Source organism: Strongylocentrotus purpuratus, unplaced genomic scaffold (genome assembly GCF_000002235.5).
Source record: "Strongylocentrotus purpuratus isolate Spur 01 unplaced genomic scaffold, Spur_5.0 spur5_scaffold_21, whole genome shotgun sequence".
In the NCBI taxonomy this organism is placed as follows: Eukaryota; Metazoa; Echinodermata; class Echinoidea; order Camarodonta; family Strongylocentrotidae; genus Strongylocentrotus; species Strongylocentrotus purpuratus.
The window spans coordinates 38,145,223-38,200,100 of record NW_022145607.1 but is presented as its reverse complement, the minus strand read 5'-3'; the positions used below and the strand labels follow the sequence as shown (position 1 = coordinate 38,200,100).

Genomic DNA, 54,878 nt, shown 5'->3' with positions numbered 1-54,878 from the left:
GAAATAATACCTCTCCAACTCTTACGTTATCTTACATTCTATTCTGGCGTATTAATAACTGCAATGCCCGCAGGTAGAGCAGTATTAATACTGATGTGGCTACCTCTGGTTTAAAAAAATAAAAATGATCATAATCAATTAATTGATTGATTATTATTATGATTAAATCAACTACAGGAGAAGAAGATGTTCCAGTACCTGTGGCAAGTTCGCCTATGTTTCGACAAGAAGACTCTCAAGCCAATTACTTGTGGGAGTGAGCTGGTAGGAGGGGGTCTATGCAACCCAAAAAACAAGTTGAATTCCCCCCTTTCCCCGGCTCCATACCCATTAACTTCCCACAGGGAGTTTCCGACGATCTGGCCTTCCAATTCCTGTTTGACGTCGCCGAGATGGGTGCAAGGGAGATGATGATGATGACGGAGGAAGAGTAAGATGACGGCAGGCCTCTTCAATGACATGAGGGAAAAGGAAGAATAAGACATGGGCTGTCTTTGGCAACTCACCGACGTCTGTTACATCTATTACTATGGGAAATCACTCTTAAAGCTAATCTTGAGCTCTGGTATATGGGAATCGTATGTTTAGAGAACATGGCTATAATCTATTCTGGATTGTTCATTCTGCAGTAAATTGATTGTTTGAACCAGTAAAATAAAAACAAACTCACAAAAACTTGCTGGAAATCATCTTTTTTTTTAAACCGCAACTCTCCTTTGCACATAGTGGTATTGGGCCTACTTACCTTGATTTCCTTATCTTTCTTTTCTCATTATTCAGCCCATGTTTATTTTCTACCAAATGCGTATGGCACATGTCATTTATTTGTGATCTTGAACATTCAGTGTAAGTTTTGTCGGATTTTGTGAGAATGTATTTTCTATCATTACGAGAACTCAAGCTTATCTTTAATTTCTATACCTTATGCATGATTAGAAAACAAATATTCATTTAAATCAATTTTTATCTCTCTTTTAATCCAGATGACGCTCTTCCAACATCTTCAAATTAACGGGCATTTTTAGTCGAGTTAATTTATTATTAACTGCATGTTTTACAAAATATCGGTATGCTGATATATTTAAATGAGTCTTTTCCCCCGAAATCGTTGTAGAAAAAAAATGTTTAACACAAAGATTGAACGATCGAAATGTCATTCATGCATTGATCAATGCCGTCATGTGAACGAGTAACGTTATTACAAAGTATCCTACACTGGGTATCAGGTGTAGTTATTCTGAATGAGCGCCATTCGGCTTAGGTAAAGCCAGGATAATAATACATGCATTACTGTGTAGGCTTCTAGAACCGACAGCTCACTATACCACCTGACTTTTAATTCAATTCAATTCATTTAAATTCGTTTTATTAATTTTCATTTTCAATAAAACCATACAAAGATATAAACAATAATAAGAATTTGCAATATATAAGAAATGAAAATAGGGAACTAAAAAAAAAGGCCAAATGGCCTTATTTATGCGTTCTAAAATGTATCTCTTTAGTTATTGAAAAATATATACAAATATCGGTTATACTTGTTTGTATGCTTTGTATTATGGTTATTGTATAATATTACTAGACATGACTTGCTATGTATGTTAAACTTATGTAAAAATGCATAACCTTGTATTTGTTTTTTGAACGCAGAATAAAATCAATCAAACAAACAAATAAACATATACAAACAAAACTAAAAAAGAAGATACATGACAAAACATGGACATCGTTCTTGGTAGATAATACAAATGGAAATATTCATTACAAAATCATGAGTTGAAAACAGTAATAGGTAATGTTGAATAATATAATTATTAGTACAAGAATCATTGATATTTAGATATAAGATGCTGCTTCAAGTTTCTTTAAATAATGTTAAAGACTTGCATGAGGATATTTCAAAAGGATTAAAGTTCCAAATAACAGGAAATCGATCAGATTTTGGAAGAGTTTGCCATAGTATTTGATGCGATCATTCAACATTTTAAATCCTAACGATCTATGATTTGAATACTCACGCTTCTTTGGAAGAGGAATAGCTGAATCGTCTCAGAATCTTAATGACGTCATACCGGTAGTGCAAATTTGTAGGATTCGATTCGGCTTTATTCAGACTAGAAAGCTTAAATGCACTAAAATTCTTATCATTATTTAGAACCTACATCATGGGGCGTTTCACAAAACTTGTCATCATTGACAAATGACAATTGGTGTGTTATAAGCTACTGAAACCCTTGCTTCTGATTGGTTATCAGCAGATTTGTCACTGATTTTTGTTATTTGTCATTGAAAAAAAAGGCTTTGTGAAACGCCCCCAGGAAGATGATGTTGGTTTAGATTTATTTATCTAGTATAATTTGCCATTTCTTCGAATATCGCTTCGCATGAAGGTCGAAAAGTGTGCGGTGGGCTGTGAGAACATGATGGCATTATTATTATAGCTTTTGTCATTTTCTTTTACTAACTCAGTATGATACTGTTTACTTCTTACGATTAAAGCTCAATTAGAAGTTCAATTACTAGTCCTTTATCCACATGTACTTTTACAGGATAATCTTTTTAAAAACCATAATAAGACCATTTTTGTATTGTTATTGAATTTAAGCATAGTTACGTTTTGGTGAGGTACCTCGTTTTTTAATACGAGTAATTTACCTGTTACAATTATAATGATTTGTTAATATATTCAAATTCCTGAATGTTTCTTTCCTGGGGAGCTCAATTATCTCAACTAACCTGTTATTAATGAATAAACTACATTTCTTGGAATCCTGTATGTATACATTATTTGTTTCTATGTCGGGCAAGCGTCGTGCAAGCTTTCAGTTTGTCAAGAACAACCTTTTTAATAAAAAAAGTTAGCATGAATTTAAAATGTTAGTAAACCTGTCTATTCGATCTCGTAAGTCAGAAAGCAAATTGCATACATTAATTGTTGCTAGGTAAGACAACATTATGGCTTGCCCTACCTAACAACACGTAATATAGGCAATTTACTTTCTGAGTATTGAAATGATTTATTTTAACAGGTGAAAACAATCATATCGGGGCACTTCACTGAGACCTTTGCATGTAATCATATAAAAATAGACTCGCGAAAGTCACCCTCACCCTTTTTTTGTAAATTCCTAGAGGAACTTTTACCAAATGTTCTAAGGCAAATCTACTCAAAGCTAGTAATCGTCGAAACAAAGAGAATGCACGCAATCATATAATTTAAGAGGAACTATTTCTTTTGTAAGACAGCTATTTTAGTGAAAGTACCACGACAAGGTGATTGATTGATTGATTGATTTGTTGGATGATTGATTGATTGATTGCATGAATGATTGATTGATTGATTGAATGAATGATTGATTGATTGATTCATCGGTTGATTGGTTGGTTGGTAGTTAAATTGATTTATTGACTGATCGCTTGATTGATAGGCTTTCCTTCGCGAATGGCGATTGAAGAACGTATTTCCAGAGTCTGTGCAAGCCTGCTGGGGACTGACATCCCTATGCGGAGTAGAGACGACTTGCTAAGTAGGTGTGCAGGCAGGCACGTACGCAGGGGGGGGGGGGGGGGGGGGGGGGGGGGGGGGGGGGGGGGGGGAGGGGGAGCCAAATTTGTCGATTTTGAGACACACACACACACACACAAAAAAAAATGTGCACTTACCCCCCCCCCTCCCGCTATTTCAGCGGCCGGCTGAGTCGTTGCGAAATTTTCGGCGTGATCTTCGAATTTTACCCCCCCCCCCTCGAAAAAATCCTCCGTACGCGCCTGTGTGTAGGGGTAGGTCGGAGAACATGAGGATGATCTATTATTGTTCCGATTTTTTCGATGGTGTCTATTTTTCTCTTGCTTTTATGTTGTTACTACCCTCAAAGATGGAGGCACCTAGGTAAACTGTTCGGCACCAAGCTTGGTATTGAAAGTATAACAACAAAAACATGTTTTTAAACCTTTTCAGTGGTTTTATTTAAACGTTATAAATTAGAATTGGCAATGTAACGAAAATAGTCAAAACATGAAATCAGCGGAATTCTTTTATCAAGCAATGAAGAAAATAATGATCGTAGTGTTATTTCTTTTACGTATCTACTCCCGAAATGCTCGTTCAGTGCACGTGTAACCAGGGTAGTATCATATGAACAGGGCCTATTGCTAATCAATCACTTTCTCGTCAATCTATCGCCCCCTCTCTCTCTCTCTCTCTCTCTCACCCTCTCTCTCTCTCACTCTCTCTCTCGCTTACTGTTGTTCTTTTGTCGTCTAAGAAATAAAACGCAGAAGGCCTATTCATTATTAAGCTGTCACTGGAAGACTTAATTTTAAGGTTGATTGATCCTCTTGGATGCCCTTACATTTTCACCCATGCCCTCAAATAAAAGGTAAAACCAAAATAATCAATGCTGTTTTATAGTACAGGTATTCCCACTTACCAGACCCCGTGTATTATCCAAGGTGGTCGCCTGAAAATGGCGTCACGCACTTCTTCCATAGTTATATAAACAAAACGATGAGAGAGTACCATTTAGCTATATGACTAATAATACTAGTTTTTGTTGGAAAGGGGGGGGGGGGGGGGGGGTTTATACGCAGGATATCTTCAATAGTATTTATACTACTCTCCCTTAGTGCCTTTGGATCTCATTATTATCCCTGCTTTAGTCCGGCGGCCATGATAAGCATTAAGCAATGCTTTATTCCTACCGGGTATACCCCATGGAAGAATGGAAGAACAGGACCATTTTGAAAATGGTTCTGAAATGGGCTATCCAAACCGTTTGTCTATACTTTACACATTTACTTACTTTCTTATCGTTTGAAATGTGTTGTATATGTATGTTTTTTTTAAACTTGTATGTATATATGGATTTCGGAAATAAAAACAAACAAACAAACAAACCCGTTTATTTCACTTGGATGGAGGATAGAAAATGTAGATTAATGTTTTGCCGAAGGACATTGGTGCTGTGGCAGGGTTTCTAACCCTAATGTTGAACTCGTTGTTAATTGTGCGTTTATTTAATCCAATTAACCACACAGTCTCAATGTATATTAGTTTGTTTTACACAATGTCGCAACCATCGTTTACTAAAGTCTAATGACGATACAAAATAGTAATAGGGGCAATTTCTAATGAAAGTTATTGAATATGTTGGAGACATAGATATCTATGAAGATTCATGTTGGAAGATTGTTTTACAAGTTTCATCATTCATAATCCTATTTTAAAGTAAGATATATGGTAAATCTGTCGACGAAATCAAACGAAAATCTGTAAACAGGATGTGAATGTACCTGTACTTTTCAAATCGAATTCATTATTTGCAGACATGAAGGATAACATTTTTAATACCTTTTGTAGATGTGCAACAGGACGTAAAAAGAAAAACTCATCAATACCTGCCACGTGATACTAAACAAGTTCACAATTCGACCTTCTCATGACAAACAAAGAAAATAAAAAATCCGTTTAAGTCTTGAATTCAATCATTCAATATTGTTTGAAAGACATACAGCCAGCAAGAATCATGTCCTCGTAAGTTGATAGTTTTTATCCGTATGTATTGAACATATACAGTTAAGTATAAAGTTGGATAAAACTTTCTTACCTCTGTCTCATCCTGGAATAATTGTGACAATATGATTTATTCTTGACAGATAAAGTTCGTGACTTCTCATAACCTTGTTGATCTATCAGAATAAACCATATTGCCGCAACCATTTCAAGAAAAGGCGAAGGACAAACGTATCCCAACTTTACGGGGCATAGTGCAGAAAACCAAGGAGGGAAAGGCGAGGAAAATTCATGTCCATTTATCGATCCTTTGTTTCCTCTACATATTTAGAACTGACCCCTGTACCTTTTCATCTACCTCTCCCTCCCATCTCTCTTTCACTCTCTCTCCATCTCTATGATGTCTTGCCACTGCCACTGCTAGCACAAATTAGCATATGAGTAAGGCCAGTGGAGAATAAAGATTGGTAGTGTCAGTGAAATATTTATTCCGATCACCAGTTCTTATAGACTTGTAATACATGTAGGCTTGTTTTTTTGGACACAGATAATACTGAATCCGTATCCGGACAACTATCTACTGGACATACAATTACCCCCGGGGAATAAGCGCCAAATACGACTACCCCAAGGACAATTACGTCGAGTACAATTAATATAGGGAAATTACCTCCATAAAAATTACCTACAGGCAGGCGCGTACGCAGGGGGGGGGGGGGGGGGGGGGGGGGTGGGGGGGGGGGGGTTGGGGGGGGGGGGGGGGTTTGGGGGTTACCCCCCCCTTTGGTAATTTTTGTGTGTAAACCCCCCCCCCCCCCAAAAAAAAAAACCCCCTAAAACCCCCCCTTTTGGATTTTGTTTTTTTGTTTTTTTGTTTTTTTAATTATTTATTTATTTAAAAAAAAAAAAAAATTATTCCCATGGCCAACCTAAAAAAGGTGACCTTACCCCCCCCCCCCCCAACGGTCAAATGTCAAAATTTCCAAATTTCGAGACCAAAAAAAAAAAAATGTGTCCTCTTACCCCCCCCCCCCCCCCCCGCTTATTCAGCGGCTGGCTGAGTCGTTGCGAATTTTTCGGACCGATTTATAAATGTTAAAACCCCCCCCCCCCCCCCCCCCCCCCCCCCCCTTGAAAAAATCCTGCGTACGCGCCTGCCTACAGGACTATTACTCCTAGAACAATTAACTCCACGGCAACTTCCTTCATGACAAATACCTCCAGGACAATTTCCTTCAGGACAATTCCCTCCAAACCATGACATCCAGGACAATTACCTCCATGTTGTGTGTTGGAACAAATGGGAAAGTTGTCCGCCTCTACATCGCAGAGAAGTTACCGATTCAGCCCATACCTATAGTGATTACAACTTTGACAAACTTCATAAATTTCCCGTTTTGGGGGGCCGAATTCATTCTAGTTTTCACAAGTCTACCTCTATGATTTTCTGGTTTCCTCTAGGTAGTTAGCCATCAAAGTTGAGAAAAGTACGATCAAACCGCTCTCTTTTTATAAATTTCGAAAGTGCTCAGGATGAAAACCTTTTTTGCATCTCTCACACTCAGAACTTGATTCCAAACACATTTTATGTCTGTTCATGTACCCTGCGACTGCGTGAAAGGGGATGTGACGTCACAACTCTTGTTAGTCTGTAAGTCGCAGACCAATCGCAGACCAATCGCAGACCAGTCGCAGACAATATGGAAATCGCAACCAACATTATTGTCCTGATTTAGGTTCTAAATAGTGATAAAAATACCAAAAATAGGAATTTGAGTGCGTTAAATTATGGAAGCATGAACCCTTTGACATTTGTTATTTTATTCAATATGAATACTCCTATCCTTGGTCATAAAGATCTTACATGTTTGAATGTTAATATCAAATGTTATTTCAAATTCTCCCGAAATCGAATCGTAGTCGGATCGTATAGTGTGCGGTGGGATTGGGATCTCTTGTGAGCATTGGATTCCAGGCTCAATCTACCTTTTAGCCAATTAGACAGCAGTATTGATATGACGTCATATTTGCTAGGAGTGCGATGAAATGGACGCCGGTAATAAAGCAAAAGCTTATCGGATCGTCGGTTGTACGGTGAGAGAGATTGTCCGTAAAATAGAAAATGCAATAATTGGTGCTTAAAGGTATGCTTTAACAATGTTAAATTTGAGATGCACGACCCTACGTGTTGTCAATGTCTGTGATATGGTGTGATATTGAAGCCCTAAAAAATTGCGCTTCAAAATGATCCTGAATTGTCTTAAAAATGTAAAAAATCTGTAATTGAACGGCTTCAAATACCATACCCATTTTCCCCAATAGAATGTAGTGTTATAAAAACTGTTAGGAAAACGCAAAATTTGATTTCGATTTCAAGTCATAAATATCTTGATAATTAATCAGACAGGGGATCGGCTTGTTAAATTCATGTGATTCCTGACTCACCTACAGGTGTGTAACTATCATTGTACCATGAGCTAAATCCAGGATTTAATTTCAGAATCTGAGACAAAGTTATCCAATCCCTTTAATGAACCATTATCATGATTATGGCTATATGAAGAATTGCAGATTTTGTATGTTTCACTATCCTTGATCCAATGCTAAAATTCAGAGTTCACACTATCAAATCTCATAACTCTTGTATAGTTGTATACCAACGGTAATTTCCCGGCCCCCCCCCACTCAGGTTTCGAAATGACCGCATGCGTGTTTCCAAAATGTCCTTTTCGTAACAAAGGAAAAAGGTCGACCCGTATTGACTTTACACACCGGACTTTTGCTGAAAGGGGGGGGGGGGTGCTGAAAAAGGCTCGTATACAAAAGAAAAAGGTCGAGCCGTATTGACTTTACACACCGGACTTTTGCTGAAAAGGGGGGGGGGGGTCGGTTGGAACACGCATATGCGTACCCTAAATAACACTGAGTGGGGGGGGGGGGCCCGGGGTAATTTCAATTTCAAATCTTAGAATAAGCGATTTCGTAAATAGCTCTGGACTGCATGATACCAAAATATCCACAGATCTTAGACACGATGAATACTACCCACCTGTGCATTTTAGAATAATCACTGCCAAAGTGATGGAGGTGCTTCATGAATACCTTTTGTTTGCCTCTTGAGAAGAATACTTCCATCTGTGTATCAGATAAATGTACTGTTGGTGCATAAATGAATACTGATTACATAACTTTCATGAGCACGATCCGAGTATTCGTCTCAATGGTGTTACAATTTGGGTACGAATGACCTTTATCTGCCCATGCGCAAATTCTAATTACGAACTCGCTTTACGATCCTCTTCGCCTTGCTGTCTCTGTCTTTGTGCCTCTATCCCTTCTCTCTGTCTTTCCTTTGTCTATTTTTACATAATTTTGTGATATATTTCTCTCCATCTTTCTCTTTCTTGCCCTCTCCATCTCTCTCCCCTCCCACTCCCCCTTCCCTCTCCCCTTTCCTCCCCTTTCTCTCTCCCCTCTCCCTCTCTATTTCTTATCTTTCATGTCTTTTCCACCCTGCAATATGGCACAATCTTGCAGGCGGATGTTGGTTTCTTAGTTTCCAAATCATGTTACAACAATTTAAAAAAAGATTGATTGTATGACCAGTACCTAAAGCTCAAGTATACTGTTATGATAACCACCGTAGACAATATTTTATAATAAATAGCAGAATAAAGAGCCCTCACCATCATTAGGTGCTCGAGTCAAGGGCCATTGCAGAGGAACTACCTAGAGCAGACGACATCTTCGAAAAGGGTCAAGACCAGTATCGAAAAGCTATCGACAGCCCCCTTTCAAGAGATTCTCGGACTGATTATGGCGCGCTTTTCTATTTTGCTGCTTCTGGTTGCGATAACTTACGTGCACACCAGCGAAGGCAGATCCTTTGAAGAACTTTTCCACCAAGTTTGGTAAATATATGTATATCATTTTCTTTTCCTTTTTCTTCTTCGTATTTTAAGGCTTAATACTTAGATATTTCATGTGTATCAAATGTTTCTAAATTTATTTTGCGTAAACGAGTGGTAGGAGAGAAGAATTGACTGTATATTTATAAAAAAATAGACGACAGTTATAACTGAGATTTGCGTGAAAAAGAATTATTAGAATTGACGGTAAGCTAATGAATTAAAGGAGATTTTTTAATGTAATAATTACAAGTGCAGAATGCGGGAAATCAAATGAAATATCAAGAAAGATAATGGAACTAAAACAAATTTACCCCTCTCTATCATTCTCTTTCTTTCTCTCCCTCCCTCCCCCTCTCGCTCCATCTTTCTCTCTCTTACTTCATCTCTCTCTCTCTCTCTCTCTCTCTCCTGATCAACAGGGAAGAAGCTGATTATGACAAGCTGACATTGGTTTACTTTTGGGGGCCTTCCTATTGTGAGAGGGTGAGTCTAAACTTTTTACATATTTTCTATTTCGTTATTCGTCATTCAACCTTAAAAATGAGAATGAATGAAAATCTCAATCATATTTTGTGGAGGTAATGAGTGAAAAGAGGCTAAAATAAATGAATTTGTATGTATGGAACTCAATGCAAACCTTAAAGGGATAGTTGAGTTCTTGTTTAAGACCGCAAATGCCTTTAAAGTGCATGGTTAATGCTCTTTATTTATGACATTTCGATCATACCAATTCAGCTCCACTTTCAAGAAAATACGGTCAATTAATACCGTCAATTAAATAATTAAATATTAATAACAATACACGGGTCGACTGGTTGTGCGTATTATAAGCAGCACGAAATCGCCAACTAAAAGTCAATATTGGCATTGGCTGGAATAAAACGTATAAGGCGCTATCTCTTTTTTTACGGCTGGTTCAAAATTACCGAATTTTGATACCATCACAAATATTAGAAATGGTCATATTTATGGATATTTCAGCCGTCTCTGAACCGATTTTGATCAAACAAAAATGATTTTGTCATTTAATTTGTATATTATTTCAAACTCGACACTCAGTTTTTCATTATTTTTTGTTTTAAATGATATTTTATTTCCTTCCTCATAATTTCACATAACAAGAAATTCACATAACAAGAAATTATCAAATTAAGCAATATAAAACAAGATCTTTGATACAAGACACTTCATGAGTTACATCAATCAATGAACATAGAAAAAAAAAGGGAAACAAAATTCTTGCATGTAACAGTGTATAATCAAAATAACAGTAGAGGAAGGTTTAAAATGTAGATTTTTTTGTTTTAAATGATATTTTATTTCCTTCCTCATAATTTCACATTGCAAGAAATTCACATAACAAGAAATTATCAAGATAAGCAATATAAAACAAGATCTTTGATACAAGACATTTCATAAGTTACATTAATCAATGAACATAGAGGGGAAAAAAAGGAAAAAAAAAGTCTTGCATGTAACAGCGTATAATCAAAATAACAGTAGAGGAAGGTTTAAAGTTACCATCCTATCACAACACTCTCACCCCCCCCCTCTAGCCCACCCACACCACACCCCCTTTCACACACATAAACAACCATACAAACACAAACACACACTGCATGCAACCTGTTCCCTCAACTCACACCACACAGACTCTTCACCCCCCCCCCCCCCCCCTAGCCCACCCATCTCACACCCCCTTCACGCCGACACACACACTGCATGCAACCTGTTCCGGTTTGTCCACCTGTACACGAGAGAGAATTAATAAGAATTCATTATCTGACAAAAAATATATGTTGTGTAGCGCCCTCTGCAAGAAAACACAACTATCCCTATAATAAATCAGAACAAATATCATATGTTTATTTTGTTTGCATTGAACATTCTTACATAACAAAATTGATAAAATATAGCACCGCTTCTGACAACCTGAGGTCATTTGCATAAGGCGGTTGTTGCTAGGTCGGACGGGCTATGCATGTAGCTTGTCCGGCCTGGTAGCGGCTGCTGTAAACTAATTTATGCGAGGTGATGCTGAGGGGGAGGCATGGGGCGTGGCGCAGGTGAATGTGTTTGCGTGCCATAGGGCTTTCTGGGAGCGGGCGTGTATGGTGGGCGGAACGTGCCATAAACATGACAACTATACAACTATTCATCCATCGAATGGATGTACGGTTTTAACCAATCAAAACACAGGAAACTGTACAACCATACAACCATGCATCCATACATCTATGCAACCATACAGCCACGCATCCATACATCTATGCCAACATACAGCTATAGAACGCATGTAAAGTCGTTATGTTTGTGGGCCGAAATGCCATAATTGCGAACAACCATACATCCATTCAGCTATGAATGGATATAGAGTTTTAACCAATCACAATGCAAGAAACTATACAGCCATGGCGGTGAGAATGTCTTTATACTAGTAGTTTTAACCAATCAAAGTTCATGAAACTATACATACAGTCATTAAACTATACAGACATTATTTACGCTCCAAATCAATCATTAGTCTTCCAATCAATCGCAGGTTTTAAGTCTCCTATCTCTTTTGCTAATGATATCAACTCTTTATAAGACGGGGCCCAGATAAAATAAGAAAGCAAATCCATGATTCGTGCATTTGCATGATAAAGATTGTTTGCGCATAATTAAGTTTTTTGCGCATGCTAACGCCTTAGGGTTGCATATCAGAAGTAGTAGTAATAGTATTTTAGTATAAAAAAATAATAACAATGAAATACGGTGGATTGCCCACATTCACCTTACCCGACACGGATAAGCTGGTCTTCTGTGGGGCCCGGATCTCATTTTAGCTGAGTGTGAATTCAAAAGAGTGAGCTTAAGGTATTTCTTGAATCAAAAGATGCTTGTATTTTGTTTTAGGGAGGCATCAAGAGTATTCCAGTACTTTGGTCCAGTGTATACAATTGTTTTGTGTGTGAAAACTGTTCGAGTTAGAGGAAGGTGATATTGGTTACGACGTCTAGTAAGTTGACAGTAGGGACTTTTAGAATTGCACGTTGACAGCCTTGACTGCAACGTGTGACGTCATTTTAAGGCACTGCGCATGCGTCACGTCGTCTCAGTCGGCGATCGAGAATGCGTCTACCTTGAGTTTCCTAAATCTAGTACGGTACTAGTATATGCCGCGTGCGCATAAAATATACAGTTCATCAGGTAGACAAAGGAACATCCCTTCCCTGCTATTATGTAAAAATGTGTAGAACAGGTGTTACATGCATGTTCACCTGTTCTACACATTTTTACATAATAGCAGTGAAGGGATGTTCTACCACGTAGCAATAGGCCATTTTCGTAATGTAACCAAATTTAATGCACAGGTCTTTGTAAAGTGCCTCAATACAAACTATTTCATTCACCTGATAGGAATAATAGTATTTCAATAGACAGAATCCTAACTGCATACATTATAGTTGTTGCCAGCTAGGTTGGACAAACATTATGGTTTGGCCTACCTAGCAACACTTAATATATGCAGTTGCATTCTGACTATTGAAATACTATTATTCCTATCAGGTAAATTAAATAATTTGTATTGAGGCACTTCACAAAGACCTATGCATTAAATTTGGTTACATTACGAAAATGGCCTATTGTTGAGAGTAGAATGAGGAGCTCTATATTTTGTCCTCTTTCTTTGTCTGTCATGTTCATATAGTGTTACTTCCTACATGCATGTATATCGTTGAGTGCAATCTAAAAGATTTCTAATTGTAGTCAACATGGGCAGTTGAGTACGTTGACACGCATGGTCAGTTGGCGTTCGTCGTGTTCTCGTCCACTCATTCTAAAAGTCCCTAGTTATAAGTACTTGGGGACAACGGTATCTGATTCACTCGACTAGTCATCGAATGTTACCTTGCTTAGAAAAAAGTGCAATCAGAGAATGTACTTCTTGAGAATGATGAGAAAGATGCATGTAGACAAAACAATTCTGACTCTATTCTACAGATCATTGATAGAGAGTGTAGCTACATACAACATAATATGCTATTTTGGGAATGCAACTCAAAAAGATAAGAAGAAGTTAGACGGTACGAGGAGAGTAGCACAACGGATAATTGGCAGTAGCATACACGCATTATCCACACTGTATTGAGAAAGAGTAGTTGCTAAAGTCAAACGAATCATGAACGACCCCACCCACCCGCTTCACACTAATTACAATCACAATAGGTCAGGCTTTCGTTTGTGTGTTCCCAGGTCTGCACGAGTGAGAACTCGGCAATCATTCATACCAAACTCCATCCATATGTATAACGGAATGTCTCGAAGACCCAGTGTTGTACTTTAATATTATATTTAATCTAATTAATAATTCCCAAATTGGTTTAAGACGAAAATACATGGTTGGATACCAAACCTCCTCAGTATATTTATATTTATCTCACCTGTTAATTCGTTTGATCACCTGACACCTCCTCTTGCTCTGCTTCAATTACTATGTTAACTATTGTTCTGAATTAGTGTTTATAAAACAACATTCGATCATCTGTTAATTTGTGCTTAATCATATGTTAAACCTTGTTTATTTACTGTTAATGTCTACATTTTTGTAAATTCATTAGTAAATGTTAATCTGTATATGTTACACCAGTGAAAATCAAATATCCATAAATGGACAATAAATACTAAATTGAATTGAATATGATTGTGTATGTGTGCAATAGCTGTAAATAATTTTGTATTAAAGAGCGCTGGGTACCTGATTGGATGTAAATTGAAACATGGAAATTCCTAAGTGGAATGCTAGGCGGAATGAAGACACATCGTGTACGTTAAGGATTTTATTTTCAACAAATCGATGTTCCGTATGTAGAAATAGCGGTGGTTGCACTAGTAGTAGTAGAAGTAGTGGTGGTAGTATTATTGTTATTATCATTGGTAGTAGTAGAGTGATATTATCATATTAGTAGTTATAGTAATAGTAGTAATAGTAGTAGTAGTAGTAGTAGTAGCAGCAGTAGTTGTGATATGAGGAGTAGTTGTAGTATTAGTGGTAGTAGTAGTATTAGTAGTAGTAGTAGTAGTAGTAGTAGTAGAAGAAGTAGCAGTAGCAGTATTAGTATTAGTAGTAGTAGTAGTAGTAGTAGAAGTAGCAGCAGTAGTAATAGTAGTAATAGTAGTAGGAGTAGTAGTAGTAGTAGTAGTAGTAGTAGTAGAAGTAGCAGCAGTAGTAGTAGTAATAGTAGTATAGTAGTAGTAGTAGTAGTAGTAGTAGTAGTAATAGTAGTAGTAGTAGTAGTAGTAGTAGTAGTAGTAGTAGTAGTAGTAGTGTCATTATCATCAATTGTATAGTAGTAGTAGTAGTAGTAGTAGTAGTAGTAGTAGTAGTAGTGGTAGTAGTAGTAGTAGTCAGGTAGTAGTAGAAGAAGTAACATACACTATTGTACACCGAACAAGCCCCGATAAAAGAAACACAAAGACCCGGCATAGGCGACCGAACCCGCGACGGACTCTCAGGGAACAAACACGCGAAAACCAGAAAACACGCCGAAAATGGTCCAATGGAATTTTGTACAAGCGTATAATGAACGATAGAAAAACAAAACAGATGATAAGAAAAGAAAAAAAAAAGGCAAGTGATGAAAACACCAAAAAAGGATGAGAAGGTAGGAGTAGGGCCACGTAATAGGTAGTCTATTAGTATTTCCTTGGAGAGGAAAGAAAGAAATTCACTGGGAGGAATAGGAAGGCAAGAATAAGAAGACCAGATAGAATGAGAAAGCAAATCCGTGCTTAGTGATAAATTTGCGTACTAAAGTTCGTTTGTGCGTAATTAATTTATTCCGCGAAGGTTGACGACTAAGGGTGGCATAGCTGGAGCTGAGTGTGACTTCAACAGAGTGAGCTTAAAGTATTTCTTGAAGCAAAAGATACTTTAGTGTTCTTTTAGGAGGGCATCAAGCGTATCCGAGTACACTGGTCCAGTGCATACAATTGTTTTATGTGAGAAGACTGTTCGGGTTAAAGGAAGATGATATTGGTAACAGCGTCTACTAGGGTATGTGTGCATTAGTTGCAAATAATTGTGTAAGAGCGCTGGGTACTTGTTTGGATGTTATCATTATTACTACCATTATCATTACCAATACTTTAATCTAAATCTAAAGATTTTTCCATCCAATATTTCATTATCTTGGTTGTTCTCAGACGAAATGTACCATCCCGATTACAGCTCAGAAGATATGGACGATACATGGTCTATGGTGAGTTCGACTTTGAGACATGATTATTTCAATCGTTTTTTTAAAGTGACAGCCACTCCCGTATTTGTTATTTTATTTATTTATTCATTTATTTATATACTTACTTATTGACTTATTTATATATATATATATTTTTGATTATTTGATTTTATTTTCTTCTGCATTCATGTAAGTATACAATTATAATAATATGAAGTACAATAAGTATTTTTCTGACAATGAATCATAAGTAAGCAAATACATATATATATATATATATATATATATATATATAAATCGTTATCAAAAAAGAAAAGAAAGATAAACTGTCATAAATACTAAATTTTCCCAAACATTATAAAACATTATACAATTATTTGCGGAAGAAGGACTGTCATCGTATAAGCAGATTGCTTGATAATACGACAGCCCCAGAAAAGACTCGTGAAATAGATTTAAAAATTTATTAAGCAGAAACGGATAGGTAATAGAAAATACAAATTTTGATGATATTGACAATGTAGATGAGGATGATGATGATGATGATGATGATGAAGATGACGATAATGATGATGATGACGATGATGATAATGATTCGAATGAAAGAAGGGATGACATTATGATAAAGACTGATGATTTGACACAGAAATTTTACCTTGAATATTCTGATAATAACATCGTTTTAACTTTGGCCTTAAATGAGTAGAGGGAGCAACATGATTTCATTGATTCTGGGAGAGAGTTCCATAGGTCAGAACCATAGTGCCTTATGGATCTATGGGCAATAATTAATTCCGGGTTTACTAGATGAAAATTTGATGAATTACGGGTATTGTAAGAGTGAGTGGCTTTATTCATAGTGTAAACGTTCTGAAATAAAAGAGGGAGCATATTAAATACTTAAACATGATCAATAAACTTTGTAGCGAATTTATATCGAATACTGTTAGGGTTTTCAGTTTGTAAAATATTGGACTTGTGTGAGACAAATATGGTGATACAGTACATAGGCCTATACGAAGGGCTTTTTTTTGCAATAAATAAATATAGTTGATTTTGGTTTAGGCGCTGGTGGCCCATACTAAATTGCAATATGTAATGTACGGTAGTATCAATGCACTATAAAGCATAACGAGCGTATAACATGGGATTAATTTCTTCATTTTGTATAATAAACCAACATTCCTAGAAATAGAAGTAGTGATATAACGTATATGTTCATTCCAATTGAGATTTTCATCGATAATGACACCCGAAAATGTAGTTGTTCTCTTTTTTTTCGAGAGGGACATTATCTATATTTATGTTGTAAGAAAAGTCAATGACATGAGAATTTGCGTGCTTAAAATACATGAAATTTGTTTTATTTATATTAAGGGATAACTTGTTGCATTAAAACCATAGAGATAATTTAGGTAACTCATTATTAAGTGTATTTACTAAAGTGCCTAAATTAGGATGTAAACAACAGATGTTGGTGTCATCAGCAAATAGGACAAAGGATAATAAAAACCATGACAGTGCAACTTCCAGAATTCCATAACTACAGTAAAGTTTTTTTCAGTAAAATTTGGTGGTCCAGTGTGTCAAAGGCTTTTGATAAATACATAAATACTCCTATTACATGTTCTTTATTGGTCATAGCATTCGTTATTTTATTTTATAATTGTACTAAATCTTGGTCGGTTGAATGTCCTTTTCTAAAACCATATTGATTTAGATTTAGGAAATGAAAAGTATCTAATAACTTATAAAGCCTATAGTAAACAATCTTTTCTAGGATTTTGGATATGCTCGGAAGAATTAAAATAGGCCTGTGATTACTATTTTCGTGAGGATTTTCTTTTTGTTAAAACAGGATTTACCTTAGCAATTTTCAAAGACTCGGGACATTTCCCGGTATTAATTTTTGAGTTTTTTTTTGGAAAATAACCATTTCAGGTCTTCTTTATTTTTTCATAATAATATAAACATATTCACATTTTTAGCATTTGCTTCCATTTCTGGAGGGATATACATGGTTTTCTAATACTTTCTTGTATTTGTAAACGATAATTTAATAGGTAAATAAAAATATGAAGAAGTCTCTTTTTTGTTGTTTTCTTTTTAAATTCTTTTCCAACAATTGTTTTGAAAATAGTAAAAAGTGCATAGTTCAAAATAATATCAACATCTTTGTCCTTCTTTGAATTAAGATCAATACCAATCAATACATGGCCCTACAGAGGAATTTTTCCTGTTTGGGGCCGGAGGATAATGCAATGAATTTTTGACAATTTATTGCATTTTCTTCGTTTTGGGGGATTTGTGGGGGCGGCCGCGTACCCTAGCAAACACTGCGTACAGTCATGATTCAGGTGCTAAGCAATGGCCTCGTTACTGTGAGGTCCCAGGATAAACATCGTGTCGATCAGCTATATATATTAGTGCCCTTTTGTGAGGCATTAATCCTCATTACTGTCAATTATGACTTAAGGACGTAGGTCCCTTAGCTGATTAGCTTAGTAGCACACATATGATCTAGCAGTCACGCAAAACAAACACTCGCAAAATTAATATTCAATAAAATCTGAGAATGTATGCCATTTTCTAGATCTATTAGAAATAAATAATTTTTTAAAATCCTTCCCTAAACTGGGGTAAAAATAATTATTCCACCATTATGACCAACAGTGTATTATGCCAAAATTCCTCCGCTCTAGATTCTTCGATTTTTTTGTTTTAATTAACTCATGATATATTCTTTTAACTGTCAACTGTCTAACTGAAATCATATCCTCAATCAAGTTTATATCCAAACGCTGCGGACCTAAATTTCATATACTCTCTATGTTCTACATTCATATCTGCAAGTACTAACATATCCCCAAGTGATTGAATCGCTCTTCTAAAACGTGCATATTGACTATACCACCTTCCATCCTTAAATAATATTTTCGCACTTAACTCAGTAACTGGTAGAAAACTTTTACCATCCATTAAATCCCCAACAAAAAATGTCAGAATTTATCAAATTGCTATAAAAAAAGCATTTTCCTTTTATACGTAACATTTGTATTCAGCCAAATCATTTCTCTACGATAGCTGTCAAAAGTACATGATCGAACCTTTCTTGGGTAGTAACAGTTTTTATATTAATTGATAGATTAAAAATATGAGTTAAAGGACAAGCGATAAAGTGTATGACGTGTTTAAGAAGGAAAGCACTAATTCTATCGTGACCCTGTGATTTACTTAATTTTAGTTTTTGAGTTATTTTGGTTAATTTATTAGGATCTGTGGGATTAAAAAACAGTAATGAATTTGAAGGTTCAGAAGAAATGTAGTAAAATTTTCGTTCGGTGTATTAGGTTATTTGCTAAATTAGGTCCTATGTTTACAAAATAGGAATATATCATTTATGTATTTAGTTATCAACATATCCATTTATGTTCTTATTTATTTATGTGTATTTCATTTCAGGCCTTTCAAGAGCAATGTAAAAGATTCTCCAAGATTCTGTCCAGGAACTTACGACAGTAAAGATATTTCTGTAAGTCAAATGAAATCGCCTAATTAGTATAATTATGTTCTCAATTATCCTGTCCGTGCACTCCTTTTAAAACCGAAGTGAAATACCTAAGCATCCAAGTTTAAAATTGTGCCCCCTCACCGTTTTCGAGGTGGTGATTTCTGTTGTTGTTTTTGTTGTTGCTTGTTAGATGACTTTTCATTAAAAAACGACTGCAAAGAATGTTGGATGCATGTTTCAGAAACGATCTAAGGATGGGTGTTGGTTATTTGTTGGTTACTTTGTTTGTTTGATTACTTTAATGATTCCAAAGTCTTAAAATACACAATAGTATGTACTGCATAACAATCCTTTATTGTTAACGTCTATACATGTAGTTTCGTTCACACACGCAATCTAATAACCAATTGATTAGGTCCACACAGTTAACACAGTTAATCCCAATTTCTAGTCTATAGAACCCACGTTGAAAAACAAGTGGCGGGCCTACACGACTGGTGGAACCAATGACGAACTATGGTATGTATCTACAATCTAGTCCTGACTTTGAATAAGATGGTGCTTGACATTGACAGCTCCAGGATTTTCGGGGGAGGGGGAAAAGTCTTGAAAATTCTCTGATAAAGACAAACAAAATCGACCATCACAATTTTACCGGGTGCGCTTTTACTAGACTACAGGCAAAGACTCTTATTGGCAGAGCCTAGCCCTGTCAGTCCCTGGTTGTGTCATGACCAGCTAAACTACAGAGCATATGGGTGTACTAGACCGTGCAGAAGGCATAGTCTCTTTGGTAGTTAGATAAGATTTATTTATTGATAGATAATTTATTGGTTTCCACAATGTCTCATTTTACAAAGAGTGTAGCAACATATTGAATGATATACGTGAACATAGAATACCGGTATACACTATTCGAAAAATTGTCCTTGAGCTTCTGTGAATAGGCTCCTTAAACTTCAAATGACATAATTAACTACAGTTAGGTTTATTAAATACAAATACACGCTAAAACAGGGAAAGGGAGATTACAGAAATACATGAACCGATAGTCAAAATTAACAACAAAGGACAAGGGCCCGGCCCCCACTCAGGGGTCGGAATGACCGCATGCTGTTACCAAAATGTCCGATAAAGGGGTACTTTTCACGCACCAAAGTCCGGCTCGTACATACACAAAATTGACTTTATACACACCGGACTTAGGGGGCGTTTTCAAAAGGAGGGAACACGCATATGCGTACCCTTAATAACACTGAGTGTGGGGGGGGGGGGGGGCAAGGGAAAGGAAAGGGAATACATATGTACCTTAATATTGAAACAATAGTGCAATGTATTTTGTTCTCAATATGAGTAGAGTATGTACAAAGTTGGCATGGCCATACCGTTATTTACTCATTGTAATCAACAAAAGTATACTGCTTGGAGACAAAAATAGTCAGGAATAAGGAACGACAATATGTCTTCAAATAATAGCATTGTAATTTTCTTCTGAATACATGAACACTTACAGACCTTTTAATCACAGAATCAAGAGAATTCCAGAACTTGGGACCTGTATATATTAAAGGGATTGAGTATCTTTGTCTTTAGATTCTAAAACAAAATCCTGGATTTAGCTCATGCTGCAATGATAAGTATAAACCCTTAGGTCAGTCAGGAACCCCATGACTTTTACAAGCCGATCGCCTTTCTGAATATCATGATATTTATGATTGAAAATCGAAATTTCAAAATTCGTTTTCCTAACGGTTTTTTTTAATAACACAAAAGTCTATTGAGAAAAATTAGTATGGTAAAACCGGTCGCTCAACGATTTATACTTTTTGAGGCACTTCATGATCATTTTGAAGCGCGATTTTTTTTAGGGCTTCCATATTACACCATATCACAGACACTGATAACACGTAGGGCCATGCATCTCAGATATAACATTGTTAAACGGTGCCTTTAAAGGGGGTGTAGCATGACGAGACTACGTGTCTTTCCCGTGGCCTGACTCGGGGCCAATCCTACGGGCGACGCGACCGCATTATTCACATGCGTGCAACATACGTGAAGCCGAAGCGTGAGGAGAACTTTGGTCTGTTTCGCGAACGCTAGCGCGCTGACCGAATAATCAAGTCCATTCGTTTACGTTTAGTTGCCCAAAAGAAGTCTTAGATGGTGTTAACCAGTATTTGTCATGTTTTACCCCCTTTAAAGTATTTTAAGCAAAGCATGTTCTCGTTCTCGGAAGGAAATAGGAAAACGCCTGTCGGGTAGGATAGTCGTGAACTTGACTTCTTTTCTTAAAGAAATATGATAGTGCCTGGGGCAGTTTGTTGTAAACTAATTGTAAATTAAAAATATCCTGAACTCTCAGTACTTTATTATCAAAGAAGAGAGGGCTCCAGTAAGTACGAATAGGTACATTGCAAATTGTACGTATTACTCTTTTTCGAACAACCAGGATTTTGTCTAGTTGGAGTTTCAATGAATAATTACCCCAGTCAAGAATACCATAGTTGAAGTAGAGCAACATTAAAGTGGAGTTCAACATTTGCAATACATATGGTGGGCATATAGATTTCAGTTTGTATATCACACCAGCATTTCTTGATAGTAATGAACACACATAATTTGTATTCATTTTCCAGGTCACTCCATCATTGGTATTGATATTGGTATTTATTTTCCATATCACAATATTAAAAAACAATATAAAGACAATGCATGTACATAGTAAAATCGATGGTAGTATGAATGGCTGGATAATCCATTCAGCTTTGTTAGTTTAACTCAACTGTTCTTCCCTGGGGTCCAGGAAATTGAGATAATGACAGTTATTATCATCAATAAACAGGCGAATGTACTCTCTTAATTTGGACATTGTTGAAAGAGATATCTCCAAGTAAATTGGAGATTGAATTGCTAACAAACATGAAATTAGTTTTGTCCAAGTTCAGTGACAGTCTATTCGCAAAAATCCACTGTACAACATTCTCAAGTTCCGAATTTACAGTTTCAGCAAGAATTTGAGGATTTTGATGACACTAAAATATGCTTAAGTCATCTGCGTATATTATAAATGACAATAGTCGGGATAAAAATATGAAGTATTTTATATATGCTATGAATAGAAGGGGTCCTAATAGGCTAGGAAAAATGTGGTTTGAGGTCAAACAAATTGCAATACAAAAATTTCAACTGCCATGCATTTTAGTAAGGTCCCCAAAATGACATACTAAAAGTCCGAAAAAATCCGTGTAGTGGAAGGGACCCTAATTTGCATAAATCCAATATGGCCGCTATTTCGAGGATTTTCACATAGATTTGTCATACTGTTCAACTTGTATGGGCTGTTGTGGCACCAAACAAATAGCAAAAAAATATTTTTTATTGCAATGCATTCTAGTAAGGTCCCCCAAACGACATACTAAAAGTCCGACAAAATCCGTGTAGTGGAAGTGTCCCTAATTTGCATAAATCCAATATGGCCGCTATTTTGAGGATTTTCACATAGATTTTGTCATATTGTTCAACTTGTATGGGCTGTTGTGGCACTAAACAAATTGCAAAAACATTTTTTTCACTGCAATTGCATTCTAGTAAAGTCCCTAAAGTGACATACTAAAAGTCCGACAAAATCCGTGTAGTGGAAGTGTGTCAAATTTACATAAATCCAAAATGGCCACCAATTCTAGGGTTTAATTTTCCTAGATTTGGTCAAATTATTCACCATATACCTTTTAGCATACTTTGGGTGTACTTTGAAAGTCTAAAATGTTATTTCCTGGAATGCTTTTGTTTGCACAAGGTTTCATATGCCCAGTTGCATGTGTGTTTCAATCTGCTTGAATTCAAAATGGCTGCCAAATTAAGCATTTTTGTAGAGAATTGATTATACTTATTTTTCTTGTCCTATGATATATTCAGAATAATTGCGACAACGCTTATTCATGTTGTAAAATATTTTTATGTTTCAAATGTATCATAATTTGGTTCTTTAATTTGCATATACACATACATTTTCCAAAAAATTGGGTTAATTTGCATAAATTTTGTGTTGATTCTCACCTTATAGTGCATTTCTGAGCAGCTATAATATGTGTATGTTGGTTTACAATCCCAGTTCAGTTGTTATTACAGGATGCAGATCATGAGGCCTACAGTTTGGTATACATATTTTAAGTTGATTAGAGCAATTGGTAGTCTCCAACAAACATACATTTATGTGGCATGCTGATTAGTAGTAGCATCAAGTTCTACATGTAGGTCTAATGGTGGTGAGTTGGTGCAACTAGTGCCGCGACAATCAATGCAGGCTGTTGAACATTGGAGGCCATACTTCCGGCACATGTATTTCTTGGCTGCACAGTCTTTCTTGCATCCACATCTGATGACCTGAAGGAGTGATGCGGGTGCTGGTGTTTTATCAGTTTTTATTGGAAGATATTTCCCATCCATGACCTGCCAACTCAGTTTCCCGATGTCAGGTTGTCTGCCATTCCTGTCTATTCTGATATCTGATAACTAGTACACACCCAGACTGTGGAACTTTGCTGCTGCTGAAGTTGGTGGCAAAGTCTTTGCTTCTAACAATAAGGCAGACAAGATTAATGATACCTTTACGCAATACTTCTGTTGAGTCACCACCATACAGGCATACGAGTGTCTTCTATCCAGCTGTAATAATGGTCTCCTTCAGGTCTGATGCTGGCTGACGTACCTTATGGCAAGCTCACAAAAGTCGTCATTCTTCATGATTTTCTTCAGTGCTGCACGCCTTACCCTAGTCCAAATATGCGAGACGTTGTTTGGCAGCACAGAAGCACATGGACAAAGAGAAAGTAGTCACACACACTACCTTCCTAGAGTTTCCTTCAGCTGTTTCATATTACATCTTCGGTTCTACTTGGAGTTTGCCTTGGGCTGATCAGGTGCAAACAAAAAGTCCTTCGCATTCAGATCAGCGTAGAAGATCAGCAACATGAGAAGGTTTGTGTCATCACCGACAAGAACTGTGGCTTTAAAATTCTGCCGCATCACAATAAATTCCAGGAATCTGCTCCACATGGAACACCTGGGTGCTGAACTTCCGAAGGTTGTTTGTACTCGTGGGAGATGTATGTTATACAAGTATGCTATCAGCATGGTATTTAGAGCAGCATCAACGAGGAAATGTCCCCGCACAACTCTAGAGATCGCCTTTCCACCCAGCATAATTATGGCATATACTACTTCAAGAAGTTCCTGGAGTCCTGAGCCCGTCTTCAAATGCCCTGCAGAACGATCACACTTGGCTGGCTCCTGATTATTGTGAGTGCCTTCCACCATAGCGGCTGATCAAAAGTCAGAACAGGTGTATGGTATAATTATATTATACTATTTAGCACGGGCACAAACAAAACGCTGAGTAGAGTAAACACAGGATTGATCACTAGGATTCATGTCAATCATGGGGAGAAGCAAAAAAGATGACAGTCCAGGGAAGTTGTTTACCGTTGTTTACCATCTGAATCGTTCCGGGCCTTGGGAACCGCAGAAGTATAGATGTCTTCAACAACATATCAAGGTTGGATCTTCTGTTCCCCGATTTCCAATCGGCTGGTAAACCAGCGGTTGTACAGGTGTAGATGCATTGAAGTATTCAATGTTGATATGTCCAACAGTAGCAATGTCCTCAGCGGATTCCGTTTATCTAGGTATAGGCTTACAGTACTTTATCACTGGGGTTTTGGTGGCTATGGTGCCCATCTGTGGAAAGTACCTCAGGAGTGTCGATATTATGGTCGGCATTGTCTGCAATATACCGAATGCTCTCTTGAGAAAGTGCCGCATGCAGTGTGTCGATCAGAAAGCGAGATGAGAATTGATGATGTATTTGTAATCCAAGTCCAAGCTGAAGAGGAGCAAGGAGAACCCTTGGACGTTTTGCGTGCATTATGGCTTGCCTAATAGATGCCAGCATCACACCTACCTTTTTGCCAACAAACATGTTCCTCTATGGCGCTTGCAGTGAATATGTGAGAAATGAAAGTATAGCAGTGGTAGACGACATTTCAGCAGGAGTTGGGTAAACGCGTCACTTGCAATTTTCTTTAGCTTGACGTCATTCTTTATACGGTGAGGCAGCAGTCCTTATGATCCTCATTTTCTCCTGCTTTGGTTTGTTGTTCTTTCCGTTCAGTTCAGTTATAACAATCCTCTCACCAAAGTGCCCCTGTATGTTCTTTTTCATGTATACCCCACTGTAGGCCTCATGATCTGTATCCAGTAAATACTCTTGCATCTTAGTGATCAACTACTGCTGTTTGTTCCTCATCATTTTCCTCCAGGAACTTAACTACTTTAAGAATGCAGTCAATTTCACCTCATCCTTAGGACGGCCAGTTTTAGCCTTTTTGGAAGTGCTTGTGCTCACAGAGTATAACATTGGTATTTGTTTTTCAGTTTTAAAGTTTACTATGCATTGTTTATGGTATACAGCATCAACTGCGGGAAGATCGTTGACAGATGCAAGTCTTCTAGACACATTTTAGGACCAAGTATTATTTCTTTTCATGCATATTCATACTATACAACTACAGTAATAGGACAACCAGTACCAGTACCACACCAGCAACTAAAACCCCCTTCCTATTGATGTAGGCTCATGTGTAGGCTTGTATTTGTAGCAATGCATAGAAAGTTGTACATTATGTGACGTCATGAATTACAGGCTCAATTTGACATCAGAATTACCTTAGATGAAGTGGGGTGTAGTGACAAACTTTGATTAGTCATTGTGCCTACATGTATGTGGGGTCATATATTTTTTATTAAAAACATATATTGTATTCTGCACATTATAAGCTTTCCATCGATATTATAATGAAACTGTTATTAGGTGCTCAACTTTAAATTTCTACAATGAATGACTATGAATGAGGCATTAAGCTTTATTACTGGATATCACACAATTAATAAACGCTTTTAGGTCTAACTTAGTTGAATATTTGACAAAAATAGTGATTAGAGAGCGCAATACCGCAGTAATTATTCTTGTATTGTGATGAGCCATGAGCATGCAATGTATGCTTCTGTTTGTCACCTCTCTAAAGTAAACTGATGCAATGAGAACAACTTTTAACCAATCCAATGACCATGAGGATAATGTAAGGTACAGGCTGTACCCCTACATAGCCCTACCACGTACCAGCAGCTCGTGTGTTTGTACGAGTTGTTTTTTCAAACTAAAATGACGTGATTTTTGTGTTGCGTATTACAATATATTTGTCTAGTGCATAATGAAATAACATCATCTGCTATTAAAGGTGATAAATTGAGCATAAATTACATGTTGGATTGTGTGGGTGTGGGTGTGCGGGGGGATTTGTTTCAGGTGTGTGATATACCTGTAGTATATGGGTATTTTAGTTGATAAAAAGAAATGTACAGCAGATCACTTCTCCAAAACCTTCAGTGCCACAACAGCCTATACAAGTTGAACAATACGACAAAATCTATGTGAAAATCCTTGAAATAGCGGCCATATTGGATTTATGCAAATTAGGGACACTTCCACTACACGGATTTTGTCGGACTTTTAGTATGTCATTTGGGGGACCTTACTAGAATGCATTGCAGTAAAAAAATATTTGTTTGCAATTTGTTTAATGCCACAACAGCCCATACAAGTTGAACAATATGACAAATCTATGTGAAAATCCTCGAAATAGCGGCCATATTGGATTTATGCAAATTAGGGTCACTTCCACTACACGGATTTTGTCGGACTTTTTGTATGTCATTTGGGGGACCTTACTAGAATGCATTGCAGTAAAAAATATTTGTTTGCAATTTGTTTAATGCCACAACAGCCCATACAAGTTGAACAATATGACAAATCTATGTGAAAATCCTCGAAATGGCGGCCATATTGGATTTATGCAAATTAGGGTCACTTCTACTACACGGATTTTTTCGGACTTTTAGTATGTCATTTGGGGGACCTTACTAAAATGCATGGCAGTAAAAAAAAATGTATTGCAATTTGTTTGAGGTTTACCTAAAAAATGTGATATTTGTCCTAGCCTATAAGTGAGATCCCTGAGGAACAGCGCACGTGACAATATTTGACTTACTTTCCCATCTTTTTTAAATCTCTTTTTGAAAAGTGTGTTTGGAAGCAACGTTTCTTTTGTCTATTCCTGTGATATTCCGATCGACAATTTATGTGTAAATGGTCCAAAAAGTTGTAGTTGGAAATAAAGTACAATGATTTTCACCATTTAAATATCTTCGCTTGGTATATATCTCGTAATATTTATTTCAGGTATTTCAAGTATATACTTTTCCCTCCACAAGGAATTTAATGATTTTCATTTGCAACAAATTAACAAACATAATATTCAAGGTAACTTACTTTTATACAGTAATATAAAAACAATTGACTTCTTAAGATACAAATATTTGTTGAACTGTCGAGTTAACAGAAGACATACACGTTTTCAATATAAATGCATTTCTGATATTCATGGGGGGGGGGGGGGAGGGGAAAACAATACAAAAGACACACTATTATTATCGTTTGATTATTGGGCAATACAATTACTTTTGTTGTGACCACTGATAATGATTAAAAAAGAAAAAACATAAACCAATATTTAAAACATATCCTTTTATATAAACAAATTCCTAAATTGAAACCATTTTCTCTGTGAATTTATTATTTCTACAATTCGAATCTGTAATATACTTTTCATTTATGAAATAATTTATAATCGAAACTCTAATCTTATCAAAGTCCGTCATTTTCTTCTTTATTTTGCAAGTGTACACCTTTCGTCGAACCACAATCAGTATACAACTCAATGCATAATTATTTGAACCTCTTAAACCAAATAATTTATCTTGTAGTGAAATTATTATTCTATTTCCGGTTGAAGTATATATCCAAAGTTTTAACCTATCATTTTACAATAGACAGTCACGTGTGACGTCCTTTTAACCCTTACTGTACTGGCTGGGGGGGGGGGGCGGCGCCGACATTTTCAGAGATTGCGCCGCAACCGCTTGAAATTTTGAATTGTCGTTTCATGACTTTTTCCCCTCAAGTCTTACGCACATTTTGATACAATTTTCGTCGAAATCGGATGTATCTGTAAAGTGTTACATAACAATTAGTATGCGCTTGTCATCAAAAAGTGTTACAATTGCATATATTCATGTACAAGCAGAATGTGAATACAGGTTTAGATGTATTTCTTCCTAAGTGGGAGATATGAATTGATTTCAAATTGCTTTTATATGTTTCTCAAAGTAATTTATTGTATTCCAGAACAAAAGAATACATTAGAAATAAAACAATAGATATAATAAAAAATGAAAACAATAAAATACATAAGAAAATAAATAATTGAAAATCTTATCAAATTTGCATAAATGATCATTATTAATTACATCAAAATAACTATTTTGTGTTAGAAAAGAAGTTTCATATGAATAATGGGTTTCAACATTCAAAAAGTGGAGTCTGACAATTTTTGTAATGATTCTAGTTCCCTGTATATTTCCAGATTTGATATTCATGAATGTGTAATTTGCGTATTCATAATTTATGCAAATTAACCTATGCATTTTCAAATATCATAAAAATGATGAAACCTCATAAATTTGAGATGAAGAAACATTTATTCAATACATTTTCAAGATTCTTCACAAGTCAACAGACAAATATGTTTCCTGTTTTCTGTAAAATGCATAAAATTGTACCATATTGTTCCTTACGTAAATATCTACCAACATGCAAATTCTCGTGTTCATCGGATATTCGACGGCCGAGGTTAAAGTGTACTTCAAACGATTTTTATTCGTGGGGTTACATTTGTATTTGTAGAACAGTCTATTTTTTCCTGTTAATTGATTGAAAAAAAAGTAAAATTGACCCAAGGCATTCGAGGAGTCTTTTTGTTACTTGAGAGTTTGAGATTTTGTATCGGGAAAGCTTCATTGTAAAGTTGAATAAAGATGTTCAAAAAATTTATCATTAAATATTTACGTCTTTTTCTCCAATTAAGACTTTGGTCCAATCAACATTTCAAAGTTAAGCTTTAAAATTATTCACATTTTGGGGGGTAATTTTACGCAGATTCTTCGTTTCGTGTGGACCGGATTCTTGTTTCTGTGTCAAAGAACAAAAAACAAATATAGGATAGTGGTCTAAAATATCTGATAGAATAATTCCTCGATCTTGAAAGGCTGCATGTTGTAAAATATATTGTCAATGATGGTTTTGGAATTTTCTGCTGCCCTTGTTGGTTTTGTTATGAGTGGCAGTAATGAGATTGAAGCCATAGTACTCACAAAATCCATTACAAATGCATATAAACAAGGGTGTCGATTCGTATCCATGGTTGGGGGGGGGGGGGGATGATAGGTGCCATAATATTTTCGGCAATGGATCAAAGCAACCAAGAGGTAGAAGCGTGTGGCAATTGCACCCCCTCCCAAGGGCGTAGCCAGGATTTCATTTTAGGGGAGCGCGTAGCGCGGAAGCTCTGAAGCTCCATTAGATTAAAGAAAGAAGACGATTCGATGTACCATTCTCGACTCTTAATCCTTAATGTTTTAATCAAGTTTCCCTTCCTCCGCGCGTAGCGCGGAAGCTTTGACGTTTCATTATATAATTAAAGAAAGAAGACGATTCGATGTACAATTCTCGACTCCTAATCCTTGTTTGAATCAAGTTCCCCTTCCTTCGCGCGTAGCGCGGAAGCTCTGAAGTTTCATTAGATTATCAAAGAAAGAAGACGATTCGATGTACCTTTCTCGACTCTTAATCCTTAATGTTTGAATCAAGTTTCCCTTCCTCCGCGCGTAGCGCGGAAGCTTTGACGTTTCATTATATTATTAAAGAAAGAAGACGATTTGATGTACATGTACCATTCTCGACTCTTAATCCTTAATGTTTGAATCAAGTTCCCCTTCCTCCGCGCGTAGCGCGGAAACTTTTACATTTTATTACATTATTAGAGAAGGAAGATGATTTGTTGTATCGTGTCCTTCATGAATTCAGTCCCCCCCCCCCTTACCGCGCGAAGCCCGGAAGCTTCGACCTTTGAATAAATTATTACTCTTAATCCTTGTCTGTATTCATTTTCGCCCATCCCGCGCGAAGCGCGGAAGCTTTACCGTTTCATTAAATTATTAGTAAAAGAAGACGATTCGTTGCATGGTGTACTTTGACGTTTCATTTAATTATAACTCTTAATCCTAGTCTGAATTCAGTTGCCCCCTTCCTTCCGCGCAAAGTGCGCAAGTTTTGCCCTTCTCACTAAATTGTTAGAGAAAGAAGACGATTCGTTGTACTGTTCTCTATAATACCTTGTCTGAATCCAGTTTCCCCACATGATGTACGTATTGAACGTTCGTTCGCAAATCTTTGCATGCACAGCCCGAGTGGTGGGTAGCATGTTATCTCCCGGCAGTGCTTGTCGCAATAGCTTCTCGAAAGGAATTGTATACTACTGTTAGTGTTAACGGCCACTAATTTTTTAATTTAATGGGGCTAATAGCCCCATTAGTGACTATACAAAATATATGCTCTTCCTGGCTATTTTGGAATGTGTCAGTTTGCAACAGAAATAGAGAAACGCGAATTTTGTTGAGAATCATGCGATATCACGAACATTTATAAATCACTTATATGAAATTGAAAATAAGTCATGGTTGGATTTTATTTGGGGGAGGGGGGGGGGGCTAGTGCCCCAGCCCCCCTACCCCACCAGTACGCCACTGACATAGGCCTACATCAGCCTTTTAATAAAACAAAAATAAGTTGTGACATGATAATAATCTTTCTCCAAAAATGAAAAATGTTTTAGGAAATATCAGGAAATAAAAATAAAGATACAATGACGTGAATTTAAAAAGGTGAACGGAAACAACATAACAACTAGTGAACTATCTTATAAGTCATACTAATGTCCACAAATCTTTCTCCTTGTCTCCGATCTCATCACGAATTCGACACAGAGTTTATGTTTACACTGTCCAGGATTGTCTGATGTGCATTGCAGATTGATACTTTTGCGCTTCGCGCTTAACATTTAGCTCGTTGCTTTTTGACGCTGCGTCTTTGCATTTGGCGCACTGCATTTCTATGATGCTGTTGATTTAACAAATTTAATAAATTCATCAACTCCTGATGAAGCCGTTTGAGCGAGAATTCAATTTATTCTTGTCTCATATACGGTTGTCTCATTTACTTCATATATATGTATGTATTATGAAAATGTGATAGCAAAATGTGTATATTGATCGTCATCTTGCGAGTAATAACCATTAACTACTCTCATTGAGCTCTCATCATTAATTTTTCTCTTCATTTTTTTTTCTGATGGTGAATTATTGGGGGGATGATTGTACAGGCCACCCCCCACCTGAAATATTGGGGGGGGGGAGATATATCCCCCCACCCCCCCCCCCCCCGGGATCGACACCCATGCATATAAATCATATTTTAAAAGATCAGCATGAAAATCTCCCATCAATACGCATGACTTAGATGTGAATTCCAAGAATAAACTTCTCAGTGTGAGATTGCGATGGTCTGTATACTATGCCAACAACAATATTATTTTTTACCTGTAACACATATTTCTATCCAAAAGTCTCATGTAACTTTGATAAATATCATGCTTATTTGGCAAATGAATACCATAAAAATCCTTGTTTGATCATTCTGTTTCTTATCTTGTTTGTTAGTTTTGGTTTGATTATTCTGATTGATTGATTGATTGGTTTTTTTTTTATTGTTTTTTTTTTCAATTCAGGAAACATCAGTATTTAAAGCACGGTACATGTGCCAGTGATTTGCCAACGTTTGACTCTCAACTCAAGTACTTCCAGGGTACCATGGATCTCTATGACAAATACGATATAAAAACGTACGTATTATGGCTTTTACCACATTCTTCTTCTTCTTCTTCTTCTTCTACCTTCTTCATCTCCATCATCATCATTTTCTTCTTTTTCTCACTCTTTTTTCTTCTTTTTCTTCATCTTCTCCTTATTATTTTTCTTTTTCTTCTTCTTCTTCTTCTTTTTCTTCTTCTTCTCCTTCTTCTTCTTCTCCTTTTTCTTCTCCTGCTTCTCCTCCCTATTCTCGTCTTCTTTTTTTCTCCTTCTTTTTCATCTTCTTCTTTTTTCATTCATCTTCTTATTCCTCCTCCTCCCCTCCTTCATTTTTGTTGTCTTCTTCTTATTCTTGTTTTTCTTCCTCTTCTTCTTGTCATTGGCTTAATAATCAAATAAACATTGTAAGTCTAAAAAATAACAGTACGTATTTATCTGACCAGAATGATTTGAATCATTATGAAATAAATGACGGAATACAACGTTTTAGATTCGAGTTTGTATGAAGTTGATATTGTTTGTGTGTGTTATAAAACTACATTGTTCCTTGTATATACTTATGTTCGCGATTTCTTAAAGTGAATTATTGCCTCATCTCCTCGTGTTTGGCAGAATCTTGGCAAATGGCGACACTGCTGTAAGGCCCTCTAACGTTCTCTTATATCCATTGGCAGACATCACTTCAGCCCTAAAGAAGGGACTTGGCGTCGACCCTAATGTCTACTGTAACGTAAGTATGATTTATATCAAGGACACATTACGCCCATTTACACATCCCGAACACATTCTGATTTTTTTTATTTTTTGGGGTCTAATACTGGAAAAACTCATAAAAAGCCATCAAACATTGCTCATACCGAATTTTGGTGAGTAGTGCGCGACTCGATAGGTTTTATCACTCATTATATACCTCACTTAAGAAATCCAGCCATCTGATTGGTCGAAATTGCATTCATAAACTTTAACTATTTCTGTAAAATTCCCAGTAACCATGGTTAAAACAGTTCTAAAATCCCAGTAACCATGGTTACCGGGAAAATAGTTCAGTCTCCATGGTTACCCCATAGGTTTACATGTTAAAAAAATGGTTTGAGCGATCGAGGATACCGTACGTGTGCGAAGAATTGGTCGGTATTTTCATACAAGACAAGACAATTCCAAACAAGACAAAAATGGCTCAAGAAACTCTCCCAAGATTTCAACTTATCAAATACAAGACTCGCTGACAGCAAGAACAACAAAAAGGGTACGTGAAATTATCCATAAACATGTTCGTTTAGTTGCTGAAAAAGCATAGACGTAGACTCTAGACGAAAATGGATCTAGTTGTCAGGGTGTCTGATCGCGCACCCGATGTTGTGTGTTAAAATTCTTCTCATAGAGTTTGCACGCAATGCAGTCGCTATGCAATCTACGTGCATTACGCGACCATGCAAAAAAAGTCAAGTTTTTTTTTTCTTCAATTCGAGATTCAAACCTATATCTGTTGTGATGTTGAAGGTGATACTCAATAAGTGAGGTGTCATATGAAAGCGCAGGTTCTTCTCCATATTACCCACAGGGCCGGCCCACCCCCAAAATTGTAAAAATATCTTGCTTAGACTAGAATCTAGATCTAGTCTACTCTCAAAGATACACTCATAAAAAACAACTATGCAGATAAACTAGAGAAAGGCCAAGGTGGTGTCATTAGTTGACTCTTTTGTTTTCAGCATATAAAAGTATTAATGACTGCTTTAATATTCGAGAAATAGTTGTTTTTATACGCTCTCGGGAAGGTTACAATTGGGCTATTGCTCTCGGCACGCCTCGGGCAATAGCACAATTCTAACCTTCACTTGAGCGTATAAAAACAATTATATACCTCACTTAAGTAATCCAGCAATCTGATTGGTCGAAATTGCATTCATAAACTTTAACTGTTCCCGAAAATTCTCGGTAACCATGGTTAAAAACAGTTCAAAATCCCAATAACCATGGTTATTGGGAAAATAGGTCAGTCTCCATGGTTACCCCATAGAATTACATGTTAAAAAATGGTCTGAGCGATCACACCGGATCTGCGTAGAGTAGCGTAGTGTGGCGTACCGACTACGCCGAAATTGGGCTGCGTATTCATGAAAAAAATGTAGATTCGGCGTAGTCCCGGCGTAGGTTATGCGTAGGCTTGTGTACGATTGCGTATGGTCACGTACCCTGTGCGCGTACCTAAAAATGTTGCTTCGGCGTAGGGTTACGTACATTTACGTAGGCCTGGCGTACAGTAGCGTAATGTTGCGTAGCGTAGACTTGCGTACTTTCTGAGTATATTGTCTACGCCGAAGGTACGCGAAAAAAATTAAACATATTTAAACAATTTTTGTTTTTTTAAATATTTTTTTTGCGTCCATCTCGTGTACCAATTTGCGTCCCTCAGCGTACAGTTAGGTAGACTGGCGTAGGGCAGCTATCGCTCGGCGTATTCGTTACGCAACACTACGCAACTCTACGCAAGCCCCGGTGTGAAAGCCCGTTAACCCTTACTGTACCTGGGGGGGGGGGGGGGCCTGGGAGGCCCCCCCGACACTTTCGGAGATTGCGCCGCAACCGCTCGGAATTTTAAATTGTCGTTTCATGACTTTTTCCCTCAAGTCTTACGCACATTTTGATACCATTTTCGTCGAAATCGGATATACCTGTAAGGTCTTACATAACAATTAGTATGCGCATGTCATCAAAAAGTGCTATAATTGCATATATTCAGTACAAGCAGAAATGTGAAAATATGAATTGATATCAAATTGCTTTTATATGTTTCTCAAAGTAACTTGATGTATTTCAGAACAAAAGGATACATTAGAAATAAAACAATAGATATAATAAGAAATAAAAAACAATAAAATACATAAGAAAATAAATTGTTGAAAATCGCATCAAATTCCCATAAATTATCATTATTAATTACATCAAATAACTATTTTGTGTTAGAAAAGAAGTTTCATATGAATAATGAGTTTCAACATTCAAAAAGTGGACTCTGACAATTTTTGTAATGATTCTAGTTCCCTATATATATTTCCAGATTTAATATTCATGAATGCGTATTCATAATTTATGCAAATTAACCTATGCATTTTCAAATATCGTAAAAAATAATGAAACCTCATGAAGTTGAGATGAAGGAAACATTTATTCAATACATTTTCAAGATTCTTCACAAGTCTACGGACAAATATGTAGAGTTTTCTGTAAAATGCATAACATTAGCATTTTGCATAATTAATTAGGCTATAACGACAAAAATTTGAATATTAGAAAAAAACTAATTATACCATCTTGTTCCTTACGTAAATATCTACAAACATGCACATTTTCGCGTTCATCGGACATTCGACGACCGAGATCATGGGGGGGGGAGGCCTCCCAGACCCCCCCCCCCCCCAGTCAGAGAGTGCTCGAAATAGCCCAGTACAGTAAGGGTTAAGAGTTGATTTCACAGCAGGTTTTACGTAATGTGCGCACCCCCTCCCCTCCTCCCCCCCGGTCCTCTTCTGAAGACTCTCCTCATAAAGTGAAGTCATAGTCATACATACATGATTAGTTATTCCCCTCGTAATTCCAAAAGTAAAAACTAAATTTAAAAGTGCGCGGTGTCGTTCTAAAAAGGGATGTTGGGTTTGAAAGAGGATGGAAAAGAGAGTGAGAGAGAGGTAGTCTATCACTTTAGTCTTGATGACGAGCAGTCAAGCTGTTCTGAAAGTCCATCCTCGATCTCTCTTCGCATTCATAACCTGGTTCACTATTCCTTCTCAGGACTCCTCTCTCGAAAGAATATCTCTCTTAATTTCTCTACCTATATCCATACAATACCAAGTAGTCCTTTGTATGACGAAACCGAAACGATACCTCTCCATCTCTCTCTCTCTCTCTCTCTATCACTATTCTAGACTGCCGTATTAATAGATGCAATGCCCGCAGGTATGTGGCCACCTTGGGAAATAAAATAAAATAATTATAATCAATTAATTGATTTATTCTTATTATTAAATCAATTACAGGAGAAGAAGAATGAACAGTACCTGCAAGAAGTTCGCATGTGTTTCGACAAGACTCTCAAGCCAATCACATGTGGTAATGAGCTAGTAGGAGGGGGTAAATGCGGCCTCAAAAAAGTTAAACTCCCCCCTTTCGACAGCTTCATGATCCCCGTTAGTTCCCAGCAGGGAGCATCCCACGATCTCGACTTGCCATTCCTGCTCGATGTCGCTGACATGGGTGCGAGGGAGATGATGATGACGGGGGAAGAGGAAGATGACGGCAGGCCTTTGTTGGAGACCCTCTTCAATGACATGTGGGAAAAGGAAGAATAAGACGCGGGCTGTCTTTGGAAACTCAGTAACTTCTGTAACATCTATTACTATGGGGAATCACTCTTAAAGCTAATCTTGAGCTCTGGTATATGGGAATCGTATGTTTAGAGAACATGGCTATAATCTATTCTGGATTGTTCATTCTGCAGTAAATTGATTGTTTGAACCAGTAAAATAAAAACAAACTCACAAAACTTGCTGGAAATCATCTTTTTTTTTAAAGCGCAACTCTTCTTTGCACATAGTGGTATTGGGCCTACTTACCTTGATTTCCTTATCTTTCTTTTCTCATTATTCAGCCCATGTATATTTTCTACCAAACGCGTTTGGCACATGTCATTTATTTGTGATCTTGAACATTCAGTGTAAGTTTTGTCGGATTTTGTGAGAATGTATTTTCTATCATTACGAGAACTCAAGCTTATCTTTAATTTCTATACCTTATGCATGATTAGAAAAAAAAATCCTTTAATTCAAGTTTTATCTCTCTTTTAATCCAGATTACGCTCTACCAACATCTTCAAATTAACGGGCATTTTGAATCGAGTTAATCTATTATTAACTGCATGTTTTACCAAATATCGGTCTTTTCCCCCGAAATCGTTGTAGAAAAAAAAAGTTTAACACAAAGATTGAACGATCGAAATGTTATTCATGCATTGATCAACGCCATTATATGAACGAGTAACGTTATTACAAAGTATCCTACACTGGGTATCAGGTGTAGTTATTTCTGAATGAGCGCCATTCGGCTTAGGTAAAGCCAGGATAATAATACATGTATTACTGTGTAGGATTCTAGAACCGACCGCTCACTATACCACCTGACTTTTAATTCAATTCAATTAATTTAAATTCGTTTTATTAATTTTCATTTTCAATAAAACCATACAAAGATATAAACAATAATAAGCATTTGCAATATATAAGAAAATGAAAATAGGGAACTAAAAAAAAAAGGCCAAATGGCCTTGTCGATAAATAATAAGGCATAGTTCCCCGAACATTATTTCTGCATTCTAAAATTTATCTCTTTAGTTTAATGAAAAATATATACAAATATCTGTTATACTTGTTTTTATGGTTTGTATTATGGTTATTGTATAATATTATTAGACATGATTAGCTATGTATGTTGTAAAAATGTATAACCTTATATTTGTTATTTGAACACAGAAATAAAATCAATCAAGCAAACAAACACTCATATACAAACAAAACTAAAAAAGAAAGATACTTGACAAAACATGGACATCGTTCATGGTAGGTAATACAAATGGAAATAATCATTACAAAATCATAAGTTTGAAAAAATGTATAGGTAATGTTGAATTACATAATTCTTGGTACAAGAATCATTGATATTTAGATATATAAGATGCTGCTTCAAGTTTCTTTTAAATAATGTTAACGAATTAATGAGAATATTTCAAAAGAATTAGAGTACCAAATAACAGGAAAATCGATCCGATTTTGGAAAAATTTGCCATAGTTTTTCATGCGATCATTCAAACATTTAAAATCCTAACGATCTATGATTTGAATACGTATATGATTTATACAATCATGCTTCTTTGGAAGAGGAATAGTTAAATCGTCTCAGAATCTTAGTGAAGTCATACCAATTGTGCGATTTGTTATGATTCGATTCGGCTTTATTCTGACTAGAAAGCTTTAATGCCTTATCATTCCGTTTGTTAGCATTCTTATTATTACTCAGAACCTACATCAGGAACTGGAAGATGATGTTTGTTCAGATTTATATATCTAGTATAATTGCAATTGCTTCGAAAATTGGATCGTAGGAAGATCAGATAGTGTGCGGTGGGCTTTGAGCGTAATATGCGCATTATTAATGTAGCTATTGTCATTTTCTTTTACTAACTCAGTTTCATACTGTTACAATTAAATCTATTTCAGTTAGAAGTTCAATCACTAGTCATTTATGCACATGCACACTCTACATGATATTCTTTTTTAAACCATTAAGACCATTTTCGTATTGTAATTGAATTTAAGCATACGTCTTTGTGACGTACCTCGTTTTTTAATACGAGTTATTGCATTTACCTGTTACATTGATATAGTGATTTGTTAATATATTCAAATTTATGAATGTTTCTTTCCTGGGGACCTAGTGACGATTTTCTCAATTAACCTGTTATTAATGAATAAACTACATTTCTTGGAACCCAACGTGTATACATTATTTGTTTCTATGTCGGGCAACCGTCGGGAAAGCTTTCAGTGTGTCAAGAACAACCTTTATTTAAAAATTTAGCATGAATTTGAAATGTTAGTAAAACTGTCTATTGGATCTCGTAAGTCAGAAAGCGAATTGCATACATTAGATCTTGCTAGGTAAGACAAACATTAAGGCTTGTCCTACCTAAAAGCAAGTGATATAGGCAATTTACATTCTGAGTATTGAAATGATTTATTCTAACGGGTGAATGAAAATAATTCATATCGGGGCACTTCACTTAAAGATGTATGCATGAAATTTGGTTGCATTACAAAAATGGACTATGCCATAAAGTCACCCTCTTTCGTTTTTTTTTAATTCTTAGAGAAACGTTTACCAAATATTTAAGGCAAATCTACTCAAAGAGAAAACAAAGAGAAAATACACCCGATCATCATAATGAGGAACGATTGTTCTACAAGGCAGCTATGAAGGTACTAGTGCAAAGACATGGTGATTGATTGATTGATTGACTGATTGATTGCTTGCTTGAATGATTGATGTATTGATTGATCGATTGAATGATTGAATGAATGGTTGGTTGATTGATTGATGGATCGATTGGTTGGTTGATTGATTGTTTTATTGATTGGTTGATTGGTTGATTAAGTGATTGATTGTTTTATTAATTGGTTGATTGGTTGGTTGGTTGGTTGTTTGGTTGATTTATTGATTGATCGATTGATTGATTGGCTTTTCTCTTCTTCGCGAACGGTCTGTGCAAGCCTGCTGGTGACTGATGAGCCTTATGCAGGAAAGAGATGGCTTGGTACAGTAGGTGTCCAGGGGTATAGGTCTGAGAATATAAGGATGTTGTATTATTGTTCCGATTTTTTTTCGGCGCTTGTCTCTTCTCACTTGCTCTTATCTTGTTATTATGCTCAAAAATTGAGGCACCTTGGTGAACTGCTCGGCACCAAGCTTGGTATTGAAAATATAACAACAAAAACATGATTGTAAACCTTTTCGGTAGTTTGATTTAAACTATATGAATTAGAATTGGCAATGTAACGAAACTAGTCAAAACATGACATCAGCGGAATTCTTTTATCAAGCAATGAAGAAAATAATGATCGTAGAGTTATTTCTTTTACATATCTCATCCAGAAATTCTCGTTCAGCTCACATGTTACCAGGGTGGTATTATATGAAAAGGGCATATTGCTCATCAATCACTTTCCCCATCAATCTATCGCTCTTAACTGTCTCTCTATACTGTCCAGTTGTTCTTTGTCGTCTAAGAAAATACGCTGTATTAAATGAACTCAGACGGCTCTTCATGTCTAAGCTGTCACTCAAAGACTAACTTTTAAGAGTGATTGATCGTCTTGGATGCCCTTACATTTTCACCATGCCCTCAAATAAAAGGTAAAACCAAATGCCCACATAACTATTCTTTGCTGAAGTCCAGCGCCAGCACTGAGTAAACGGATACTTCTAGGAGCAGACGACATCTCTTTCAAGAAGCGGACAACACTGGTCATCGAAGGGATATCGACAGCACACCTTGTCAATTTCAGGTTTCACTCGGATTTCTGCTCTAGAAATGGCGCGCATTTCTATTTTGATTATTCTCGTTGCCCTGTGCTGCATGAACACCATTGAAGGAAGGTCCTTTCGAGAGCTCTTCCGCCAAGTTTTGTAAATATATATTCTTTTTCTTCCGTTTCCGTTGGGCTACGATTTTATTATGATTTTAATGATTATTGATTGATGTTCTTGATATAAAGCAGTGTTTTCCTCCCACAAAAAAAATGCCACAGATTAGTTGCTGAAAGGGATAACTTTTCTGGAGAAGGTACAAGCGTAAGAAAAAAAAAGTGGAACCATGCAAAGAGAGGGGAAAATCAACAATGAAAAACAAGTTTTCACGAATACATATTTCAGTAACCTTAAATTGGAAGAAATATCTAAGCTTTATTTCATACTCTAAAAAGAAGCAAATAGAGAAATGATGTTATTTGTTAGTACAAGCTTGTTGTGAACTTCGACAAGAGTTATTCTCTCTCTCTCTCTCTTCTCTCTCCCTCTCACTCTCTCACTCTCTCTCTCCCCCTCTCACTCTCTCTCTCTCTTCTCTCCCTCTCACTCTCTCTTTTATCGCTCTTTATTCATTATGTTTCTCTCTCTCTTTTCTCTCTCTCTTTCTTCCATTCTTCTCTCTCTGTCTCTCTTCACTCTCTGTCTCTCTCTCTGTCTCTCTCCCTCTCTCTCTGTCTCTCTTTCTCTCTATATATATGTGTGTCTCTGTCTCTCCCTCTCTCTCTCACTCTCTCTATCTCTATCTATCTTTGTCCCTGTCTCTCTTCACTCCCTCTCTATCTATCTCTCTCTCTATCTCTCTCTATCTCTGCCTCTCCTCACTCCCTCTCTCTCTCTCTCTGTCTCTCTCTCTCACTCTCTCTCTTTCTCCCTCTCTCTCTATATATATGTGTGTGTCTCTGTCTCTCCCTCTCTCTCTCACTCTCTCTCTCTCTATCTATCTTTGTCCCTGTCTCTCTTCACTCCCTCTCTATCTATCTCTCTCTCTATCTCTCTCTATCTCTGTCTCTACTCACTCCCCCTCTCTCTCTCTCTCTCTCTCTCTTTCTCTGTCTCTCCTCACTCCCCCCTCTCTCTCTCTCTCTCTCTCTCTCTCTCTATCTCTGTCTCTCCTCACTCCCCCCCTCTCTCTCTCTCTCTCTCTCTCTCTCTCTCTCTATCTTTGTCTCTGTCTCTCTTCACTCCCTCTCTATCTATCTCTCTCTCTCTCTCTCTCTCTCTCTCTCTATCTTTATCTCTGTCTCTCTTCACTCCCTCTCTATCTATCTCTCTCTTGGCATACAGTGAAGAGGTTGAATATGACAAGTTAGTTCTAGTCAACACTTGGGGGCCATCTTTTTGTGAGAAGGTGAGACACTTCATTATTTGTTTATCATATTTCAGTAACTCATTTATGTTTTGTATGTTTGCTTGTTTTTAATTCAGGGCAACCCTTTACTACTTCGCAATGAAAATCAATGAGTTTTTGGTACATAATTACCAAATGAAAAAAAGTATACACTGTGCAAAATATGATAAATGTAAGGACTTTTTATCCTTTTCGTGATTCAAAACGTTTCAACGAATGACATTTCAACTTGTGGTAATTATGTAACAAAGTTATTTAAAATACATATTTTATAAATTTGAAGAAAGGTTGATAGGAGACTTAACTCCTATTAGATAACCTCTTATTAGTATAAATATTTACATGTAAATCTTATCAATATTTCTATGATATTCTTTATTCAAAATTGGAAATGCTCCGAAATGTCACTCCGTTACGCCTAGAATTGACTATATGTAATTGTAAAATCACTATTCTCCATCTATTTACTAAATATAGTAGGCGCAATTTACAATTTGAAAGAACACATGTTAATATTGAGTGATTGAAATATTAAATATATTAATTAGAAGCCATGATATAAAAAATTATAAATGTTTACTGTTTTATTAATTGCATATGAGCTGAGTAATCATGTCTTAGCCATAGCTAGTCAAGAAATTTAATATTTTATGGATTTGTTAACATTTTACAGGCAAATTGCGAAATCATTAGTACATACAAGAAGAATTGGACCATCCACGGGCTATGGTGAGTGTAACATCTAAGAGAACAGTATTAAAACACCACCAGATTATTTGAAGAAGGGGCAGGGGGTTTCTCCTGATAGATTTCCGACCAAGAAACAAATACATCCACTTTTTTATAAACTAGTGGATGATTGGTTATGGAATTATTTGCAAGTCGTTAATTTTAAGCTGACACTTACATGGAAACAGATGAAGTAAAAATGGCATTATCAAAATAATAATGTTGCGACAGGCCTTAAAGTTATGATAGTCTTGGATTTATACAATTAAACACTTTGAATTTTACCTCGTTTCTTAATTGCTTAATTCATTCATTGAAGTAGAGAGAAAGTTAAAATATACCAATCACCAAAATATGTTTTACTTTTGATGTAAAGGGGCTCCGTGTCGGTTTGTTGTATTGAAATATAAGAGTCAAATATTACTTCTGCAAAGAAATATTGCAATTTATACTGAACAGCACAACGGGTATGTTGTTGAGTAGACTTAATTGTATTCTGTGTGCGCCCTCTATGCGGGTTTTTATGTTATCCTTTGTTTTCTTATGCTCCTGATCACTTTACCTATAGAATACCAGGTAAAGCTTTTTGAGGTTGATTTTTTATACATTCTACCTACACACAAGTCTTTTTTTTTTCTTCAAGTGATTGGTAGACTTTAAGTGAACCCATAATCAGAGGCTAAGATATAACGTTTAGGAGGGGCGGGGGTCGTTGGATTACTATGCATACATTTTAACCGGTAGGATGGGAAAGCTTTGCAATGAGCAGACAACTGCTAAACATTTATTTTTTAGAAGCAAGGCCACAATATGGTCCTTAGATTCCAAAATTTGCCAGACACACAACTTTAAAAGGTATTTGCTCAGATCAACAAATATTGCAGACGACAAGTATGGATCGGCAATCAGATTTATTTTCAGTAGGGGCTTTGACATACATGTAAAACTTCCTTCTCTCTTTGCAGGCCGTTTAAGAGCAATATGAAAAACACCCCCATAGACTGCACTGGGGAGTTCATTAATGATGAGATCAATGTAAGTTTAAAATAAACACATTACCTTCTGTCGTTTCAAAACTCTTATATTTAGCAATAACTTACATTTCTATCTCATAATATCTGTATTTTCAAATAAAGATGAAGTTAAGAACGACAGGTGCCTGGATTTATTGCCTGTATCATCGCCACAATACCAGTTCCCATCAAAAGACATTTATGCCATCAGGAAAAATAAAGATTTCTGTGTAGACAATTCGATTCATTAGAAGTATTATGGTCTAGTGGATAAGTCACCGGAGTGTGAAGCACAGGGTAGTGGGTTCGAATCCCTGCAACATTAATTAATTGCAATGCTATAAAGAGCACCATAATGGCAGCTCTTCTAAAGCCGGGGTAATTACTGCAAAGCGCCAAAAGTGTCAAGTCTGACAGACATTAGCAGCATACAAGAAACCATTATTAAAACCATTATTAAAACCATTATTATTATATTCATCAGTAATATTGTTATCATCATCGTTGTTATTATTATTATTATCATCATCATCGTCGTTATTATAATTATTTGTATTACAATTATTAATAGAATAAACAGTTAAAAGAAGCCGATCGGTGAAAGTTTGAAATAAATAGGACCAACAATAAAAGAGTTATAATTCTATAGTTATGCGAATTTCAATAGGCAATTTGGTTCGTGGATTGTCGTGTAGAAGGATATCGTTAATTTATAGTTTGCTCCTAAATGCCTTTTCCTGTAGGGTACTACTCAAAATATATTGTGGATAGCTCATCTGAAAGGAAAAGACCCTCCTGACTAATACATGTTAAAAAATTGATATTTTAGTTATTGTTTTGTTTTGTTTGAACAAATGGCACAGCTGTCAAGCACTACGTCACAGTGATATTACCGATTCAGTCAATTTGAAGCGCCCATACGTACAAGGATTAAATCTGTCAAAATTCATCATTTTCTTATTTTTTGGGGTCCGATTTCATTTAAACTTTCACCAGTCTGCTTCTCTGATTTGGAGCAGTTGTCTGTTATGTTTGGATGTTTCCTTTAAACACACTCCATCTCTAACCTAAATTACAAGAGGTTCTCAACCTCGCAATATGATCTTTGGTTATAAAGAACACCTGGTTAAATCATCACAAATAACTAGTGATATGTCCACACTTTAAGTGGTACGCGTGCTGTTGTTGTTGTTACTGTTAATTTCGTAGCTGCTGTTGTTGTAATTGTTGTTGCTGTTGCTGTTGTTGCTTCTGCTGCTGTTGATGTTGTGGTTGTTGTTTTCATTTTTCAATTAAACAAAAGAAGTTATTTCTTCACTTTTAACCATTCTTTATTGTAGGATATACGTAATGAAATGAACTTGAAATGGCCGACCTACAAGAAAGGTGGAATCAAAATTAACTTCTGGTATGTATGTTATAGGACAGAGGGGCTTACTTCGAATCACATAGGATCATCGCGTCCGGTCGAGTGACATGACCTCGCGTGAAACGAAAGCAGAAGATTTCGTAGATTTGCCGTAGGGTTTTCACAAGGTATCGGCTAAATTGGACCAGACCATTTCTAGATGAGAGGGGTTTATTTCACAACATCACCCCCGATATTCCGTGAATAAAAGGGCATGTTTTCACAAAGGGGCGGGTAACACGACCACCCGACCCGACGCGATGACCCAATGATTCGAGTTATTAGAATTATTACGTATCACCTGTTACGAATAATTGTACTAAGTATTTCAATTGTCAGAATACGAATTGCATATTATTACGTGTTGTTAGGTAGGACAAGCCATAATGTTTGTCATACCTAGCAACAATTGATGTATGCAAATCTGCATTCTGACTATTGAAAAAGAATCATTCATAACAGGTGAATGAAATCATTTGTAACATGGCACTCAACAAAGATTTGTGCATTAAATTTGATAACATAACGAAAATGATCTACTGAATAGGCCATTTTCGTAATGTAACCAAATTTAATGCATAAGTCTTTGTGAAGTGCCTCAATACAGATTATTTCATTCACCTGATAAAAATAATAGTATTTCAAAAGACAGAATCCGAATTGCGTACATTAGTGGTTGCCAGGTAGGACAACAATTGTGGCTTGACCTACCTAGCAACACTTGATTATGCAGTTAGCGTTCTGACCATTGAAATACTATTATTCTTATCAGGTGAATGAAATAATTTGTATTGAGGCACTTTACAAAGAATAACGCATTAAATTTGGTTACATTACGAAAATGGCCTATTGAATTGGACATTATAGTTTCTCCGCATAATGTTAAAGGCAAAATCCTGACTAAGTCATCTATGTGTTACTGTTTTTCCTTTCATGACAGGAAACACGAGTATGAAAAACATGGAACGTGTATGAATGATCTGGAGACATTCAACAGCCCCATGAAGTATTTCAAAAATACTATAAAGCTGTTTGATAAGTACAACATCAAAAAGTAAGTACCCATCTCAGGCGCCAAATACAAACGTTATTTTGGTTTGCTGGCTTGCTTCATCTGACTTGCTAACTCAAAATCCAAAAATTATTTTTTGTATCAGGGTTGGATTGATAAAGGTATTATTTTTATAAGTGATTTGCTTAATCCTCCTCACCCTGGTAGCAAACTTTTTGAAGAATTGATACTTGATTACGATATTAATCCTAGGGGTAGGAGGAAATACAATTTTCTTATGAAAAATGTTCCTTCTGATTGGTTGGTCTCAACAGACCTGAATCATGATGTAATCTTTGATGCCTTTGTCAATACATTTGTGCAAGCTAGGAAGGTTCCCAAATATGCTTATAATGTCATACTAGAGCCACATGTTCCCGAAAAAAATTAACATTCTGGAAAGAACTTTCTGACCCTAACCCTGTTGATTGGGACAAGATCCATATTGATCATTTCAAATGTTCTATAAGCACTCGCATTCGTTCATTTTATTTCAAACTATTTCATAAAGCCATAGCATTAAATAACTTTTTGTTCAAAATTAAACGAAAGAATTCTCCTAATTGTTCATTTTGCGATAATGAACCCGAGACTTACCTACATCTTTTCATCGAATGTCAGACTGTAAAACCCATTTGGGATGATACCATTAAAACTATTAATGAGAAGATTAATAAAGTAGTGAATTTTTCAAAATTTGAAAGAATGTTTGGCTATGAAAAGGATATGTTTTTGACGTATTTATTTCTTATGCTTAAATACTACATTTATTTATGCAAATTTCAAAGTAAAATACCCAATTTTCAGGGTTTCAGAACTTACATTGACTATAATAAAGATCTTGAATATCGTATTGCAAAAAAAGAAAACAAACTGCCCTTGCACTTTAAAAAATGGAAGTTTGTCTTATAATCCTGTTTTATAATGTTGTAAATGTTGTAAATTCACTTTTCGTGAGGTTTTGATCTACGTTTTACGGCTTTTTTGTAATGTTTTTATAATAACTTGTAAATATTGTGATTGTTTTTTTGTTGTTCAATAAAACACATAAAGAAAAAAAAAGTATGTGTATGCTTTGTTAATAGGGACTTTTAGATTTGCACAACGACAACGTGAATTGCTACAATCGACGTCCTTTTAATACACTGTCTTGAATGGACGTCACACGCAAATCTAAAAGTCCCTAGTAAGCAATCCGTGGACCAACGACTTTAAAGCTTATCAGCTCTAGTGTGGCTAGGAGGGATTAGACCACACAGTGAGGTCACTGACAGGTGGCTATCTCATCAGCTCTCAAATAACATAAGAAATAGAGGATCATGGGGGACCAACAGGCACCGATGGGGAAGTTTTCTATATAGAGGGAGCAAGTAGCTACAAGTAGGACAGTGGGGCTTTAAGTCTTCTCCGAGGGACTTGGTAATTGGTAATGAGAATTAATGCCTTACCAGAGGGCTCTAGCGCATCAACTTAGCGTTGAACCCAAGACCTCCCTCTTTTTTTCTTTCTCTCTCTCTCCCTTTCTTCATTTCTTTTCCCTCTCACGCTATTGTTATGATTAGTTTATTCATTGTACATAAGTTCCGTGTATTTGATGAGCTTTTGATTATCAAGTTTATACTTACTTAAAGGTATCGCAAAAGTTTTGGGAAATTTTGAAAATTGGATGGAAAGTAATTCTTTAGAATTTTTATATATTTGGATGCACCTGTAGATGTATCATAAGAACTAGAAAAATTAGCACCTAAAACACCATTCCATGGTAGCTGCGACCATGAAAATCTCAAAATGCAGTTCTGATATATAATTTCCAAACGGGAATAGCAAATCGGTCGATTGTAGTCAAGAAACATTGTTTTAAGGCTAGAGTAAATCAGTCTCGAGAGGGAGCTATACAACTTGAGAGTTTATTGTTTACAGTTTCATGACTTTAGACTTGATTTCAACAGCGACAACGATCATGAAGTATTGTAAAATCGCATATGCTTCCAATATGTTCATTTGAACCAAATTCATGACCCCATACCAAAACTTTGTATTACGTTTACTTAAATATTGCAGTTATGTCATTATGCAAAAATAAAAATAAATAATATAACAAAATGATAAATATAAATTGGTGTATACTGTGAGGTTTGGGAGTCATAACAATTATTGTAAGTAATTGACTGAATCTTGTTTAAAGTCATGCACTGTACACATTAAGATGTATATTATATAGGACTACACACAGGCGGTAGAGATGTTTGGTCCCAGCACCTCAGACTTTTCTCGTCATACTTTTAATATTCGAGCATTTAACATTCTATTTCATTTCCAAAAACGTATATAAGTATAACGATAACAAAGAAAACGAGGTGAAATAATAAATAAAATAACACACAAAAGAGGAGGCCCTTTTATGGGACTTTCCCTCTATGAAACTCTGCCAAATTGACATTTAAAAAAGAACCCAATTTTTTTTGGTCTTCACCTTGACAAAAACACCTCCATTTGGCAAAGCTTCTTACAAATAAATAGTCTGTTATCTTAATTTAAAAAAAAAAATATTAAAACATCGAAACATCCTTGTTCGTTCTCTGTCTCTCTCTTATGTAGAATCTTAGCGGACGGTGATAATGCTATACGACCTTCAGATACTCTCAAATATCCACTTGCCTACATCACTAACGCTCTCAATAAGGGGCTGGGTGTCGATCCCGCTGTCTACTGTGTGGTAAGTTTCTTATGCAAATTATCATGTATTAGTAGTCGAGTGGTTTGTATATTTGACCTTAGATGTGAAGGTTGTGCGTTCGAACCCCGGCACGGCACTTACGTCCTCAAGCAAGACATGTTATCTATATTTCTTCTCTCCATTCAGATTGTAAATAGGTATCCGTTAGGGTGCGAAAGTCATTGTGGTATGTTGTAAGCGTCTGTAAAATGGCGCCTGACTTAAATGCTCCCCATGGAGTGGAAAATGTTTACACATTATGTGATATCGAAGTGTATAGCGTTAAGTATTAAAGATAAAGGTGAGTTCTGGTCATCCGATTGCATTGTGAAAGGAAGGGTGTGGAATGGATCAGAAAAAGTTGATCATGTAGCATGTAAGTATAAGGGAGTTTACAGATAGCACATGGTACAAATGACCCCAAATATCCACGGATCTTTTACACATGGAGAAGTTCCACTTTGAGCATCTTAGAATAATAACTGCCAAAGTCCTAGATGTGCTTCATGAATACCTTTTGTTTGACCTCTTGAAAAGAATACTTCCACCTGCGTATCATAGAATATACCGTTGGTGCATAAATGAATAATGTTACATAACTTTCATGAGCGCATATCCAGTATTCATCTATGTGGGTTTTACCATTTTGGTACAAATGACCTTTATCTGCCCATGCGCAGATCTATAAACTCCCTTATTGGTGTGTATACTGCAAGGTTCCAGAGTCATCAAAATCATAACGAATGTGGCCCAGTCTAGGTAAAGTAACAAGTACTGTACACAGAAAGATGTAATCACAATGCAATCGGATGACCAGAACTCAACGTTATCTTTAAATTTCAATAATGTCTTTTCAATCAATGAATCAAATGACGAGATTTTTTTTTTTTTTGGTTACCATGGTAACAGGAGAGGAAGAAGATCCAGTACCTGTGGGAGATACGCATGTGCTTCAACAAGATACTAAACCCCATCACCTGCGGGGCATCACTGGTAGGAGGGGGTAAATGTAACCCCCTCAAGAAGGTTCTTTACCCCACATTCGAGAGCAAAATCGAGAAGGGACCACCATCCGGTCCAAAGTTCATGCACGATATCGCGAAGATGATTGGAAGAGAGATGATGAGGATGAATGAAGAGGAGGAGGAGGAGGAGGAGGAGGAGGAGACAGAGCTGTGGGAGAACTTCATGGAGGATGGCAACGCTGAGTTTATGGTAGAAAACCCGTTCCGTCAGAATTCCACTGCATTGTAACGGAACGTCAACTGAAATGGACAGCCGAAGAAAAAAGTTTGTGAGACTGCAACTTTATCATTTTAGACTATGTCTGGGTTAATGGTTTCAATTTTTAAACTTATTGCTAGGTCAAAATAGCGAAATTACATGCAACAAAAAGAATGGGGTTAAATACGGGATTCTATAAAATGGACGAGTATGAATGGTAACTGGATGAGCAAATCTTTCCTTGGATAAACAGTTTGATATAAAAATCAGTAAATTGTATAAGCAGTAATGTAACACACATGACAAACAAAGTCTGGTTTCATTTATTTATTTCCCTTTTAAAATGAAGATATCTAAACATGATCGAAGTACATATCAATTCAATAATTACATAAAACAATGTAATGAGATTGGATAAAACGGAAAAATAGAAATACTGGAAATGATATCGGAACGTTGTTTGTTTAAATGGATTCATGAAACGGAGGGGCATGCTAAAGAAACAATGATTGTATGGTGCAAGGTTTCATCGGGTAAAAGGGCGCCAAATTCAGTTTCAAATATCTATCTTAGATTCACATCTGTAACATCTATTATAAAGTAAGATCTTGTTTAGGCCTTTCTAGCTATTCTCTATTGTGTCTGTATTTCAAGTTATCTTGTTGATCTGACATGACATCCAGAAAATCAGTTTAAGAACAGTATGGGAATATGTGCAATATTAAACAAGCTTTATAGCATGACGGTCCTTTAAAGTTTAGTATTACATTTAAAATAACTAAATTGCTATCGTAGGTCTAAAAATACCGATATGTAATGATAGGTTATCAATTGTATTTACTAGAAAAATCAAGAAAAATGGTGTAACAGTTATGGGTATGCAAATTTTACTTTTGAATATTCAAGATTTCTATGTGGTCTTCTAAAGAATAAACCTGTTTACTGACATATGCAAATTTCATGCAAATGAAATAACAGGTTAATGGAATAACATCCATAAATTTGTTAGTACATCGGTGTTATAAAACGTAATTTATTCTGAGGTAATTAACTTGTTTTTTATCATTTGTATTTCTGAATTTGTTATTTGATGTGTTGGTTTGTAGAATGATGGTAGTAATTTGAATTTTCAATCGCCCGGCCTAACATAGGTCATTTATCTATTTCTTGTATCATTAATGATAAAATAAAGCATCGCAATTTGAGGATCAAAATGAATGGCAATATATAGCTTGAATAGTAAACGCTGTGGCATGAGATGAAAAGGAGAGGATGGGATGTGAGCATGTGCGTTGGTTTTTGTGGGCGAGATGTGTGTAATTGAGAGAGGGGGAAAAGATTGAAGGGATTGGGGAGAATGAAGATCAAAGGAGAATTGGAGAGAGAGAGAGAGAGAAAGAAGGGAAGGGGGGAGAGAGAGAGAGAGAGAGGGAGAAAGATGAAGAGAGAGAGAGAAGAATTGAGAGAAAGAGAGAGAGAGAGAGGAGAGAAATATTACGAGAGAGACAGAAAGAGACAGAGATAGAGAGAGAGAGAGAGAGAGAGAGAGAGAGAGAGAGAGAGAGTAGGCGTTACTCGGTCTACATAACGATAATGTAATTTAAGATACTGTAGCATAACTAGTCCAGTAATTTAGTAAGACATAGAGGGCGTTATAGTTAATTGTGAAATATATATGTGTACATCGTGAGATGTCAGGGAGTCGGCGCTTAGCTGCCGTTGGGGCAGGTTCTATATAGTTGTGATCTGTGAGTCAGCGTCGGGCTGTCGTTGCGACAGGTCCGTTACCAGGAACGAGTAAAGTTACTTGAACTGAAGATACTGTGCAAGTGTTGTTTCTTTAGTCCTGTCAGACATTCAGTGATTGCGGGAGTGAGTAAAATGAGAGCTAGTCCACGTTATTTCTTACACAATATACTTTTGTGAGAGCCCACTGAGAGATATAGTCGATGAATGATTGTCGAGAGCGTGAACCGGGTTTTGAGAGACTGCAAGGCAGAACGCTACCCCGGCAGAGCCCGGTTACGCCACAATACTACGCGTGTTAATTTACATCCTCTATCTCCGCATTTTTATGTAATCACTCGTCTGCTTTCGATGAAAGATAGCAAAATCTCGCATGAATTTTCACCTGTTATATATCATTGTATTTCAGAAGTCAGAATGCGAGTTCTATTCACTCATTGTTGCTAGGTAGGACGAACCTTAGGCTTTGCCCCACTTTACAAAAATATAATATATACAAACTGCATTCTGATTTATTGAGATAAAATTATTGGCCACTTTCGTTACGTAATCAAATTTGATGCATAAATCTTTGTTAAAGGGCAAGTCCACTCCAAAAATAATTTACTTCCAATAGAAGCAGACAAATCAGACAAACCAATCCTAAAAAGTTTGAGCAAAATCGGATAACGAATAAGAAAGTTACGATTTTTTAATGACATGAACAACTTTGAAAATCACAAGACAAATTGGCAACTCACTCATGAGTCTATGACGTCATTGCTTCACTATTCACTAATTGTTTTCTTTATATTGATAATATAAATTTCCCATTTCCCCCCTAAGAATCTTAATTCCTCACACCAGGATCCAAGTTTTTTTGATATTTATATGTTTTGTGTGGATGCACGATTGTAGATTATCATATTTAGTTAAATTATTATATTTTCCATGTAAAATGTGAATTTAAAAACTATTTATATAAAAATCAATGATTATGAATATACAATATTCAGAAAGTAGTATCAATTCTTCAAAGTTCATAAAAGATTTTGGGAAATGTCATGGGGAAATCAAGTTTTGGGGGATAAAAAGGGAAATTAATGGGATAAAAATATATAAAGCAATTGATAAAAAGTGAGGCAATGACGTCACAAACTGATAACCAAATTGGCAATTATTTTGTTTAGTGATCTCCATCATTTATAGTTGTTCATACTTTTTTTTTTAAATTCATTACTTTCTTATTAGTTATCCGATTTTACTCAAATCTTTTTTGCTCTGTTTTTCTTATTTGTCTGCATCTATATAAAGCAAATCATTTTTTGAGTGGAATTAGCCTTTAAGATTCATGTTACAAATTATTTTATTCACCTGTTAGAAATAATTTTATTTCAATAATCAGAATGCAAATTGCATATAATTATTAATTGTTGCTAGGTAGGGCAATTACATTATGCTTGGCCTACCTGTAGTTTCCCGGAAAAAGTGTACTGAACCAGTGACATCCAGAGAAGAGCAGACCTACAGTAACTTTAAGGAGCATTAGACTGGTCTCAAAATTCTTTGACAACTGTGGAAATGTTAAGCAAATCGTACACACGGTGACAATCTGCCACAGTCTTTTGTCATTCAATTTGGTAAAAGGTCAATTGATTTCAACACTTGTCCATTCATTTTCGTCAGATTTCCTCCGAATTCTTCTCACCTGGCGGACCATTGCTCTCCCCCCCCCCCCCCCACCTCCGCCCCCTCCCCTCCTCTCTCTCTCTCTCTCTCTCTCCCCCCCCCCTCTTCTTTATTTTGCAGCTTTTTTTTCTATCGCTATGTATTTCTCCTTTCTATACACATAAGCCAGGGTAATAATCGGGAGCGCCAGGAGGGTCAAATCTGACTGACATGAGCGCTATACAAGAACCCACTATTATTATTATTATTAAGGTGATACATCACTTGGAAATATAGGTCTAGTGGTCCTATCGACGTCTAAATTGTCAATATAATGGTCATTTCAGAGATTGATTGATACCCTCATATTTCACACATAATACTTACTAGTCTGATATATGGCAGTAGTGAATAACGTCGACATTATATTCAGCTTCTAAGCCAGCCCTGATCGACAGGCGCGGATCCAGGATTTTTTAAGGGGAGAGGCCCAAATTTGAAATCAATTTGAAATTTGAAAATCGTGCCAGCCGATATTTCGCTCAGTGGGGGAGGGGGGGGGGGGATGGAGAGCACATTTTTTTTTCTTTTTCTTTTTTAGCCCCTGGAAATTTGAAAATCGCGTCGGCCGCCGATATTCGCTCATGGGGGGAGGGCGTTGGGTAGTGAGCACCATTTTTTCTTCTTTTTTGCCCCCGAAAAATTGAAATCACGCCGGCCGATATTTCGCTCAGTGGGGGTGGGGGCATAGTGAGAGATTTTTTTATACTCATTATCCCCCCCTGCCTTGACTCTCCCAAAAAGAGGTAAATTTCTGGTCACCATTTTTTGCCAGGGGGTTCGTCTTTTTGGCTGGGGGGGGGGGGGGTCAAGGCCCACTCGCGCCCCCCCCCCCCCCTTGAATCCGCGCCTGTCTTTGGCTACTTCTGACAGGCCCTCGGTCAGGTTTGTGGTCAGTAGGCTCTCACGTTAAAATGAATAAATGTTTTTCTATAAATGTAAAGATACTTCCAGGACAAATGGTGCTCCTTTTATGTGACAATGGATAGATCACACTCTAAAATGGCGTCAGAAGGGTGACGACGATGAAAGATTACTACGTTATGCGCTATATAAAAATTACTTTATCATTATTCACAATTGACGCAAGATATTCTGAAAGGCCTTTCGAAAAGCCCGATCTCTGAAGCCGTAGATGATAGGATTGAAAACCAAACTTATTGTATGCAACACCAGGAAGGAATTATTTTGTACCATAACAGTAAAAGGTGATAGGTACGTTGTAAGCCATACTATAAGATACAGGGGAAGCGGGAACCAGAAGATAATGGAGGCTGTCACGACAAGGGAGATAGTCTTAAATGCTTTCAATCGGCCATCTTGTACTGGGAGTTGCTGCTGTTGGAACTGAATGATCACTCTTTGACTCGCAATCTTTCTCGCTTGTTTCACTGCGATGTGAAGAATCAAAGCATTGATGGCAAGCAGCGCAACCATTGAAATCACGGTCACACAAAATAACAACCAGGTGAAGGTTACTTTCAATTTCCCAGTTAGTGGAGCCCCACAGTCCGTTTCTTTCTGGTCTTGACTTGTATGTGATCCATGCGCTAAGATAACAGATCGGGCGGTGTTAGACAAAATACAAAAAAGCCAAAGACATCCCAGGACAATGGCAATGCGTCTAAACGTCATCAGGCTGGCATAACGCAACGGCTTCGTAACAGCTATGAATCGGTCTGCAGTCAACGCCACAATGTGACAAAACGAAACACCAGATAGTGCATTCAAGGGTAGAGTATAGTAAGGAGTATTTTCTT

The 54,878-nt window shown here is 36.5% G+C and overlaps 2 protein-coding genes across 2 annotated transcripts; both read left to right on the top strand.

Annotated features, from left to right (window-relative positions):
• The first annotated feature begins 9,204 nt into the window (after positions 1-9,204).
• On the top strand, positions 9,205-36,764 carry LOC105437756 (ribonuclease Oy-like). The gene is made up of 8 exons (XM_030994732.1): positions 9,205-9,423; positions 9,843-9,906; positions 15,613-15,668; positions 19,110-19,179; positions 19,610-19,677; positions 31,959-32,072; positions 32,653-32,770; positions 36,078-36,764. Exons 1-8 carry the CDS (start codon positions 9,329-9,331, stop codon positions 36,387-36,389), a joined length of 897 nt encoding a protein of 298 aa, XP_030850592.1. The 5' UTR covers positions 9,205-9,328; the 3' UTR covers positions 36,390-36,764.
• A 3,322-nt stretch (positions 36,765-40,086) lies between these two features.
• LOC105446321 (ribonuclease T2-like) lies at positions 40,087-50,879 on the top strand. Its single transcript, XM_030994731.1, has 8 exons — positions 40,087-40,275; positions 41,461-41,524; positions 42,198-42,253; positions 43,219-43,288; positions 44,607-44,674; positions 45,615-45,728; positions 48,324-48,441; positions 49,351-50,879. Exons 1-8 carry the CDS (start codon positions 40,181-40,183, stop codon positions 49,693-49,695), a joined length of 930 nt encoding a protein of 309 aa, XP_030850591.1. The 5' UTR covers positions 40,087-40,180; the 3' UTR covers positions 49,696-50,879.
• The last annotated feature ends 3,999 nt before the right edge of the window (positions 50,880-54,878 follow it).

Bases quoted from the DNA above. Each gene is read 5' to 3' on its own strand.
- LOC105437756 (XM_030994732.1), top strand. From the start codon at position 9,329: ATGGCGCGCTTTTCTATTTTGCTGCTTCTGGTTGCGATAACTTACGTG. The intron at 19,180-19,609 runs GTAAGTCAAATG...CCCAATTTCTAG, and splicing joins ACGACAGTAAAGATATTTCT to TCTATAGAACCCACGTTGAA. The intron at 32,771-36,077 runs GTAAGTATGATT...AATCAATTACAG, and splicing joins ACCCTAATGTCTACTGTAAC to GAGAAGAAGAATGAACAGTA.
- LOC105446321 (XM_030994731.1), top strand. From the start codon at position 40,181: ATGGCGCGCATTTCTATTTTGATTATTCTCGTTGCCCTGTGCTGCATG. The intron at 40,276-41,460 runs GTAAATATATAT...CTTGGCATACAG, and splicing joins GAGCTCTTCCGCCAAGTTTT to TGAAGAGGTTGAATATGACA. The intron at 43,289-44,606 runs GTAAGTTTAAAA...TCTTTATTGTAG, and splicing joins TCATTAATGATGAGATCAAT to GATATACGTAATGAAATGAA.